Genomic DNA, 72,089 nt, shown 5'->3' with positions numbered 1-72,089 from the left:
TCTCGTTTTTGATCCGTTTTACCCGATTCTTTTTCCAACGCGACCGTAATCTAATTCTCCATCACATGGAGTGAAAATCCAATATTTGGACTACCGAAATTTATGACTTTTAAGCCTTTGGCATATTACCCTTTTACCAATTTTTGACCCGTTCATGCATGTATCAACATAACTTGTTTATTTTACCTCAATTCCTCATGAACCCTATAATTTCAACATTGTCTATCATAAAAGATTAAGTTCCTGGATGTCTTGCATCCTCATGACCCATTTTCGCCCAAGAGCTTATTTTGACCCGTTAAGGGTATTTGCGCATTTTAAGGTCCTTAGCTTACGAAAATCATACTTCTCACTTTCTTACTTTTTCAAAACATTCATTTAATCAAATAGCTTGTTTGTAATCAACTTTTAAGACCATTTGCCCGTATTACCCATCAATGGCGTTTTTGTCAACTTTGACCCATCCTTTACTACTAAAGACTTCATTGCATAAATTACCAATCATGCGACTTATCTACAATTGTAAATGCACATACCTGGCTCGGATCAAAGCTATGACCAGTTTTAATACTTCATCCGCTGAATTGCTAGATAATAGCAACGCAAATCCTTTTTCTATACATTCTACAAATTCATAATACTTAACAAAGCAATTCATTAGTCGATAACGCCAAAGGGTGACATCTTCACCGTTTGACCCGTTAAGTCTAAATGTCCATTTTATCCTTGTGGGATGTTAGTTATTCATCATCCCATCCATGTAACTTATTACTTCGTTAACTTGCAACCAAAATTACCATAATGCCCCTTTTACCCTTTTTAACCGTCAACTTAGTTTCTTGACATAACCACATGTTCCGGCCCATACCAAGACTTGTTGGAACATCATAATTCACATATTTACTTACCATGTTTGTAATCTAAGCATTGAATAGATATTCTACAGAAGGGGTGCAAGTTTTACTTACATTGCATCCGGATATGCTTCTCGTGCGCATTAGTCACGTTTGACCCGCTTCTTGCCCAGTCTTCCGTGTCGCTTACCAAGCCTCAACTATCATATATCATTCTCAAGATAGTTAGCTTATTCATCATTCATCACAACCCTTTCATCACACGGATCGTATATTGAATTTATCATTTAACCTTATATCGTGCTAATCTATCATTACTTATCCAAATTCTTTAAACATTCACACACATAAACGATTTCAAGCATCAATAATATAAGCATATTTTCATTTTCATCATATCATATCATAAAAACCCATTTCATAACTACTTTGTTAATCACTTACAAGTGATCTAATCTTAAGTTCTTCATAATTTCATCATACTTTTGATGTGTGTACTACCTCCTAAGCATAGTGTACAACTAGTTCATGCATATCCTTCTAATCTTATATATAATTCATCCAAATCCTTCTACTAATCAACATGAATCATTCATATATAAACATCAAACCTACTAGTATCGCATTTCTTTCAATTCTTCTAACAAGAATCCATCATATATATCAAAATACATCAATAATAAGCAAGAATTTGGATAACCCATTACAAACGGGTTTCACCCTTAAACATCAAATTAACCTAAACCATGCATAACCCATGTTCTATATGATGATTCTAACACACACCCATTCCCAATTTCAAACAAATTCGCAACTTACATCATAACCCACTTCGTGAAAGATCACCAATGAAATCTTTAAGACATACCTTACGATCCCCATGAGAAGGTGATCATTAATCCGTGTTCATTCATGAATTTAGACCTTGATTTGCCCTTCAATTTGATGATTCTTCACGTTTAGGGTTTCTTGAGCTCTCAGGAGAGCTCCTGCTCATTTCTAGAACACACGAATGTGTATGTTTGTGTGTGTTGATTTTCATAAATAAAACCCATCTTTCCATCCTAACCTTTTTGGTCCCTCAAGTTTTGTCACTAATTAGAATTGACACAACTTTCATTTCTTATTTGTTTCTACCATACTTTTAACTAGGACAAATAACCTAGTTATTTATTTCTTGATGTACCATATTAGAACATTTAACGAATATAAACATTCGGGTTTTGGGGTGTTACACATTATTGCCGAATGGATATTTCATTGAATGCTCAAGATCGACACTCTTTTTAAATGCCCCTAATTGAATAGATAGATTGTTGTACTTCCGATTTTTCAAGGCTTCGTGGGTCTTTACAAAAAGTTGTCCCAACACTAGAGGAGCGTCATCAAGGATGACAAAGTCGGTTGGGATTACCATTTGATTGGTTTGGACCAAGACATCCTCAACTACTCCTATTTATTTTATTATTTTCCGGTTAGATAGAAAAATGGGTATTTGAAGTGGAGAAAAATCACCAACACTTAATTTTTCGAAAATGTAGTTTGGCATTATATTAACACAAAGATCTTTATTAATTGTAATATTACTAATAAAGGAATTTTGAAAAAAAACATGGAACCGTTGTAATGTTAATTTCAAATGGATCTTTTTTTATTAGCGAAGTTTGATCATTTGTTAACTTAATGCTTACCGTTTTGTCAATTTTAGTGTTAGTGTTTAACTCTTTTAAAAACTTAGCATGAGTGGGTACTAAACAATGATTTTCGAAAGAAGGTGACAAGAGATTAATTTCTTTAAAATTAGACTCTTTTTGAATTTTAACGTTGTCGGTCTCACCTTTTTTGTTGTTTAACTCATGTGTCGGCTTTTCACTTACTTGTTCTTCCATTTTTACATTTTCAACTATCTCTTCTTTATTACAAGTTAATTCTTCCCTTGCGCGGGACTCCTCTTCCCTTGCGCAGGATTCTTTTATGCAGCGCTCGGTAGTTTTAATGTGTTCTATTATCTTATCGGCTATGTGGGTGATAGAGTAAGGATCTGGATCCTCAAAGCTTGAATCCGGATGTTCGATCCTTGGTTCCTCATAATACTCATATGAATTAGATGGTTCACACCATTGTTCCTCATTGTAAGTATATGATGGATAAGGGTCGTTACTTTGTTCTTCATAATACTCATATGAGGTGGGTTACTCACGCCATGGCTCCTCATAGTAAGTATATGAAGGTGAAGGCTCATGTCTTGGTTCCTCAAAGTAGGAGTATGAAGGCTCATGTCTTGGTTCCTCAAAGTAGGAGTATGAAGGCTCATACCTTGGTTCATCAAAATATGAGTATGATGGATAAGGTTCATACCTTGGGTCTTCATAGGATGTATATGAAGTGGACGGCTCGTACCTGGGCTCCTCATAGTAGTTGTATGAAGTGGATGGTTCAAGGAGGTCACAATATTGTACCGAGTGAGGGTTACCACAAATGGTGCAATAGTCTTCCCTATAATCATCCTCCTCATAGTGGTAGTTGTAATCTCCTGAGTATTGATCCATAAGAATCACTCAGCAGACCACAACAGAGTCTCGGGACCAGAAAATAAAAATAAAAACGAAAACAGAGGTTGGACAAGGCCCCGTGTTCTGTGAGCACGGCCCGTGTTCAGGTTCTGTATCTGGGCGTTTTAATAGAAGTGACTGGTTTTATGCAGCACGGGGGCGTGTTTAGTGAGCATGACCCCATGTTCAGACTCTGTATCTGGGAGTTTTGAAAAAAATGTGCAGCACGGCCCCGTGTTCAGTGAATGCAAAAATTAACTAAAATGCAGATAATGTGCGCACGTTTTAAAAAGGTTTTGAAAAACTGATTAGGCCATCGATTTTAAGCTTTCTTAAAATCCTTGTGTCCCCGGCCACGGCTCCAAAAACTTGATGTGCGTAGTGCGTGATAGGTTTTTATGTATATTTCTAGCCCTTTTTAACACTTCAGTCAAGTTTTAAATTTATAAAACACGATATTTTACTAACACTAAACACACATATGGCAAGTGCACCCATCGTGAGCGTAGTATAGCGTTGGTAAGATACCGAGGTCGTCCAAGGACACAAGAGCTTTTAATACCGGTTTATCCTCAACGTCTAATCAAATCAAAATTTTTGAAAAAGGTTTAAACATGAAAATAAAAACTAAAAATGCTGAAAATAAAAATAAACTAAAACACATAGACAAGATGAATCACTTGGATCCGACTCGCCTTTAGTGTAACCTTTGATGTTTTCCGCACTTTTGCACTTTTTAAGAGATTATCTTAGTTATAGTAGTAGGCCCCTCTTTTGAAGGTGACGTTACCCTCAACCTAGTAGTTTAAGTCAGCAAGGATACAATACTAAAGGGTTGGATTATTGGAAGATAATTAATTAAGTTATTAATGCGTAATGTGGTAGGCCCCTCTTTTGAAGGTGACGTTACCCTCGACTAAGTGGTTTGAGTCAGCAGGGATACAATCCCAAGTAGCCGGGTTAATGTATTAATAGTAGTTTACATATGAGGGGATCAAGCCATTAGCACCCCCGCCATCCAATACCAGTGGGTATTGAAGGAGGTCCTAGTAAGCTTGACCCAGGTCCTTGCAGGATCTATACACTGAACAAGGCAAGAACCTTACCAAACTATTCCCTTAACCCCCACCAGGTAGCCAACATATCTCTATATAGATCGTAGAGATATGAATGGTGTAAATCTTTTATTTTATATAGACAGTAAAATAACGCCAAGACACCACGGACAAATGATAAGGAAGTTTCACCTTCAACATAAGAAACTAGTTATTAAAGTCATTAATACAAAACCAAATAAAAAGTGCGAAAAGATATAATAAACAAAAGTATTACACTAAATGCTTGTCTTCACCAAGTGATGTAAGAGGCTTAGGCAAACATGGCCTTTGATTGTCAAGAACTCTTACTATGAATCTTGGATCCCGAGACTACTACACACACTCTATGATGGATGATGGATGATGGTGGTGGATGAGGGTGTTGTGATGGTGGTGGAGTGTGGGTGAAGTAGGAGAGAGGTGGTTTGTCAAGGGATGCTTTTGAAGTGAACCAAGCACCTCTATTTATAGCCTGCACAGAAGCCCGGACACGGCCCCGTGTCCATTGGGCACGGCCCCGTGTCCATCCACTTTCTCTTTCTTCATTAATTGCAGTTTGGCTACATTAGTTGACCACGCCCCCGTGTCCGCTGGGCACGGCCCTGTGTGTAGAAGCGTATCTGTACTATCAAGATTTGCTTGGATTATGTGAATCTTAGCGTTGACCACGGCCGTGTTGAGCTCGGCACGCCCCCGTGTTGGGAAATAGAAGCTTCTACAACTTTGTCTTTTCTAAAGACACTTGAGCACGCCCCCGTGTCCGCTGGGCACGAGGCGTGTTCAGCCTTCTGACCTCTTGTTTTTGCTTGGGAAGATGCTGTCGAGGGGTCGGGCATGCCACATTTATTCCTTTTCTTGTATTTATGTTAGATTTAGCTGCATTTTTGCTTCTTTTGTTCATTTACGCTCATTTAATCCTAAAAATACGAAAGGAGGACAAAAGCACACTTTTTCCAACATTAGTACTAAAAAGGGTTAGTTTTATGCCTCATTTGATGTAATTTATATGTTGCATTTTATACACATCAGTACACATCTTTATAAATATGTATGTCATGCCTACACATCTTTATAAACATTGGCGGACCTAAGGGGGTGTTTGGCCTAGCTTTTTTAACAAGGCTTATAGTTTTTTTTTAGTTTTTTTTTACAAAATAAGCTTAACTTGGTGTTTGGTTTAGCTTTTTAAGCTTATGTTTATTAGCTTATATAAGCTAATTTAAAGAACCTTATTTGAAGATTGTTTTTTAACTTATTTGAAGAAGCTTCTTTATGTAAGGGCAAATGATATAAAATAAGCTATAAGCTAATAAAAACACTTAAAAAGAGCTTATCAAATGATAGAAAATAAGCTACTTTAAAATATAAGCATAAGCCAAAAAATAAAAGCTAGGCCAGACACCCGCTAAGTTGTATTTGGTGATGATTGTTCTCGCTCTTTCGTAACAATCGTTTCATCATGCTGAAGCGATTTGATCTCATTCACATTCGAACATCGACGAACATTGTCATTTCGTTGCACGTCAGAGTTCTGTAACGCGCCGGATGTGTTCCGGTTGAACATTCCAGTGATGTTTGCAATCCGGCTTACATGTAGCTTTAACTCTCAAACTTTCCACAAATTGAAGTTTAAACTGTATTATTTCGATCCACAAATATGCTAATAAACATAAGGGGTTTAAATAAAAAGTGAAGATGTTAGGTTTGAGATTGGTGGTGATTGGAGGGTTGGGAAATTGGGGATTTTGGATTTGGTGGTGCCTGGTGGTGCTTTGTGGTTTAGGATCAATTGAATAATATCTTATATAATAGCCCACACCATGTTAATAAAGTAGCGTTCTTGTGAAAGAAAGTATGAAACTTTATGAATTTGGAAGCTTAGTCTTTGTTGGTAATTGAAGAATGACCTAAGATTTGTTGAATTAAAGAAAAATGAAAATAGGGTTTCATCAAAAAGAGATACAGTAAACTTGTGCCATGATGATGGGTTTGCAAAAGTTGAATTAAGTGAGCTTGCATTTATCACTAAGAAGAAACAATAGTCAATCAAGGAGATAAAATGATAATAGTATAACGTGCAACATTCTCAAACATTAAGTACAAAACTTATCAATTTTAAAGTAAAAAGACACTGACTACAATTTGGTGTAAACATAAAGGACAAAACTTGTAATTTACTCTATTTATATTTATTTTAGTGAGTTAAGTTATTCTACAAAAGCTAAAATAAATAAAAAAACGGTGAGAAGTCACAAGAGAGTGATAAGTGTCCAATGAAAAAACAAGTGATAAAGATAGTTTCCTCTATGAGAAACAAGCTCAATATGCACTTGCTTCTCACATGCAAGGAAACATGCACATGCAGGTCACATACTATCCACCTCCCCCATTTTTTAACATCCACAACTTTTTATCAAACTAAAAACATAATGGAAAGTAAACTAAAAACACAATCGATGACAACAAATAAAAGACACAATGGACAGCATATTAAAACACAATGGGCATAACGTAAAACATATGGAGTATCAAAGTAAAAACATAATGGAAAGTAGACTAAAACCGATTGATGACATCAGATAAAAAGACATAATGGAAGCAGACTAAAATACAATGGACAAAAAACTAAAAACACAATGAACAACATACTAAAAACACAATTAACAACATACCAAAACACAATGAATAACAAATTAAAACACAATGGATAGTAGACGAAACGCAATGACCAGAATCTATAACACAATCTATAGAAAACCCACCAAGTTGAAAAACACAATAATCAAAACCAATAACACAATGTATAAAAAAACCCAAATATATCACCATCTTTATTGTGTTATAGGTTCTAATAAAAACTCAATGGACAAAACTCAAATTAACATTGTGTTATAAGTTTTGATAATAATACAATGTATAGAAACCTTAATAAAAACGCAATGACCAAAACGCAGTTGAAGGACACAATGACCAGAACTTTAAACACAATACAAAGAAAACCCAGTAAAAATGAAATTTTATATTTTATTTTTATATAGCAATATCATACTTAAAGATAAAAAACACTTGTTATTATGTTAATTTTTTTAATTCCGTATGAAAATGTTATGGACGTTTTAAATTGATGGGGAAATTGACATTTGTTTTGCACGTGGAGAAAAAAAGTCAATAAATGTACAATTCCATATATCTTTATCCACTATTTTTAATATAAAACTAATCTCAACCCTCAAAATCTAAGATTAATGAATTGAAATCCTTCTTATTTATTTTAGACTTTCTATTTGTTATATTAGTTACATAACAAACATAATTAAGACCAAATTGATTTTTTAGAATTTGTATTTGATTCTAATACTTATTTTAGTTACATAACAAACATAATTAAGACCAAATTGGTTGAAGTTTTAAACTCTTATCTTAGTAAATTATTTCTTAATAATATATAGAAATAGTTTTGTTAATACTAGTGGGATGCCTGCGTGATGCGGTGAGGAACACAACACTTAGATTGGTTTAGTTAAACCATAAGGTTAACCGAAAATTATGGTTCAGTCATGGTTATGGTGTGTGGGCGCATGGCCCGCATTAACCAAACAAATTATACATAACATACATAAATTTTAACTACTCTAATTAGGCTTTTCATAAGAAATAACAAACTTATTTCCGAACTAACCATTTAAAATGAATAAATCATTTAGTAATAAAACAGAGTTATAAACTAAAATACTAAATTTATCAACAATAATATGTACAACTTTTATAAGAAGTTAAACTCTATTCAGTTTATGACATTCTAAAACTAAATTAAATATACAGATATATAAAAATTGTTTATCAGAAAAAAAACAAAAATAAATTATTTATACATATAAATGTACTAGCAGGGTGCCCGCGCGATGCGGCGGGGGCGACAATTTGCATTGCGACACTCGTTTCTGCTAGTTTTCTTATTCGTATAATATTTATGATAACATTATTGTGGTGGATATATGTCACAATTTTACACATATGTAAAAGTTTTATTTTTTTATAAAAATTAATAATCAAAACACAAAAAATATTGTTTTTTTTATAAAAATTTAATAATTAAAAGACAAAAAATAAAAGATAAGTTGTTAGAATTGTAAAGTTTGTTTATTTTATTGGTTATATTATAAAATATAATTTTATTCTTTAAAGTTCATAATTTTTTTCTAAATATCCATATAGTACTCATCCAATAAACTTTAAGTTTAAAATTTTCGTTTTTATAAAAATAAAAAATAGTATTTGACTCGTAAGTACGTTTTAGAGCTTTAACTTAAATTGTTAAATTTCGGTTTTTATAAATATAAAAAATTTATATTTTTATAAAATTTCAATAACTGTTTTTATAAAAAAAAAAAAGGATGATAAGAGCTTATATCTTTATTAATTTTATCATACTAAGTTCAAATTTTTAGTTCCTAACTAATCTTATCTATATGTGTCTACTTTTAACTAATAATCCCTAAAAATATGCTACACAATCTACTACTATGTATCTAGTCAAGTTGGTAAATAATTCTTTTAGAACTGACTAATATTATCTATAAGAATATAGTTGAACTTACAATTCTTAAAAATTTGCAACCCAATTTAAAATTTATCTAGTAAAAATTGTAAATTTCTGGAGTATTTTATTTATATTACTTGTTATAAAAATGTTTATAAAATAATTATTTTTTTATTAACTTTATATCATAGTAAGTTCAGTTTTTTAGTTTAACTTTAAAGTTTATTACTTTATTACTTTTTAATTAAGAAATGCAAATTATTAGATTAATATTCAAGAATAACTGCAATATTTTAGAATTTCAGCTTCACTATATCTAACTGCAATATCTATTTATTGCAACTTTAGGATATTAACTTATATAAGCTCAGTTGACTTGTAAATTTAGGATATTAGCTTTATTTTGAACTTTATTAATATGGTTAATAACTGCATTATATTAACACCAAAGATAAAGTTCAAATATAAAATAAACTTTATTCATACGTCTAGGGCAAACATAACAACTGAAAATGAAAAACAAAATATATAAAAACACTTGATAGATTTCATATTAAACTGCATGAAATATGCTCCGCTTCTGAACTGACACTCGACGTACTTTTAATCGGGTTTTCTGGTTTGTGCTTGAATCGGCAATATCTTCTAATTCCTCTTCTTTGTCATTGTCCTCAGAATCGTCTAAATTAATAACTTCACTCCATTTCCATTAAGAGAGTCTCTTGGATCTCTTCCTTTGAGTCTCAAACTTCCGATCCCTATAAATGACAAAAACTGAATACAAAAGTTAAAAAAAAAAAGATTAAATAAACCTTAAAATTACATCTTCACTAAATTCATATTGAAGATTAGACTTGTATGGACTAAACATTGCACCATAAGAAATAATATCAATATTTTTATCACCATCATCCTGCAATAAAACACACATGTAATAACATAACGAACATGTTAATATAAAAGATATACGCAAAAATAATACTTAAAAACCAGCAAAATCAATACCTTAGAAGCTTGTTCGACAAATGTGTTGTTTAAATTGGCATGTTCATCTTGCAACTGAATCTAAAAAATCAAATAAGTTAACATTCACATAAAAGTAAATAAAAGAAAAAAAATATTCACTGTTGCGATATAACAAAACTGACCTTTCATTGATTTCAGAACTGGATCCATTTTTTTAACTTTGTTTAGCAATAGATATAGGAGTGTCTAGCTATATTTATAGTAGTAACTATAGAAGTGCATTAGGGTTTAACTTTAGATTTGCCACCCCTTTATTTAGGAAGTTTGTTGTAGTTAGTTTTAAGTTTTTATAAGATATATCTAAGTATTGATATTAGGCAGTTTTAATAAAATAAAATGTGACACATAATATCTTCATTTTGTGTTACGGTACTTTTAGTTCCTTTTGTTTTTGTTTGCATAGATGGAGCACATCTTTGTAAATTAGGCACATTAGATCACAAGTATTAATTACTTGTACATTAACGCATAATCAACTTGTACCTTTTAATCCGTGCCTCGATATTGAACAAGACAACTACCGAAACGTCGACAAAAATGTGTAGGTCGTCATATTATCTTTGGATTTTTTTAAACAATATAGTTTATAAGATATGTCAAGAATACGTAAAAAAAATTATGAGTTTGTTATGGATGGGTGAATTGTAACTAATTATCTATAATTTTGTTAAAACATTAGGGATTTAAGTGTAATAATTTTAGGGGCTAAAAAATAAATAATGTTTAAAAGACCAAACTGCCCTCATTTTAGGGGTATTTCTATAAATAAAGAGGGGGAAAAGTTCTTATTTTTTGGGTATCTTAAAATGTCCCTCCCTCATGCATTATAATATAGTATAGATTATATGGGCCTTCTTCCCCTCTACTCAACAACTTTGAAGTACTTCTTAGCCATTGATTACCTGGTCATGATTCATATTCATATAGATTAGAAAAGATATAAGCCAAGAAGATCTCAACCATCAAAATATGATCCAAGGGCTAAAAAGTGGTTCCTAATTATGCAATGGTTATCATTTGAAACTTATTCCATGAGACTTCGGGTAAGATGCAAGGAGCATTCTTTTAAGTTTTAAACCATCTGTAATTAAGTTTATTATATAATCATTATTGTTGCAATTATTAGGTATTATAGATAATACTCCATGAAATAACCTTTTAGTAATTTTCGTTTCAAATTAGTTAGCATCTTTTGAGTTTTAAAACCATTACCTTTTAGTAATTGTTGTTTCAGATTGGTTAGCATCTTTTAAGTTTTAAAACCATTTATAGTTATAATTAAATTCATAATAACGTTGATTAAGTTTGTTTATATTTAATCATTATTATTATTATTATTCTTATTATTATTATTATTATTATTATTATTATTATTATTATTTCATATGATGTTCATCAACTATGTACTATGTGATAAAATTGCAAAAAGGTTGTAACCTTATTTGTATGATGTTTAGCATTTACTAAACCAAATAATAATGACTTAATTATAAAATTCAATCAAGTCATCGGATTATTATTATTATTATTATTATTATTATTATTATTATTATTATTATTATTATTTCATATGATGTTCATCAACTATGTGATAAAATTGCAAAAAGGTTGTAACCTTATTTGTATGATGTTTAGAATTTACTAAACCAAATAATAATGACTTAATTATAAAATTCAATCAAATCATCGGTTACGAAAAAGTTGAAACGGAAAAGCTGAAACGGAAAAGCAATGTAAATATGAGGAAGGTGATGATGTGCAATTAAGTCAAATGATTTAATTCTTTATCAAGTATTTAACAATACTTAAATTATAAAGTTATCAATTTAATTGTATTCATCAATTTATACTCAAGTAGAAAGACTAATTTGTCCCTTTACTAACTTCATTGAGTTGTTGTACTATAAGCATAGAGTGTTGCAATTACTTAAATTTGGTTGGAACACTTGTGAAATGTTTTATAAGATAGTATAGATAAACGCAATCAATTTAAATCTCTTGTGCGGGTTGAAAACATCCAAGCCCTTAAAGTTTGCTGCCCAATCCTGTCAAACAATACATCCTCAAATATTTCCTCTGCATCTATATTATTGCCTATATATAGTATCAATTAAATCACACAAAAGCATCATATGTTTAAAAAAAATAGTTAAGTATAAATTAAAAAAGGAAATACCAATAGGCCAAATAAATGTCGACTTATCTCCAAATGAATAACTTTTCTCGTACCTACCCCTTTACACCTCCATATACATGAAGCTGCAAAAAAAGGAAAAACACTATAAATTTTTGAACAATTAAACAATATATTGGTAAATGGTTCCCGATACTATAGTCATGCGAGGGTACCTTGCTGAAGTATGAAGTGTCTCTCTCCTTAAAGTTTGTTGCCCAATCCTGTCAAACAATACATCCTCAAATATTTCCTCTGCATCTATATTATTGCCTATATATAGTATCAATTAAATCACACAAAAGCATCATATGTTTAAAAAAAATAGTCAAGTAGAAATTAAAAAAGGAAATACCAATAGGCCAAATAAATGTCGACTTATCTCCAAATGAATAACTTTTCTCGTACCTACCCCTTTACACCTCCATATACGTGAAGCTGCAAAAAAGGAAAAACACTATAAATTTTTGAACAATTAAACAATATATTGGTAAATGGTTCTAGATACTATAATCATGCGAGGGTACCTTGCTGAAGTATGAAGTGTCACTCTTTTTGTATCCAATAACCTGTGTGTATACTTTATATGTAATATAAAATCATAATATAATTTGAAAAAAAAAACACTAAATCACCACAAACATAATAAAACATCAATATAAACTCATAGATTATGTAAAAGAAAACTGTTATCCCATTTGAATATTTTAACAAACAAACCGAAGCTTTTTCAAATAAATGTTGAAATGGGTATACAAGAACACACCTTTCCACCAAGATAAATAAATTTCATATCAACTTATCTCTTTCTTTTCGGTTCTAACTCGCACAATAGCAGACAAAGGAGTTGATGTTGAGTGAAATGGTGAATTTATAGCAACGACGGGAGATTCCTTAATTGATCAAATTTATTACATACTGATTGAAATCGGACCTTTGGAGTGCTTTTGCGGTTTATCCTAGTAGATTTCGTTTATTAATTGCATTTCAGGTTTTCATATTCTTTTAAGTACCGAACTTATTATTTCATTATTATAATTAATTGTGATTATATTCTCATTAAATTATTTTTTTATTTTTTAATATTAATGTAGAAAGACCATTTCGCCCCCTTACTAACATCATTAAGTTGTTGTACCATAAGTATAAAATGTTGTAATTACTTAAATTTGGTTAATTTTTTCTTAATATAGATTAGATAAAGAAAAAATTACATCAATCATCCTTGTGATATGTTGCAATTTTATATTGTGTTTTTATTAGAAGTTCCACCTTCTATTTGGGATAAATTCTATCCATTTCCAATTACACAATTCTGAGCATCGATATCTCGCTTAGCTTTGTTTCGTACGCAATTTGGTTCATTGTATACCTTTGACATGGTAGAGCGCAAACCTATACATAATTACTTCTATGTAAGACCGGACAATGTGGTTGTGCTTGGAGTGGCTTGGAGCCTTCCACAACGCTGACACACCGCTCCGTGCCATGGCGTAGTGGTGGCGTGGAGCGAAGGGCGTGGAGAATTCCATCGTCGTGGGAGGGGGGGGGGAGGGGGGTAATGTGGCGGCATGCGATCGATGGGTGGTGTTTGGGTTTGTTTTGATTGGTTAGTTAGATTTTATTTGTTTATTTTTTAAATGCCCCTTCCACCTCGTGCTTTTTTTTCCATGCCCCATATTGAAGTGGTTGCAACATGGTGCTTAATGCCTCCTTTTCATGTCCCTCCATACCGTGCAGACTTGAAATGAGATTGCTGTTGACAATGAGAGTGAAAGTTATCACTATCATTTGTCACATTGTTAGCATAAATTATTATCGAAAAGTGGGTATGATTTAAGTTATTAAAATCTAAATTTTTTTCTCTAGAATCAACAAAACTTTCTCATATTTATGTTTACTTATTTATAAAAAGAAAAATTATTATCGACTAGTGGGTATGATTAAGATATTAAAATCCAATTTTTTTCTCTAGAATCAACAAAACTTTCTCATATTTATGTTTAATTATTTATATAAAAAATAAATAGCTTTTACTTGTCGAATCCTACTTATGTGTTCATAATTTTGCTACACCCAATCAACCAAGTTTGTTGTGAATTTATTTATTTGTCAAGCAACGATCAATCTTTACAAGAAAAGTAAAAAAATACATACATACACACGTACAGTTTATGTAAACGTATAATCAAACAAGAAACTCAATGATCCACATTTCATTCCTGGGTCCACTTGCCCTCCATGGGGTTTCAATGAGTCCATGTTTCCGAAGCTGCATGCATAGATACAAAAATAGATCATATACAGCGGTTAATCTTTAATTATCATCTATTAGTGTACCAAAATGACAAAACTGAATGTGTACCTAGTCAAGAGATTTCCAATTCTTGATCACCAATGACTGTCCAGAAGAAATATCCTCCAATTTTAAGTGATCCTGCATATTCTATCTTTCTTTCTACCGATCTAACACCGTCATATCCAATCCAAGAGGTTCCTGCGAAAGAATAATAAGATACGGTTTGCGTGTCTAACACCACCTTGGCATTACTTTGGGCATTGAACTCTTGCACTTCTGAGTAAAGCATTGCTCCTTCATTTCCCGGCCTTAATCCCACAGCTGGAGCTCCGATACCATGCACAGATGGATTCTTTAGTTTCCATCTCCGACCATATAATGGCAACCCCATCACCAACTTTTCTCGATGGATCCTAGCCTTGATCCATGATTCTAGCCCGTCACTTCTGCTCACGTTGCTATTTGGGTCATATAACGCAGCTAGGGTCCCAGTTGAACTGACATCCCATGACCCATGATAATCATAACACATTGCATTTATCCAATCCAAATTCATATTGGCTTGGACTATCCGGACACCCTCTGCGCCTATTTTCACACTTTTTGTGCCCTATACGCCTCGTATAGGGCTATACGAGGCGTCTAAGCTCTGAATTCAAGGGGGTCTCAGAGGGTGTCAGGCACAAAGTTTAAGAAAAACTATACGAAGAGTACAACCCTATACGAGGCGTCTAAGGCTTGGGTTTTTTTTTTTTGGCTGAAATAAGGGGTGTTTTGGTATGGTTTTTTGATAGTTTTTGAAGATGTGTTTTTTGGTTTTATAAAAAGTTTTGTTTTTTTTTTTTTGTTTTTTACACTATAAAAAAGTTTTTGTTTTTTAAAAATCAACTATTTTAAAAATCGGCTCTATAAATATATTATATCGATTAAATATTATAATGTTTTTAACATTTTAATTACCTTTTTAAATATTATTCTTCCGATTAAAATTTTATCTCGTTCAAATATTGTTTCTGTATTATATTCAGGGGATATATTGTTTCCGTATTATATTCAAAACAAAGTTTGTTTCCGTATTATCTCAATTTAAGACAACAATCATTAAGTAACCGAATAACTGAAAACAAACATAAATATGACATATATAAGATAACTTTGTACATCCATAACAAAAATATATAAGATAAATTTGTACATCCATAATAAAAATAAAAACAACAATAGGTCTATGCATCCAAATCCAAATCCGAATCCGATCTGGATCTGGCTGTTGCGGCTGCTGCTGCTGATGTGGTGCTCGAGCCGGTGGAAGCGGTATCGGGGGTAATCCCTCTCTCTCTCGTCTATCCTGCTCGGCCCGTACCAGCCAACCTACCAAATCGTTGAGCCTGTCAAGCTCGGCTCGTACATCCGGATGTAGCGTAGCTCCTGGGGTATGACCTGGAATAACGTGACGTGGAAACTGAGGCGCCCCGGGAGGTGGCGGTGGCTGTGGCACCACTGCACCGTCTACATCCACCGGAGGGTCCTCCACGGGAACTGCATCAGCAGGATCTACCGGAGGATAGACGGGCTCGAACTGCTCTGGTAGGGGCTCCTCTCTCCATATGCCCCCGTCGCGGTTTTTAAACTGCGGCCCAACGGGGAACCTCTTCAGCAGCTTCATCCCCCACAGCGATGGAAAACCCATCCGCGTCGGCATGACTGGCGGCGTCCGTAGATGTGGGTCCTGGTGCAGTACGAGGCCCAACGAACGGGCAATGACGGTCATGTACGCCCCGCCATACGAAAATTCGCGCTCCTGCCGGTGATGGGCGGAGGCGTAGTACTGGGCTAGACCGTATGCTACTGCGCACGACCTCCTGTACAACAAACGATAAAAGAAAAAAAAGATTTGTGGACGTACACCACTCACGGCTGTAGCCGCGCGCTACAATAGAAGTAGCGAGCATATGGTGCATATACCTGCAGATAGTGTTAGCGAAATATAGAAACAGAGATTAATAAACAATACACATAATCACAATAATTGCCGTAATAAACGTACTTACCTGTACAGTGGGTCCCTAATAAACGACACCCTCCCCTTCGACTTTTCGTGCTCCCAATGATTTGCCTCCGCAATCACCTGCCAAAACCCTAAAAGAGTGGGTCTGTCAACCACCACTAGCCCCGCTGTGTAAACCTCAGTCTCGATCTCCCCCTGCATGTATAAACCACAATGCACCGCAAACTCTGCTAGCGTCATCGAACACAAAACACCAGCGAGCCTGAAAGAAACCTCAGGCGGAGGGGGAGCATCTGGGTGCGGAAGCAGCACTGGGACCCAAGGAGGGTGAAATGTGAATGACGAAAGGAACTCGACCAGCAGCTCCCTGTAGCTCGGCGTGTGCGCCAAATCAAAAAGACGATGCCACGGCGAATCGATAGGTATAAACCGACGCACTCTAGCCGTCTCACCATTCCCATCTATCGCATCCCAGTCGATCACTGAATGCGATCCAATGTGCATCCTCCTAAGCTTCTGGCAATGACGAGCGGCATTGGTGCCGTCGGGAAACTCTAGATACGGGTGACCCTGCAGCGTATCCAGAGGCGGTAGCCGTCTCCGTCGTGGACCCTGCTGAACCGGTTGACCCCCCGGCGATGCCCCATCAAGCTCTACCTGAATGTCATCGTCCTCCATAATCAATCTGCAAATAAATACCATATATGTATAAAAACAATAATAATAATAATAATAATAATAATAATAATAATAATAATAATAATAATAATAATAATAATAATATAAAAAATAATAACCTTAATAATAATAATAATAAATGATAATAATAATATTAATAACAATAATAATAAATAAAAATAATATTAATATTAATAATAATAATAAATAATAACAATAATAATAATAATATTAATATTAATAATAATATTACTAATAATAATAAGGAAAATTGGTATTTAATAAACCAACCTTTAACCAGTTGGTAAATAATAATCCAACCTACAGAATTGGTATATAATAATCCTACCTATCAATATGTTGGTACTCACTGAACTTCCGTTAATTTTTTTTAACTGAAGTTAGTTTTTAAGTTTTATTTATTACATAAACAGTCCATGTAGTTGTAATTTACTAGTTTTAACTATTTTATGAAACAAAAAAACCACTCGAAAATCCTCCTTTTCCTCTATTTGTGGTTTATAAAATAGTTAAAACTAGTAAATTACAACTACAGGGACTGTTTGTGTAATAAATAAAACTTAAAAACTAACTTCAGTTAAAAAAAATTAACGGAAGTTCATTGAGTACCAACATGTTGATAGGTAGGATTATCATATACCAATTCTATAGGTTGGATTATTATTTACCAACTAGTTAAAGGTTGGTTTATTAAATACCAATTTTCCTAATAATAATAAATAATAAATAATAAAGAAATAATAACTATAATAATAATAATAAATAATAGTAATAATAATATTAATAATAATAATATTAATATTAATAATAATAATAATAAATATTAATAATAACAACAACAATAATAATAATATTAATAATAACAATAATAATAATAATATTAGTAATAATAAATAATAATAAAAATATAATAATAATAATAATAATAATAATAAATAATGATAACAATAATAATTATAATAATAATAATAATAATAATAATAATAATAATAATAAAAACAATAATATTAACAATAATAATAATAATAATAATAATAATAATAAATAATAATAATAAAAACTGTTGGTGCAGTTGTCTGTCGACTTCATCTTCGTTCGAGTCTTAGATTAGAACTGATAGATTAGGGCGCGAAAATCGAGGAAATGGAATTTATAGGTGATTCCGCTTGAAAATGACATATGGTCATTTCAAGCGAAATCAAGTGAATTAGTGATTGAGTGGGATTTCGCTTCAACATGTTATTCCGCTTGAAACTGTTTCAAGCGGAATCGCATGCCTATAAATACTCCTCGAGCAAAATCAGTTGTATTCTTCTTGTTTTCCGACGGCGAAGCTCCGTCGAAGTGTCTCTGTGTCTGTAATTGCTTTTTGATCAATACAAGAGACAGTTAATAGTGATTCTAGTGTTATACAAGCTAAACAAAGACTGAATCAATGAATTCCACCTCTGATTCAGTCTAAGACCTCTTCTGATCGACTCGTTTGGGTCCGAAAACGATCCTACATGTGGTATCAGAGCTCAGGAAGAAGAGTTCTTACTGTTTAGCTCGTTTTCGCTGGAAAATTCTGATTTCTACACCTTCTTTTCAAAATTAATCAAGTTTTCACGGTTAAAATGGACTGAGTTTTTAGTATTGTGTGTAAAACTGTATTTTAACAAATCCTTGAGAGAATCAGATCAAAATTCGGTCTAAATCTGATAAAAATGGACTGAAAACCTTATTCCGCTTGAACGTGTCAGTTTGATTCCGCTTGAAATTTCAAGCGAAATAAGGTATTCCGCTTGAAAACGTCTGATTCCGCTTGAAAATTGAAGTCATTTCAAGCGAAATAAGTGATTTCGCTTGAAAATACCTGATTCCGCTTGAGAAAGTTCAAGCGAAATCAGTGATTCCACTTGAAATCGCTAATCCCGCTTGAAAAGCTTGCCTGATTCCGCTTGAAAACATAATCTCGCTTGAAATTACACTTGATTCCGCTTCAAGTTGTTATTTCGCTTGAGTGGTCTCATTTGAAAAGTAATTTCGCTTGAAACATTTCAAGCGAAATCAGTTATTTCGCTTCACAGAGTTATTCCGCTTCAGAAGTGATTTCGCTTGAAGTGTGTTTGAGTTTTGAAAATTAATTTCGTTTGAAAGTGATCATTTGTGTGAAATTTGTCGGGATTGTTTTGGAAATATGACAGAAGTTTTTGATGAAAAGGAAAATGATTTTATTGAAAGATTAAATAGTAGTTATAGCTGGTATAGAACGAGCATATATGAACAAGATGATAAGCATATTTGGACGCTCAGACTTAAAAATTTTGCGTGTCAAAAGAATGAAACCGTGGAAGAGATGAAAAGAAGATTTGATTACTTAATTCACAAATTAAAAATGTTTGAGATAAAATTGACAGACGCTGAAAAGGTATCAAAGATTGCAGATGCATTACCTGCTGAATGGGATGATGTATTGAAAAAGATAAAACAAAAGTCTAAATTTTCAAAATTACATCCATCTGATTTCATCAATAAACTTCAAACGCTTAGTTTTGAAAATTATGAAAAGAAGAAAACATTGATGAATAAAATAAGAGGGAATCTAGATGAATTGAATTTGGGGAATCTAGATAAAATTAATTTGGATGTAATTACTGAAATAGATAGAAGAATATGTATATGTTTTGTTGCACAAAGGAACATGAAATATGACTATAAGAGGGGATGTTACATTGATAAAAATTTAAATCCTCTTGATTTTGTTAAAATCTTTTGTGCAGGAACATAGAAGACTGAGATGAAGGAAATTGCAAAAAATGAAGAATCTGTGAATACTGGATCTTCGAAGTCTGAATCAGTGTGCTCTAAATGTGATAAACTTGAGGGTGACAATGTCAAACTCTTGAAGGATGCGGAAAGTTTGACATTGGAAATCAAAAAGTTGAAAGATGAGAAGCAATCGGATGATAAACAGATTCTCATGTTGCAGGAAAATTGTGAGAAGTTGAAATCTGAAAATGCCAAACTGTTGAGTGATTTGAACAGTTTGACATTGGAAATAAGGTGTTGAAAGAGAAAGAAAAAGATTTTGAAAGCAAAAAAGAAATCTTCAGAAAATGAAGATTTCTGGATAAAACTTAAAAACAAAAATTTGAAAGCAAATGAAATGAAATTTCAAGAACAGATAAAAGTTTTTGAAAATAAAAAATCTGTTCTTGAAAACATTAAGGTTGAAAATGAAAAAACAATCAAGTCTAATCTTGAGAGAATTTCTCAGCTTGAAAATGAAGCTGAGAATTCAAGAGCTAAAATTGATGAGCTTGAAAAGAAATTGAAAGGTTTTGTGACCTCATCAGAGTTTTTGAATCACCCTTGTCCAAAACCGATCAATTCTGTTCCAATAAGTGACAATGTCACAAATTTTGACAAAGTCAAAATTGAGGATTGTGATGAGAAATCTGATGATGAAAATGAAAAAATTGAGAAAAATAAATTGTTTTTGAAATTAAAAGAAAAGTTTCAGAAAACTAATTTGCATTCTACAGAAAAAGGTGAATGTTCAAAGCAGAAACCTTTGGAAAAGAATGCAGAACCAAAACAAAAAATAAAAATAAGAAAATTATTCAAAAAGAAAATAAAAGCTCATCAGATCAATCATCCAATCACAATCAAAAATCACAAAAATTGAAAAATAAAAACTCAACAATAGTTGGTAATGAGTGGTGCAGGTTTGACCACAGTGCTTCAAAGCCAAATCCAGCTTTTAGGAGGAGTGATGATTACCACAAAGCCAGAAAATGCTATGATCTGAGTATTTGGTGTGAAAGTGGTAAATGGTACGATAACAGAGTGTGTTACACTTGTGGTGTTCAAGGACACATTGCTGTTAATTGCCAGAGTTGGATTTATGAGATGAGATGATGCTATAACTGCCAAATCAAAGGTCACATTGCCAGAGACTGCCCAATGAGATCAAAGGGAAGATCGAGGGCTGAATCTCAGAAAGTGACAAAGAAATCAGTCAAAGTCAAGCCCAAAGAACAGAAAGTTCAAGAACTAGAAGTTCAAGAACAGAAAGTTCAAGAAAAGAAAATTAAGCTTTCACAAGGGCAGAAAGACAAAATGAGGAAGAAGAGGAAGAAGGCAAGAGAGTATCTGGAAAGGATTTTGTCCTCGGGTATATCAGGAAAACCAAACAGCAGTTTTGATAAATCGTCTTGCTCTCCAAAGAATGACAAGTCTTGCAAAACGAATTCGTCAGATACAAATCTGAGGACAGAAGAGAAAGGAATTTCGAAGAAAGAGAAAGTAGTTAATCAAGAGATTAACAAAACAAAGAAAGTGAAATTTTCACTTCCTGGCGATGAATCTGTTTCTTTGGAAACAAAGGAGCCACGTGTCGGCAATGAATCTGGCTCATCAAAGTCAGACAAGCCACATTCAGGCAATGATTCTGGTTCGTCAAAACCAGAAGAGCCATGTGTTGAGGTAAAAGTAGAGAATTCTGGTTTAACAATGGATGATGCAAATTTTCCACCATTGTTGAACAAGAATTCAAAATCACCCAAGGACCGTCAGGCTTGGGTGAATCTGTTTAAATGAAAAAAACCTGACTTGCCGGAACTCCCAGGTTGGTAAGTGTGGAGTAGGAATCGGCATCTTGAGAATTCAACCAACAAGTGGTAATTGGTTGAAAAGCATTTTTACAAGTGTTTGGTTTTTTATCTTACTAGTGGTTAGTCAAGGTCATTAAGTTGAACTTGATTTAACTATCATTATAAAGAGGAAAGAAACAATGTGATGATCTTACCCCATTTCCTACAAATGGTAAAATCAACAAAACTAATTTTCCGGAAAAACCATTTTGATTAAAACAAACTTAAGTGTTTTGAAATCATAATGGGAAAATAGTTTGTTGTAAGGGGGAGTTCTGATTGTTTATGCCAAGTGGATGGAGATTTGAGGCGATTCGATATCAGTTGTCATGTTACTTGTACAGTTTGTTTTCAAATTTCTTTTAAATGTGTTTGAATTTTAGGGGGAGTAAAATTTTAATTTTTTTTTCAGAAAATCAAAAAACATTAGAAAATTTGAAAAAGTCAAAAACATAATAAAATAAAAAATGAGTTTTTGTTGCATAAAGGAGGAAATGATAGTACCTCAGTGGACTATCACAACATGCTAAAGAAATGTAAAGTCAAAAATGTGATAAACAATCTCACTGCGGATATGCCAGTAGGTTTTTGCACATTTATTAAATTGTGACGAGATATAAACCTAAATTTCAAACTTGCTTATCTCGTGGGTAACATGTCTTGGATATATGGGTAACCCCCGAAATGTTGTTTGAAAGGTCCCACTTTCTGAGATATTAGGTCTTTATACTCAGTGTTATTTGGGGTATTATCCCGGGACTTCTGATTTTGCGGAAGCAATGGCCTAGTCCCCGGAGAATACTTTATGCTTGCTTGAAATATAGCCTACCCTCAGCAAAAATGATGAAACAATAAAATTGATAATCATTGATGTTGAAGAAAAGATCCTCTATAGGGGACACACCAAAATTCAAACCGTTATCTCTCTGCTGAACGGAAGTTCTGACCTGAGCTCTCACGGTTTTGCATCTAACCCTTTACAGATATCATCTGTGGTATACTCACCTTTAAGACTGAATATTGGGATCTGGATACGGGAGTATATTCAAGTGGTGGGACACGCGAATAAGTTTAAATGCTTAAGACATTAATATTGTATCTCGAAACAGTTGAACTTTGTGTGAAAATTTAAGTGGACCAGTATACTGACAATCTAAGTGAATTGTTTAGATCTTAAAATGAAATGAAGCTTAACGGTGTTGGTGATTTGTCTCATAAACTTATATGATCCGCTTACACAAACTCACAAAAATAATGTTTGTACATATTTCATTTCTGCATTTTAATTTCTGTTTTGTTTACATTTTTTTTAAATCCAAAAAGATTTTCGATAAATGATGACGAAGAGCTGACTTTCAAAATTCAAAGGCTAAACATGATGAACAGTTGGTTTGGATAGTTAGTTTGAAATGTTTATAATGATTCATTAATTTGAATCAGAATTTAGAATGTTTCAAATTTTGATAAATGTGAAAATTTGTTTATCTTATGAGTGAATGAGATGTGTGTAGGTAAAAGAAGGGTTTCTGATCCTGTTGCTACGAGGAGCCAGGAGATGATTCAGAACCTGTGGAGAGCTTAATCAGAGAAAACTCCATAGATTGATCTCAAGGTGATAGCTAATTCCAGACAGCGATCCCAGCATGATGAGAGGGGGAGTCTGACGAGGTTAGAGCTAAAGAGATAGATCATGGAACTTCATTCAAGCAGAACGATCAAGATTGAAGAGTTGTCATGTTAAAGACTCTCACTGAAGATTCCGTCAACATTCAAGGGGGAGTCTGTTGGTGCAGTTGTCTGTCAACTTCATCTTCGTTCGAGTCTTAGATTAGAACTGATAGATTAGGGTGCGAAAATCGAGGAAATGGAATTTATAGGTGATTCCGCTTGAAAATGACACATGGTCATTTCAAGCGAAATCAAGTGAATTAGTGATTGAGTGGGATTTCTCTTGAACATGTTATTCCTCTTGAAACTGTTTCAAGGCACATGCCTATAAATACTCCTCGAGCGAAATCAGTTGTATTCTTCTTGTTTTCCGACGGCAAAGCTCCGTCGAAGTGTCTCCGTGTCTGTAATTGCTTTCTGATCAATACAAGAGACAGTTAATAGTGATTCTAATTTTATACAAGCTAAACAAAGACTGAATCAATGAATTCCGCCTCTGATTCAGTCTAAGACCTCTTCTGATCGACTCGTTTGGGTCCGAAAATAATCCTACAAAAACAATATTAATAACAATAATAATAATAATAATAATAATAATAATAACAATACTAATAATAACAATATTAATAACAATAATAATAATAATTAAAAAAAACACAGTGCCTCGTATCTGCCTCGTATAGAGGTATACGGGGCGTCCTGTTCTACCATCTTCATCTTCAACCTCACCCCAAAAACCTCAAACCCAACAAAACCTAAAATGCGGGCAAACCTACGGTCTAAAGGCAAAAACGAGACTAAAATACTAAACTACGGGAAGAAATACGTACCGGAGATGCCTCAAATCTTCGAAAATACGGTCCAAATACGTATCAGGGGCGTATAAACCTCTGTGCACCGTATATGTGTGTGTTTTTTGTTTCGAGTCTTAGATTAGAACTGATAGATTAGGGTGCGAAAATCGAGGAAATGGAATTTATAGGTGATTCCGCTTGAAAATGACACATGGTCATTTCAAGCGAAATCAAGTGAATTGGTGATTGAGTGGGATTTCTCTTGAACATGTTATTCCTTTTGAAACTGTTTCAAGGCACATGCCTATAAATACTCCTCGAGCGAAATCAGTTGTATTCTTCTTGTTTTCCGACGGAGAAGCTCCGTCGAAGTGTCTCCGTGTCTGTAATTGCTTTCTGATCAATACAAGAGACAGTTAATAGTGATTCTAATGTTATACAAGCTAAACAAAGACTGAATCAATGAATTCCGCCTCTGATTCAGTCTAAGACCTCTTCTGATCGACTCGTTTAGGTCCGAAAACAATCCTACAAAAACAATATTAATAACAATAATAATAATAATAATAATAATAATAATAATAATAATAATAATAATAATAATAATAATAATAATAACAACAATACTAATAATAACAATATTAATAACAATAATAATAATAATTAAAAAAAACACAGTGCCTCGTATCTGCCTCGTATAGAGGTATACGGGGCGTCCTGTTCTACCATCTTCATCTTCAACCTCACCCCAAAAACCTCAAACCCAACAAAACCTAAAATGCGGGCAAACCTACGGTCTAAAGGCAAAAACGAGACTAAAATACTAAACTACGGGAAGAAATACGTACCGGAGATGCCTCAAATCTTCGAAAATACGGTCCAAATACGTATCAGGGGCGTATAAACCTCTGTGCACCGTATATGTGTGTGTTTTTTGTTTTGGGTGATAATGTGGGTCGTCTAGGTCTTCCCCCCCCCCCTTATACGAGGCACAGACGACTCGTATAGATCTAGACGACCAGTCTTGCCTTTTTGTTAAATGAGCATTTTGCCCCTGTTAAGCCCCCAGTATAGGCTTTAGTCAGGGGCAAAATGGTATAACCAACCCAGAAAGATATTTCTGGAATGGTTAATTACCATTTTACCCCTGACTAAGGCCTCTACTGAGGGCTTTACAGGGGTAAAATGGTAATTTAATAAAGATATTTTTAATAATTAAAAAAGAAAAAGGGAAACAGTTGCCGCCCACCATGTATTGGTCGTATAGATCTATACGTGTCGTTTAGGATTGAAAATTACCTTTATGCCCCTGTTTAAGGCCTATACTGGGGTCTTTAAAGGGGTGAATTGGTAATTAAACAAAAGATTTTCAAAATTCAAATTTAAAAAAAATGTTGCCGCCCATATAGACGACCCGTCGAGGCCTATGCGAGGCGTCCTTTTCTGATAAATTCAAATTTTCAAAATTCAAATTTTAATAATCCCTTTCTTAAAGACGACCCATACCGCTCTATACGAGGCGTCTGGTGATGCTAAAATGACCTTTTAGCCCCTGATTTAAGCCTAGAATGGGGGCATATCAGGGGCAGAATGGTCTTTTGACCAATTATATACGATGCGTCTAGAGATATACGAGGCGTATATTTTTATTTTTTTTAATTTACAAATAAACTGTTTTAATCAATTCTAAATATAAAAAAATTATATAAATTTTTATAAAAATGTTATTAACCTGTTTTAATCAATTCTAATTATAGAAAAATGATAGAAATTATAAAAAAAATTATAGAAATTGTAGAAAATTATAGGAATTAATACAAAAAAAGTACTATTAATTACAAAAAATACTATTAGTTAGAATCGATGTAATTAAGGTTGGGGTTTGATCTTGGCGAAGGATTCATTATCGATGTATACCATTCTAGACGTGGCAAGTACATATCTTCCCATTGTTCCGTATGGGGTCTTCGGTGGGTCAACCATAGCCCGTGTGCTGGTGGCATTGGATAATCCCCTTCCAGCTTAACATGTATGAAGTGGTTCTCATTAACATGTGTAAGCGTTATGAATAATGGTTGTTGATTAGCCGGAGGACTTAGTATCGGGAAGAAAGTGGAACTCGCACCCATGGTTGTCGTTAACAGGTGCACCCCGATGCCGTACGTTTGTGCAATAAGAAGTCCTGCTACGGGGAAGTCCATCCAGTGATCCTCCCCACAACCGGACACTGAATCCCAAATTAGGCCCTGACGATGCGTGTAAAAATAACCTTCATCCCATGCTTCAAATATTGGGAACCAGATCGATTCGTTCTGATCCATTTCTTGGACAAGGTCCCTTCGAATGAGCCCCCATGAACTCTGATCCATACCTAAGCCCACAGCCACAGACCGAAACCCACAATGACCGTCCGGCATCACATCTCATATGCACGAGAAGTACGGATGGAACACTGGCGGAATGGCATACTTAAACTGTTTGATGATTCCCACGTACTCGTCCCCAATGATTAAAGGAAAACCGTGAGCATCTCGTGTCTCTTTCTTCTTAGAACTCTTTGAACGGCTTAGGCTCACTTTGGGTTTTTGGGATCTTATAACCTGTCACACCCTGGCTTTGCGGAAGCGTGGTTAATTTGGTGTGACTTCTTAATACCATAGCTTAACCATAACAAAGCTATATGAATAAAAACCATGCAAGATCATCCATTTAATTTAGTCTTAAAAACCAAATACAACAACATTGTATCAACGGGAACACACCCTAACGACATAAACATTGTTCAACAAACATAAACATCAACATATCATAAACATAGTTTAAGGACTGTGACTTGTCCAGGAAAGAGTCACATCCCTTAAACCCGGATGACCTCGTAACTAGTGCAACGGGAAAACGTGTCATACCGCGCTAGATCCTTTAATTCCCTGAAATACATGTAAGTTGAAAAATCAACAATAATGTTGAGCGAGTTCATGTGTAAGTGAGTAAATAAACCTTTGTAAGTATAAAAATCCTGGTATGTAGCAAATAAGGGAATTGAGATCACCAATGGTTTGCAAGGCCATTGATATGTGTGAAGTGCAAGTAGGGAGACTCAAACCTAGCAGATTTATGCGTTGGGCACAAAGTCACCCCGAGGTCCGTTTCTAGTTTGGCCTGGGGCTGGGCTCGCTACACCCAGATAGATCTACCACTCCTGTCCCTCGGTCCTACCATGAGGATTAATGACCTCATGTTGCTCCTACCCACTCACATGATCTAAGTAGTAAACCTTCTTACGCCAACCATACCATGTATAAAGTACTTGTAATCATAGTAACATGTATTTCACCCCCGCAGTTTATAAAACTGAAAACAGTTAAGAGAAAAGGGGGACATGAACTCACAGTGGTGCGTCTCTACCAAGTATACCTCCAAATCAAGCAGCTGTGCGACGACCTACATGTACTAATTCTATTAGACGGACGGCCGTGCCTTAGCTTTATGGTTTAAGTTTTTGGGAAATAGTTAGACAACTATTTCGTGTTTACATTCTGTATATACTTGGTATTTATTTTCCTTCCCAAGGATGGGGGATTTAATACATGTGCGTTCGAAATATATTATTAAGTCTCACTTAAAATATATTTTATTTCTAACTCCAAAATATAAATATTTTTCTCAAAAATATTATATTTTTATTTCACATAATTTTCCCAAAATAATACCTTGACAAAAATACGCGTTCATAAATATTTCTTTAAATAGCGTAAGTTACGTTTTAACGATCGAGTGGTAATGATAATTACCGGTGTAACTTATATAGTTATCGTGAAAGCGTTCGTATTATTTTGGATTCGTTAACATTCGATAATATTATTTTCACCCTAAAAATAATATTTATACACTTCACAAAACAATTGACAAATGACGTTGTGAAAAATATATTTACTAAATATATATTTATCACGTTTAATTTTGTGAAAATCCCCTCTCCGATATTTTGTAAATAAAGTCGTGGCGAAACTTATGTTTTGAAAACATGTCGAAAAAGTATTTCTAACACTTATAGTGAAAATATTTCTAAGTGTTAGGTTTTTGGAAAAATTTCGCCAGAGTTTCCTCTGTAACTGGAGGTGGCCACGCTTTCAAGCGTATCATTTTCTTTTATAAACCAACCCAACAATTTCCTTATTCAACCAAAACAACGTCCAAAACAACAAACTAGTAAATAAATATGTAAATCGCATAAATCACATGAACTTGTAGTTTTCTAAAATTATGAAGTAAATCCCATTACTTTTAGCGGATCTTTATATAAAGAAGTCCGATTTCGTAAAAACCTCGTTTTTAGAGAAATTCCGTCTTTACAACTTCTCGTCATCTTTTACAAAAATAGTTATTTTGTCGAAACTTTGTGCTACACAAGTGTTTACACACTTGTGTGTTCTAAAAATCATTCTTGTTAGTGTAAGATCCGTTTTTAGAAAACATAATTTCTTTGATACTTGGTTCTTTGAAAATACCGCTTGTAGATACGTAGATCTACTAGTTTTAAACACTATTTCGCAAGTAAAGCGCTTTTACACAAGTTCATGATTCGTGTGTGGTAGAGTTTCATCCTTTAACCCTTGTTATATTCAAAACAACCTTATGTCATGATCCATGATCATGACCAAACCGGGTTAAACGATGATCCGAGCCACCACAACATAGATCGGGTCCAAATAACCACACAATTCAAATACTACAAGATTTACACAACAAACAAGCTTTTAACCATCATTTTTAGTGTTTTTAGTAGACTTTCATGCTTCATCTTGTAAGATTACAAGTTTTAACCGTTACAAATCATTTTAACCACTTTAAAATAGTTCGAGAAGGTGATTCAAGCAACTTACTACTAGCTCGAGGCTAGGGATGAATCTAGACGCAAAATGAGAGGATAAAAGCAATAGAGTGAGGTCCTTCGCCTTCCGAATGCACCAAGACTCCTTATACGTGATCCTTAACGCTTGTGTGAGCTTGGAATGAGGTGATCAAAACCGAAAAATGGTTGTGTGTGGGGGGATGTCTTCGGCCGAGAGCTCCAAGGAAGGGAGAGGGAGTGTTGTCTTGAGTTGTGAGCGGTGGAATGTTATGGTGTGCACAAGGGTGATCTTATAGGCAATTACAAGCTTAATACCCATAGGACTTCATGTTCTCTAGATATGGGACCAAAGAAAATAAAATAATCAAATGTTGTACCATGGGGGTCACAAAGTAACCGAAATCGGCCAAGGGGGGAAAGGTTCTTGGTTAGTTTCCAACTAATCATTAGTTAATAGTTAGGATAAGTTAGTTAAGTTAGGGATTAACCCGGTTAGTAGTGTGTTGTGCATTACAGCGGGTGTTAGGGTATTCAGGGACCCTAACTGGCTCAGAAAAAGATAAATAATGTTATTAGTAATATTTTCATGTTCCGGGTATAGTCCAGTTGTTCGGTTGGATAGTAATCCGTTAAAGCGCTTAACAACGCTTTAAAGTGTCGTTATTATTAATTTTAGTGACACAACTTATTCCCGACACTTTGGAAAGTGTCTAGTAACATTTTTCTCATGTTTTGGCACTTTATTAGTTAACCAAATGCTGAATTTTTAGTTAATGTGCTGAATTTTGTACTTAGAGTACGTTTTTGGCACATCCGATCACTGTGACTTATTCCTAGAGACGCAGTTCTACAACCCTTGTATCTTCACACTTACTATTAGTGTAGTTAACTATCTCGGGCTCATACAGGCCTCAGAGGCAGTATCTGCCTGATGCTGGCTTTATCAGCATGTTTAATAGGTTATCCGTTTATAGTGCTACTGTGCTTTTGTGCATCATGTTTGTCACTAAGGTTCAGCATGTAAATAATGTAGTGACAGTAAGTAGAGTATGATGCAAGTATGTACATGTATCAACATTCAAGTAGCAATTTATCCACAATTTTCAGGTAAGCACAGTAATTAGGCAGTAATTAATTATTAATTAAGTCGTACGGATACCTGGTTTAGTGAGGGTTGTCACATAACCGACTGTTGAGAGGCCTGTGACGGAACGTACGAGCTATGGCGAGGTTTATCGTACTTACTTTGTCGGGAACCTTCAAAACACGTGTTTGCATCACCGAAGGAGCTTCTCCTCAATTCTTCATCTATACGAGAGGCCTCGTCCGACCTTTGTTGTACCTGCTTTGTTGTTGGTCGGCGACGAGTATTTTGTTGGACAACCGGTGGTTTCTTGGTAGATTTCTTTGGAGTCAACACCGCTTTAATCTTTGACATCAGGCTTTTTTGCTGAGCTGGGGGGTGCGACTCTAATTGTTGTCTAACAATATTTAGCTCTTCGACCACGTCAACGTCATCGTCTATCAATTTACAACATTGGAAGTTAAGTTTCCGCCAGAAGACGTCTATGTCTTCGAGTTGAATCGGACGCTCTGCATGGTTAAAAACAACATTGTTTAAGTCACATGATTAACGAAAATATATCACACAAGTGTTGTACATTTAACAATTATTACCTTCACGCATGTACTTTCCTATTCTACAAGCACAGGGCAACCCACAGCTGTACCACATTTGGCAACCACATGATGAATGAAAGCGCTTCAAGACATCTAGCTTCCTAATTGCCTCTCCATTCAACAAGTCAAGGGCTGTATGGGATACTTTTCCAAGTAGGTGTTGATACAGCGGGTGTTTGTGGTGGTTCATTCTTTTTTCGATGCTTTCTCGAAAAGTCTTCCTTATTTCACTGAACTGTGTCTCAACTATTTCCCGGACACAACCAACTACACGGTCCAGTGAACTCCTATCTAGGACGTATCTCTTTAAGTTGGTGTGTTGGCTCTCAACTCTGTTTGTGGTACGATTACCAAAGTTGCGCCTTTTATCGGTCCACGCAAAGACGAACATCTCCTTATAGTCTTTAAGCCAGTTATCGTACATGTAATTGAAGACTCCTAAAAAGTAAAAATAATTTAATAAAATTTGCATAGGTGAATCGTATGTTATTAGAAAAACTTACTAGAACGTTTGCACTCCACAAGTCGCTTTCGCATGTTGCGCAGGTGGTACTCGTAGATGGGTATGGATGGAAACTCAATCAATGTCCCTCAGAATGACAAAAATTTTTCCCAGTCTTCGTCTATGAATGCACCCTTGCAGTGCTTCATAACATTCTGTTGTATGTGCCACCTGCAAAGAAGCCTGGAGGCGTCTGGAAATACTTTAGCACACACGCCCATAAGGGCTAGGTCTCTATCCGTTAAAATCACACGTGGCTCCATACATTCATCCAACATTGACTTGACCCTCTCAAGCACCCACACAAAGTTATCACCCCGTTCTTTACTAACAACGGCATACGCGATAATAAATGATTTGTTGGTAGGCGTCAAACCAACAATCTGGATAAATGGCATATTGTATATATTTGTCTTGTATGTCGCATCGATCAGCATGACGCGGGGGAATGCACGCCACATGTCTCTCGAGTACCGATGAAGAAAGAAGATCTCTGTTACGATCTCTGTTCCGGGTTCCTCCCGTGTCTCGTAAATAAAGTCGTTGTTTATCAACATGTTTTCTAGTGACTGCATGGGAGTCAATCCTTGTCTTTGTTCGGCTCTAATCTTTGCCACAACGTTTTGAACGTCTTTCTGAACATGAAACCTGTCGGGGTCCTGCTTCCTTATTGTTTGAAATATTTTGCGCGGCTCCATGTTTTGAGCTGCCAGCTGCTCGATCAGTTTCATTTCGCTTGGAGTAAACCTTCGCACAAACGCGTGGGCCGACAGGTCCTCACAAAGTTCGTGGTTATGTTCAATTTTTCCGTCTTTTATCTCCCAGGTTTCATACGGGTGGTTTCGCACAGCCAGCAGGTAAAACGGGCAACCGGTTTTTTTGCTTCCGGCTTTTCCAGTCTGGTGCTCACTACCACGATCACATTCAAGCCATACTCTCCCGGTTCTTCCCCCGATTTTCTTTGATCGACGGGTGACAATAACGAAACCATCCGCATTTGCTATTTCTTCTATCCGTTTCTTTAGTTCATCTAAAGAGTTGAAAAGCTGTAACATCGAAAATATTAATAATAATAATAATAATAGCAATAATAATAATAATAATAATAATAATAATAATAAAATAATAATAAAATAATAATAATAAAATAGTAATTTATACCTGCTTTTTTAACTACGGACTGTCCAGGATGGGAGGTGCCTCACCACCATATCTACCATATCCACCATAACCACCATATCCACCATATCCTCCAACGTCCGGATTGTTTTGATGAACGTAAGGAGTGCCCGGGGAAATGAATTGCTGATGACCACCGTCTCTTCCGTATCCACCGTATCCACCATATCAACCGTCTCCTCCGTATCCACCGTCTCCTCCGTATCCACCGGCTCCTTCGTATCCACCGTCTCCTCCATATCCACGGTCTCCACCATATCCACAGTCTCCTCCGTATCCACCGTCTCCTCCGTATCCACCAGCATGGTATGAGTCATCTACAGGGGCTGTTTCATCAACAGGAGGATGCGTGTTCAAATCTAGAAACGGTTTGTTTTGTTTTCCTTGTATACTAGACACAACCTCCTCTTGCTTATTAGAATCGGGAACGCCAGACTCCTCCAAAATAGACAACCGTATCATCATTAGTAAATAATAAACTAAAACAACAAGTAGTTAAAACATTTAAGCTAATAACTGTTACCGGAACGCTTTCGTGCACCCAGTTGTCGCTAGAATACTGCCCGAAGACAAAGTTGCCGTCCCAATATGATATCATTTCAACACTCCGGGATGATAAGAACGCAAATGCAAACAACAAGAGTGTCTTTTGAATAAATACAAGAAAAACAGAATGTGTGTGTTTGTTGAATGCTCGGGTGTGGACCAAGAATGCACTGTATGTTGCAATTTATGTGAGATATAGACGCCTCGTATAACTCTAGACTCCCCGTATGCCTTTAAGTCACATGTCAGACACATAGTCAAATCAGTCAGTAAGACGCCTCGTATAGGCCTATACGAGGCGTCTAAATACCCTCGTATCGTTCCCTCGTACAGGCCTAGACTCCCGTCTGATGTGATTGATGTGACGTTGTACGAGGTGCAGAAGCTGGTCGGGAAAAGCAACCCTATACGCCTCGTATAGCCTTATACGAGGCGTCTAGAAGGGTGTGGAAATAGGCATTAAGGTGTGTAAATATGTAGACCCTTCATATTTATGGATGCCACTGGATACGTATGATGAACATTATCAAACGTAACTTCTGGCCTATAATATGTGGCGGCTGAAAGTAGAAGTCGTGGCTTACAAGTTAACTCAGCTTCTAAGTTCACTACCACACGCCACTCGCGAGCGAGATGCCAAAGTTGTTCATGTCACCTTGGGTTTGGGGATATTCCCAATCTAATTCAACTCCATCAAAGTTAACTTGCGTGCTACTTATATTGTGGAACAAATGAAACTTATCCTCGAGTCGTGGCTTGATGCCATGTTGGAAAAGACCGTTGGGTCAGCCGAGCCACCTCAAATGGAAAACAATGTCTTAACCGGTGGTTTCTTTTCGTGAAGGGTGGTCGTGAACTTTTTAAGCAATAACGCGGTTGGCTCGTTGATTTCCAAGTGGAATGTGTTGATATTAAGGGAGAGAAAAGCATAATAATCATGAGTGAAGAAATCGGTTTCATACATAGTCACATAATTCGCTAGGTTACCCACGATCTACGATCCAGTTCGCACGATCCCATTCGCGGTACGTTCGCGATCCCGGATCGACCCGGATCGCGATTTCGATGTTGAAATTGGCGTTCCCAAGATGCAGCCATGAACCGAACCAGAATTGGAAAGTTGACCGCATGTCCTTGCCCAGTATGCAGCCATGAACCGCTTTTGTTGTTGCCGGAATATCTGGCAGGAGCAACGGAAGCTCTGGCTGAACTTAATCTCTCTGATGGAAGATGAAGATGAGAAGGGAGAAAGAATGTACAGAGCGGCGCTCCTATCATCGTTCTATTTTTTAGGGTTTTAAATCAACTTACTTTTTTTATCACTTTACACCCTCTAGTTTCCTTTATTATACTTTTAGAACTAATTTATAACAAAGAGTTTAGTAAAAAGTTGCTATTTCTCCATTAACTCCCTTTATCTTGATTAGTTTATGTTTAGTCCTTTAACTTATAAATTTATAAAAATAGCACGTAGTTTAACCAGTACCGTACATCGTACCACATTATATGGTACATCGTACCGGATCGATCCGAAATGAGCCTACCCCTCCTCGTACCAAATTTTAGGGACCTAGCGAATTGCGATCCCGTTCCACGTTCCCGTATCGGAGCGAACCGCGATCCATGTGACTATGGTTTCATATCTGAAGGTGGAAAATTATCTTCGGCCCATGTAGGCCAATAACCACCTTTGTTTGGGTTGTTTATAATAGCACTACAAATACAAATGGTGAGACTCATGGGTGTATGAGCTTTGAGGAATTCTGCATATTTTATAGCAAATACAAATCAGTAAGTTTGATCTTTTCTGAATATACAAATGTAAATGAGTTGTTGAGACTGAAAATATATGATTATTAATCTACACTTTTTTCTTAATTTTTACATCTCCTACGGTTAAAATGGACTAATTTTTTCAAGGGATGTAAAAAACACATTTTTAACAAAGCCTCTAAATTTTCAGCTTAAAATTCAACCGAAACCAAGCTAAAATTTTCAAAAAACGAGAAAAATCATGTTTTTGATCTTCGTACAAATGAACTCGTCCACGCGAACTAACCTTTGTCCGCAAGAACCAAGTTCATCCGCATGGAAGAGAACATAATCCGTTTGAAAATTTTACATCCGCACGAAAGAGCTGATTTTTGTTTGATTCGCACCAAATTTCTTCATCCGTAGGAAGGGAACTTTGTCAACCTTTTTTTTTGTTCATCCGCACGAAGCCTTCATCCGTCTGAAAAATTGTTATTTGTTCCAAATTGACCTCATCCGTTCCAAACTACTTTCATCATGGAAAACGAGTTCTATAATGCTTTTGCAACCACTCCCACAACCGTAGTTCAAAACATGAACTTAGATAATGAGATGGGCACCATGACCAAGCCTCGTAAGTTGATGTGTATGGACGACTACAAGGGATGGCATGAGAGATTCGAAAATTGGGTATAATCTAATTACGTGGATTGTTGGCTGGCCATAGAAGAAGATGTACGTCATTCCAACCGGGGAAGGTGGTGAAAAAATTAGCGTTGCTAATAGCGCATATATTAGGCAATATATTAGGCAATGATTATATGCGCTATTAGTTACTCAGATCCCTCAAGGTGATAGAGAGAAGTTTGTCAAAGAAAAGAAGATGTTGAATTTACTACAACAAGCAATCAACAAAGATATTTTCACTTTGCTTCAACATCAAGGAACCGCACAATCAATACGGAATGCTTTGAAAGTAAAATATCAAGGAAGCTTATCTATGTAGAAAAGCAAGAAATCTCTTTTAAAGAAAGAATTCGACATTTTTACAGCTTTGAAGGGAGAGTCAATGAAGTAACTGATAGAAAGATACTGTCATCTATTTGCCAAAATGAAAATGTTGAGGATTAATAAAGAAGATGATGAATGGGTTGATAAATTGGCGGACGCGTTGCCGCAAGGTGAATAGTCTACATACCTGATGATTTTGAAGAGTAATACTAAAGAATATGACAATCTAACGATCAGAATTCATTGAGAAATTGGAAGCTCATGAACTTGAGCAGAGAAAAGGCGGCGAAAATGAAAATATAATCAATCTAAGTCGACAGAGTGTACTATATAAAAAAAATTGTGAAAGTTTTAGCCGTTAAAAAAATTGGTAACTAAAACCTACTATTTTCGATTGCTGAAATATTCCATTTCGAACCTAATTTGATTGCAACTCGTTTTTACCCAAAGCAAACAGATACTTTGATTTTTAAAATGGTTCTGCTTTGACAAAGCACGAACATGTTTTGCTCTGATCCCATTTTGTCCAGTTATTCTCGACCTGATTCATCCATTTTGACAAGCTATTAGTATAACCAATTCCTACATGTTTTGCTCTGATCCCATTTTGTCTGGATGCCTAACATAAAATGATTAGAAATAATTTTTATGTTTTTTGTTATTCATTTGATAAATAAATTCACCACGAAAGATGACCTTAAAAGTTCCACTTTGGTGTGCCCATTCAAGTTTTGTATAAACAAAATCAATGTCTAGATATATACGTATCCACTAAACAGACAAATCTGCCATGGATTTTAAATGTTCGTGGGCGCATCACTCATGACTAAGACAAAACTAATAAATTTGTTTTTTTTTTTCTCGACATTAAGAAAGACAATTGCAAACATATAATATGTAATCAAACAAAATGATGCACGTCTTATTCCTTGAATCCACTTCAAAGTCTTGTCCTTGAGTTTTCAATTAATCCAAGTCTCTGAAGCTGCATCGATACCAAAAACGAGCATTAAGTTAACGCAATTATCATCTACAGATTAGTTTATAAGAAAAGACGATTAAAACAGACTACCGCTGCTGTAGTTGTGTACAAGATTGATAAAACTGAATGTATACCTTGTCGGGAGATTTTCCACTCTTGATCACCATCGACCGCCCAAAAGAAATATCCTCCTATTTTAAGTAAGCGAGCGTATTCTATCTTTAATTTTACTGATCTAACATCATCATATCCAATCCAAGAGGTTCCTGCAACAGAATAATAAGATATCGTTGCATCGTCAAATACCACCTTGGCGTTATTTTGGGCGTTGAACTCTTGCACTTCTACGTAAGGCATTGATCCTTCAATTCCTGGTCCTACATCGATAGCTGGAGCTCCAATACCATATAAAGTTGGATCCTTTAGTTTCCATGTTCGACCATATAATGGCAACCCCATCACCAATTTTTCTGGATGGATCTTAGCCTTGATCCATGATTGTAGCCCGTAACTTGTGCTCACATTGCTATGTGGGTCAAATAAGGCAGCAAGGGTCCCGGTTGCAGAGAGATCCCATGACCCATGATAATCATAACACATTGCGTTTATCCAATCCAAATTTTTATTTATGGACTTCACTGGATACTTACGATAAACATTATCCAACGTAATTTCTGGTTTAAAATATGTGGCGGCTGAAAGAAGAAGTTGTGGTTTGCTGGTTGACTTAGCTTCTTTTTTGACCGCCACACGCCACTCGTGAAGCAAGTGGCCAAAGTTGACCATGTCTATAGGGTTTTGTGGGAATTCCCAATCTAGGTCAACTCCGTCAAAGTCAAACTTGCGTGCTACTTCTACAGAGGAAAGGATGAAACTTTTCCTCGAGTTGTGATCTAAGGCCATGCGGGAAAAGGTTTTAGAGCCAAATGAGCCACCTCCGACGGAAAACATTGTTTTGACCGGTGTTGTCTTTTCGTGAAGGGTGGTGGTGAAGTTTTTAAGCAAGACAGCGGTATGACTGTCGATTTCAAACTTGAATGTTGTGTTATTTGGAGCTAGAAAAGCATAATAAACATGAGTGAAAAGAGTGGTGTCAATAGCCGAGGGTGGGAAATCATTGGACCATGAAGGCCAGTAACCCCCTTTGTTTGGACCATGAGTAGAACCCATAGAGTTCATAGTGAGACTCAATATCACAAGTAAAAGAGTAGAAGGTTTGAGGAGTTCCATGGTGTCTTGCACACTCAAGTATCATTCAATGGCTACATGACTTATTTATAAATATACAATTGAGAGTAGTTGAGACCAAAAATATTTCGTAAAAATATTGGCACTAAACATTTATAGACTAAAATCAATGTGTTAAAAATATATTATTATATATTACTTTAAATAATATATTATTTTTTTAATTTTAATAATTGTCAAGAAACAATTCATGAAGACGAAGAATTTATTGAGTTCATGACTTTTAATATTTTTTTTAATACAATTTACGTATGCTTTTGGAAGTAAGTGTTTAACATGGAATGCATGAATACCGGTAAAGTTAGATTTTTTTATGTTTGTTTTTGTTTTAAGCGATTGGCCTATGTGGTCGAGGTGACTAAGTTGTAATACTTAACTAATCAAAGAAGAAAAGAAGGGAGTTATTAACTTTAATTTGTTTGAAACTTTAATAAACAAAGGATTTTTTGTTAATTTTAATCAATAAAATATACTGAAGAATTGAAATATTCACAAGGAAAAGGCCGGCAAGGTTTGAAAGAGTCAATATTATAACGATATTAATATTTTTGTGACACATAATATTGTTTAACGACTTGACGAAATAGGTTATGAAACTACAAAAATATGAAATACTGAATTCAACAAATCTATGAAATTAAAATGTTTTCGTATGCTTTTGTTTTTGTGCCGGGTTCTTTCTGGAAGCTGCTCCTCTACCCCCAAGGGATAGAGGTAAGGTTTGCCTACATCTCACCCTCCCATGACCCTACCTCTAGCTCTGCTATTGGTGAGATATACTGGATACGGTATTCTTATAATGGAACTTGGTCGTAAGACCTAACCCTCACCCTCACGGTAACACAGGTAGTGTTCTCGTCTCATGTCATACACAAAAACCTTCAAGCGTAAGTCTTACATTTGACTTCACTTATGGGATGTAACTTAGAAATTAAACCACCGGGTAAAGCAACTAAATAGCGGACATCCAATCATCTAGTCCTATTGCCTTCGAATAACCTATTAGATAATATTCGCATAGGAATGGCAACTCTTGCATATCAGATAGTGAGAGTACTCGGACATTCTCTACCCATATCACCTTATTTCGTTTGATAAAAGTATCATCTGCTTTAAACACGTCTAAGTAAATACAAAACAAAGGAGCATCAAAGTATAAGTGATATCTATAAGAAAACTACACGTAAGATAGTATATATTAGCAATCTGTATATATATAGTATATATACGAATACAAGGGAAGATAATTACAATGAAAAGGATAACCTAACTTGTAAAGATAATTACAATATACCTAACCAATGTACTCTACGTAACTAACAAACTTAATTACAATAAACCTAAGATAATCATTGACGTTCAGGCGCGCTGGAGTGAAAAACAATGCTGTTCGTATACAATCTAGAAAAAGATATAAAAACCCGTGAAAACTTAAATAATCAAAACAATTTGTTGCCACAAATGGAGATGATGAATCTAAGGCCATGGCAAAGGCAAGTGCATGACCATAGCTCATAGGGCTATAGTGACAGGAGCTACGGTTGTGAGGGCATCAGACCATCGGGTGTGGGGGTCGTCCCCTCCCCGTCCCGGTCCGTCCCCCACGTCGCACACCGCCCCTCATGGGGTCGTCGCGTCACTCCCGGCAGCTGCAAGACGGAGGCGACGAGGCAAAGTTGTGGGCCCCCCTCTGACTTCTCTCTCTCCCCTTTATTAATATATTAATATTATATTGGTTTTTATTATGGGTTGGATAGTCTTCCACACCCTTGGGTAGTCCCCAAGGGGATGGTCCTCCACCCATGGTGAGGTGACGCCTACGTGGCGGGTAGCCTCTTTAGGGACTAACCAAACCACACCGGGTAGTCTAAGCTACGACCCTGTGGTGGCACATCAACAACAAGAGACAAAAACCCTAAATCCCTAATATTTGTACATGTACAAACGACTCATGTCAAGAAAAGAATGAAATTAGAAAAAAAAAAAAAAAAAGTTATGGGATCTAATCCCTAAAGACATAGGCATAAACGAAAAAAGCAAAAACATATTAGTCGAGGCTTAACGTGAACACAACACAGCTATATTTTGATTTTAGGTTAGGTCTGAATTAATGAGTTCGGGTCAAAAACAGATAGAACCGTCTAACTCAAACATATTGTTTTCGGGTTGAGATGTCATATACATGGTCTACAACTATTTATCACTCATTTAACCCATTTTAAATGGAGGGCTGAAATGGAGCGTCTTCCTATGAGGTTGGAGCTGGCCAAGCGCAATATCCCGGTCGTTGAGACCGGCTGCCCTTTGTGTAATTTTGGAGAGGAGTCGGCCTCGCATCTGCTTTGCGTGCAGTTTTGCGGCTGACGTTTGGGCCAAGATTAGTAATTGTACCAGGACGCCTTTTTTGGTTGCTTTTTCTATCAAGGATGTGCTCGAAGCCCACTTGCATTGCGGATTAAAAGGGAAGGAGCAGTTGATGTATCAAGGGATTGTGGTTATTGCGTGTTGGATTATTTGGAAAGCGAGGAATGATCGGGTTTTTAACGGCTCCAATCCGAAGGTTGAGGAGGTGTTTAGATCGATTAAGTCAGTTGGGTTTTTATGGTTCAAGAATAGGTCTAAATGTATAGATGTTAGTTGGGATAATTGGTGTAAATTTGTATAAGGTTTTGTAGGTGGTTGGGTCGCTCGTTGTTTTTGGTCGGGTTGGCCGTGTTTTTTAATGAAGTTTTCGTTTAAAAAAAAAACCCATTTTAAGACCACCCGTAGTGGGGCGTGGTTTTTAAAAAAAAAATTGAAAAAAACGCCACAAAACGCCCCCTCCCCCACTACACCAGGCGTTATCCAGCGTTTTTTTGGAGAAATTTGTTGTTGGCGTTTTATTTAAAACGCTGAATTTGGTTTGTGGTCTCTGACAATCACTTTTGTCCATCAATCACTTTTGAGCTACCCACATGGTCTCTGACAACTTTTGGAAATGGTTTGGAGCAGTGTGTATTTCGTGTGTTTTTTTTTTTGTTTTTTTTTTGCATTAAAAATAATATGGGCGTTATTGGAATAATACCCCACTACACCATTTTTGCAATAATGCCCTATGCTGTTTGGGATGACACATATCAAATAATGCCCTATAATAGAGATATTATTTTGTTCCACCACTACACATGATCCAAGTAAAAGACAACAAAACACCCTCTTTGATTTGACATTTTCAATGGGGGATACATTGAAGAAAGCGGTGAGATATGTTAAACCAACCTTGTAATTTGTGAATTGAGTTTTTGGATCCAAGTCCTTTGCATGAACGGGTCACTTTTTCTTTTTATCCATTTTTGGTTAATCATTTTCATTAATTATAAGGTAAATTCATTAATTTGTGATAAACAACTTATTCAAGTTCTTAAAAAGTTTTATATTATACTTAAACTTTTATAAACTAAACAAAGTCATTTTTATGTTTTTTAGAAGCTTGTTATACTTTTATAGAATAAACTAATTGAGAAATCATAAAAGAAATTACGTACATGAGTCCATACATGCTTGCAACTCATGAGAAACTTGTTGAGAAAGTTATAAAATATGGGATGTAATGTTTTCATTTTGGATTATGTAATGTTTATAATTTATGAAGTTAAAGTAAAACTAGTTATTTAAATTGTCAAAGTGATTATAAGAAATAAATGTAAAGTTAATGATGATATGGAAATATAAGAATGTTTGTGGGATTAAGTGGATTGTGGATTGTTTTGGAAAAGTATGTGAATATTTGTGGGTGTTGTTTACGTACAATGGGAGATCTCTGTGTGTGTGGGGGCATTGGGAACGAGCAAGACTTGAACCCGCACAGATGTTGCAGGAGAGGTATAGAATATTCAACACACTGGCTCGAACTCGTGACTTCTGGTTCACTGATGACTGATAATGATACACAACCTCTGAACCAACCTTGCTTTTATTATCCCAAATATTCTATGATGAGTTTTAAAAGAGAATTAACAGGTTTGTTCAAAAACCAAAAGAATGTGGAAGAATATTCAACACACTGGCTCGAACAGGTTTGATTCAGTTTTGATTAATTAACAAAATAAAAGATTTAAGTAGATTTCATCTTGTTATTAAATCAATAAACATGGTATGTCGAAGACTAGGAGAATTAGGAAGAGATTGGGTGATGATCTTGGTTGTTTCACTACTTAGGGGTGTTTGTTTTTTCTTCAAACATCTTCAAGGGAGCTGTTGTGTGCAGGTGCGCAGACGTTACCCTTGAAGACTGTTTGTTTTTTTCTTTTAAACAGATCTTAAAATGACTTTTTTCAGCTTAAAAAAAAGCTTTGAAACCCTTACTTCAAACATCTTCACAAAAAAACCCTCCTCCCTCGTATACATTCTGAACTCAAAAACCCTCCTGTTCATCATCATTTTTTCCAACTTTAAGCCACCTGCGTGAGAGAGGACGCTTCATCCAATCGATCTTCATCTTCTTCTCCATATCTTTGTCACAAACCCTAATCCACCATTAACACAAACAATCATCAATCATGTGGGTATTCTACCTGATCTCGTTACCTTTAACCATGGGGATGGTGCCGCTCACGTTACGATACTTTGTCGGACCTGATATACCTCGTTACGTCCTCTTCACCGTCGGTTACACCTAGTTTTTCTCTCTATCCTTCATTGTCCTCGTTCCTGCTGACATTTGGGCTGTAAGTTTGCTCTTCATCTTGTTAGTTTGTTGATCTGTTGTTGGTGATTTTGATGTTTGGAACCCTAATTGGTGGAAAATGATTACGGTTTGTTGATCAAAAAACTAGTTGTTGTTTTGATGGAATTTGGAACCCTAATTGTGATGTTTTATTGGATGCATATATTTGTAGATTGTGTTTGGCTGCTAATTGTGATGTTTTGTTGGATGCATATGTTTGTAGATTCTGAACTTAAAACATTTTGGAGGTAATTAGTTTAGGATGTTTTGATTTGGAAAATAAAACAAAGTTCATGTAGTTTGTACAGACGATATATCAATTTATAAAAACAAACAGTCTTATATTTTCAGCTTGAAGAGCTTCAGACCACATCTTCAGTTGCAGACATAAAAACAGATGAAATCAGCTTGCAGACAATTTATGTCTGCAAAAACAAACAGCACCTTAGTTTAAAAGTGTTACTCCTAGAGAATGTTACACATTAGGCTAGAAGGTATGGTGAGGCTCATCTCTAAAGGGATAGGTCGCCACGTCACCCGCCACGTCACGGGGAGTGAGGATGGGCCTAAAGGGGATGGACCAAGGGGTGGAGGATGGGCCCCCACACTATTAATAAAAACAATTAAAAATATAAATTGATTTGATTTTAGAGAGAGAGAGAGGAGAGAGAAAGATGGAAGAGAGAGAGAAAAGAGGCCCGACGAGTTCGTCTTATGGGTGACGGAGAGGACGGGATGGAGCAATGGGGGGCGGTGTGGGGGTGCGGTGCCGGGGCTCGCCGGGGCAGGGCCGGCCCCCATACCTTCTAGTCTTATAGGCAGTGGTGGGGCGGTACTTGGTCTTTGTGTTTGCTCGTGAACCGGGTGTAAGCCGGGTTTGAATCCCGCGATGCACCTGGCTTTGTTTTCTTTTTTATTTAAGATTTTTAAAACTTGTACTTAGGTCCCTCAACTTCCATTCTTTGCTAACCTACCTTAATAACTTAATTAACCGAATTGTATAACAAGCTTAACTTTGTTATAAAGTTTTAGGTTAATTAACTTTTTGGATAGTTATTTTAAATGTGATTGTTAACCTAAGTAAATAAAATATATAAATAAACAATTAATCAAATAAGGTCCATTGATTATTTATTTCACGAAAAACTCTGGTTTACAATGGTTCGGATCAAATTTTTCCGACGTTTTGAGAAGATCAAAGTGCCATAATGATAAAGTTGCATACGAAACTACAGAAAATGAAATCATCAACTGACACATAAAATCCCATGATTAGTTTAACGTTGTTTTTGAAAATTTGTCAAAGACACTTATATATAGGAAGTATCAGCTGCGTATCCACCATGTCTTTACCCTAACTTTCATCCACATCGTTATTCGAATCATGCTTGACGATACTTACACAGAACTTCCCATGACCAGACTAACAATGCTTTTGATTGTTTGACAAAACACTTATATATAGTAAGTACCAGCGGTATATCCACCATATCTTTATCAAACTTCCATCGGTTTTGTGATCGAGTCATGATTAGTTCTATGTGGCTTGACCTAAAATCTACTAACTAAGTAGACATATCCACAACAACTGATACTTGAGCCTCGAGCCCAAAAAAGCGAGACTAAATGATGGCAGTTCTTATATCCCATGAAATGAGGATGGGGCCAGCCTATGAAAAAGTGAGGCGATACCTACATCTCTTGAATTATGAGATGAGCTTAGTCGTGATGCATGATGACATGAAATGGTAACATGAAACATAATTGATGTAAAATGTCATTAATTGCAAATGATAATTGAACAAGTAAACATAATATGAAATAACAATGGTATGAAATGATATAACTTGAAATATAAGTATATAAAATGAAAATGATGATATTTCGAAATAAGAAATGTGAATCTTCATAGTGGAATAGATCGGTTGAGCTACTCATTCGCATCATTGTTGTTAGCCTTGGCTGGATTTGCATTGATGTTGAAAGCTCTACCCCTTTCTGGAGGAGTTGTCGGGTTTACCTGATTTGATTGGTTAACTGGGTCGGCTTCAACTTGAGCATTTATGATATTAACCAACCTAGGACATGAGTTTCTGAAATGAGTGGAGCCCCCATAGTTAAAGCAAGTTCTAACATAGGGTACCATGGGGTAGTTTGACTGTTGGTAGGTTTGGATCATATTTTGGGTAGGCGGTGGAACTTGGTTTTGGGTAGCATGACTAGTGTTGGCCAAATGGCCATATCAACTACAGTTGGTGCACTGTCAGCAAAGGGCATTGGGTTGATGATGGTAGTAACAGTGGTTTCATTGGGTGTGAGAACCAGTGTAGGGTTTCTTGTTTGAGTAAGTAGTGTTAGGTGCTACTTGGGTAATGGGTGTAACTTGTATATGAATAGCTCGTATGGGTGGGTTGGTGGAGGTTACGGCATAGTTCCTATCATTTCGCTTCCTTTTGGAATTGAAACGAGATGATGACTCGGTTTTGGGTTCATTTGATTCCTTTGGGTCCTCTAAAGTTTTGTTGGCCAAACCCTTGTCTCCTTTTCATTTGAGATCCCAGACTTGACATGATGTTCAATGAGTTGGGAGGCTATATGAATGGCAGCTTCAAGAGTTGTTGGTTCTCTATGAGCCTGGAGAGAGGAGTGAACAGGCATGGGACTAACTGATTGAGCTCATGGAATTGCTTATTGTAGGCTACATCTTCACCACCAACTTGCTTCAAAGCCTAGAACTCATCTTCCAACTTTTTGATCTCACTACGTGGGCAAAACTGTCAGGTCATATTTTCTTTGAGTTGATCCCAACTTAAGGCTATGGCTGCTTCGGCACCTCGGGTTGTCTTCTCATCGCTCCACCAGGTTAAAGCTAGACCTATGAGTAGGGCTATAAACGAACCGAACGAAACGAACAAGACCTTGTTCATGTCGTTTATTAAGAAATATATGTGTTCACGAACCGTTCACGAACACTTATCGAACGAAATTTTATGTTCGTGTTCATTTGTTAAGGAAATGAACTTGTTCATGTCCGTTTGTGTTTGTTTGTTAATTTTAGGCAACGAACAAAACGAACGTTGACTATTGTGTGTGAAGCGTGATATATTTTTATTGATTCCATTTTACGCATTAGTCAAAACACGATATTCTACTAACACTAAAAACACACTTGGGCAAGTGCACCCATCGTGAGCGTAGTATAGCGTTGGTAAGATACCGAGGTCGTCCAAGGACACAAGAGCTTTTAGTACCGGTTTATCCTCAATGTCTAATCAATTTAAAATTTTTGAGAAAAGGTTTTGAACATGAAAAATAAAACTAAAAATGCAGAAATAAAAATAAAATAAAAACAGATAAACAAGATGAATCACTTGGATCCGACTCGCCTTTTAAGTATCCTTTGATATTTTTGCACTTTCGGACTTTTTAAGAGATTATCTTAGTTATAATAGTAGTCCCCTCTTTTGAAGGTGACGTTACCCTCAACTAGTGGTTTGAGTCAGCAAGGATACAATCCCAAAGGGTCGGAATATTGAAAGATAATTAATTAAGTTATTAATGCGAAAAGTGGTAGGCCCCTCTTTTGAAGGTGATGTTACCCTCAGCTAAGTGGTTTGAGTCAGCAATGATACATCCCAAGTAGCCAGTTTAATGTATTAATAGTAGTTTCATATGAGGGGGTCAAGCCATTCGCACCCCCGCCATTCAATACCAGTGGGTATTGAAGGAGGTCCTAGTAAGCTTAACCCAGGTCCTTGAAGGATCTATACACTGAACAAGGCAAGAACCTTACTAAACAATTCCCTTAACTCCCGACCAGGTAGCCAACATACCTCTATATAGACCGTACATATATGAATGGTGTAATTTTTTTACTTTATATAGACAGTAAAGGAATGTCAAGACACCACAGACAAATGATAAAGAAAATTCACCATCAACATAAGAAACTAGTTATAAAGTCATTAATACAAAACCAAATAAAAAGTGCCGAAAGATTAAAAATCAAAAGTAATACATAAAAAACCTGTCTTCACCAAGTGATGTAAGAGACTTAGCCAAACATGGCCTTTGATTGACAAGAACTTTTACTATCAATCTTGGATCCCGAGACTACTAGACACTCTAAAGGTGGATGATGGATGATGGTGGTGTGTGTTGGTGGTGTAGTGGTGGTGGGAGTGGTGGCAAAGTGGGAGAGTAGTTGTTTGCCAAGGGATGCTTTTGAAGTGAGCCAAGCACCCCTATTTATAGCCTGAACAGAAGCCCGTCCACGGCCCCGTGTCCAGCGGACACGCCCCCGTAGCCATCCTTTTCTCTTCCTTCATTAATTACATTTGTCAGCATAGGGCTCTACACGGCCCGTGTTCGTCGGGCACGGCCACGTGGGCAGAAGCGTATCTGTACTACCAAAATTTTTCAAGATTTTGCGCATCTTAGCATTGACCACGCCCCGTGCTGAGCTGGGCATCCCCCGTGGTGGGCATAGAAGCTTCCACAGCTTTGTCCTTTCTTCAGACACCTGACCACGCCCCCGTGTCTAGTGGACACGGCCCGTGGTCTGTCTTTTGTTTCTTGTTTTTGCTTTTGGGGATGCTGCCGAGGGGTCGGGCGTGTCACGTTTACTTCTTTTCTTTGTATTTATGTTGGTTTTTGCTGTATATTTGTTACTTTTGCTCGTTTAAGCTCATTTGGTCCTGTAAATTCAAAAGGAAGACAAAAGCACGCTTTTTCCAACATCAGTACTAAAAAGGGTTAGTTTTATGCCTTATTTGATGTAATTTATATGTTGTTTTTTGAACACATCAAATACCTCCACACTTGAATCTTTGCTTGTCCTCAAGCAAAACTCTTTAATATTTGGCTTACACACCCAAATGGATTGGGTAGGAGAAAAGTTTTGGGCTAGTCTTGAATGTCGGGAATCCAAGATCTTTATTGGGTTTTATTTTTATTCTATTTACAATCCTATTTGTTATGATTTATTTAGAACGTTTCATAAGAGAAATTACTTATTTGGGCATAACATGCCCCTTTCAAATTCCATTTATATACAAGTTCACATACCTCACGGGAGATCACTGAACACTCGGCCGAAGATGTATTTTTGTGAAACACTCGAGACCGGCATGGAACTTACTTCTACCATATGCTTGCCAAGCAATCAATCTTCCTCCTTTTAAACTATAAACCTTCGTAAATATTAAGAGGACTTTGGAAAAGGGTTAGGCTTGGGCTAAGGGTAGGTGGTTTTGGTTATTGGTTAGTAAAATGGGCTAAAAGCGTAAAAAGCGTCGGTCGTCATAAAACTTTTTGTTTTTGTGACTTTTATTCGGACTAAGCATCTTCAAACAAAGTTTCTTTGAGGAACTTGTTTGTTTATTGCTAGATTTTCATTTTTTTTTTTTTTGATAGAGAAACGTCACAAGAAAACCAAGCTTTTTACTAAAATAAAGGGGTTGAAAAGAAAAAGGGTTTTGGTGGGTAAAGGGTGTTTGTTTTGTGGGTTTAGAAATGAAAAGGTTTAGGCTCAAAGGGGTTAAATAGGGGGATTTTGGGTAGGTGTTAAAGAAAATGAAAAATAATGGTGTTGAAAGGAAAATGGGTTAGTCCTAATGCCTCCATCATTTACTTACTTGGGTTTAAGTTGGTAAGGACCGGGAATGTATCGTCTCGGCAAGTTCTAGAGTCGTAAGAACCAAGCAGCTATTCACACAAGAGACGAAAAATGAGCATTTAGTTTAAAGATGTATGCTTGTATGCTCAATAAAGGCTCAAAACTCACTTGTTGTGGGAATGGGTTTATAATGTGATCAAGTATATACAATCAAATTTTAATTAGATTTGTCATGTCTTCTTATAATTTTCTTATGTTGGTTCTTTTTATTATGACGCTATCGGTTGTAAATTTGTAAAAATATAATCTTTTTAGAACTTGTTACTCCCAAATTAAACCAAGACAGTAAAATAAAGAATGAATTTTTTTTGAAAAAAAAATTGGGGTGATTAGCGGTTCCAATAGAGTTTTGTGTAAGGCTTGTTGTTAGGACTTGCAAAATTCAAGGTTTTAGCATCCCCCCCCCCCACACACACACACTTAAATTACACATTGTCCTTAATGTGTCCCAAAAAATAAGTTTTTAGGTTGATTGAATGTGTAAAAGGATTTGAAAAACAAGGTTTGGTGTTATTAGGCACCTGGCCACGACCTCGTGCTGGCTGAGCACGGCCCCGTGGTCAGAGTGCCAGTAACAGAAACTTACAGAATGTGGCCACAGGGCGTGCCTGGTGGACACGGCCCCATGGTGGGCAGGGTTCAGACAAACAACATGTTTAAGGGAGTTGACACGGGTGCGTGGTCGCTGAGCACGACCCCGTGGTGACAGTCTGCAGTCAATGAAAACAGGTTTGTAGCTTTCTGTTCGGGTTTCCGGGCTTATGTAGCCTGTTTTGCTTAAAAACCACACCACACAACAAATAACAACCAATCCTAAACTACCAAAGTTAATTATCCAACATCACATGCAAACGAAAAATAAAATGTAGAAAGTAAAAGTGTTAAGGGAAGTAAATTGTTCAAACTTTGGCACGCAGGCCAGTTAATTGTTCGTGGGATAAAAGGATTAACCTGAGAGAAGCTGCATCCGATGTCACACTACCTCCAATTCCTCCGAATCAGTCCATGTCTTCGTCTTCATCGTCTCCTCCTTGATACACCATGTGATCCCGGATGTAGGTGATGTCATCTTGCATTTCAGAGATGTTCCTCTCCATTGCTCTGACCCGAGTGTAGGTGTTGCTGGCCATGTTGTAGGTGTTGCGGGTGCATATGAGGTTTTCCTACAAAAGATCATGCAAACCTTGAAGGTTAGGAAAACCACCCCCATGAGAGGAGGATGAACCCGGCTGGCCATGAAATTGAGGAGGAGGACAGATTGGGATGGCGTGAAGAACGAGGGCTTCCTCCGGGTTCCAAACATGCCCCTGAGTGGTTTGGAAACGGACTGTCCCGTCACCCGTCTCGTGGATGATCCCCATTGAATGACATTGAATGAGATCTACCTTGCCCAACCATGGACCCTTACGGAAGGATTTCGACATGCGTTGAACATAGGTCTTGAAAAGGCGGTAGATCCATCCCCCAAAGAAGATAGGTGTCGCGGAGGAAGCCAACTGATTCAGGTGCATGTTTGGGAGGAGTAGGTGTGGGACATCAAGAGCAACACGGTTGTGGATGCAGTACAAGACCGTCAGATCACGTAAGTTGACTACACCGGTGCTATCACGCCTTTGACTGAGAGAGTTGCTAAGGACCCTATGAATGTAGCAGTAGAGAGGGTCCCGCAATTAGGAGCTCTTGATTTGGCTTGGATCGTATGGACCATCCCCGATTTGAGCCCATGCCGTCTGACGCATGTTGGTTGAGATCTCACGGAGACCACCCGTGTTTTCTTCTTCATCGGACTCTTCTTCAGAGAACAGACCAATTTGCACTCCAAATTGTGCAATAGAGATTGAAAGCATCTCCCCCGCACACCGGAATTGAACTCCCTCTCCGTCGAACGGCTCTGCTTTAGCTTTGAACGTGAAAGTGCTGTAGAACTCCATGCTATATTCGTGAACTGCACGGAGTCTAGTGTAGAGGGCCACCCTTAGTGGACCCGTGACTAGGGTGTTGAAACGGTCTAGCTGCCCCACAGCTTCTAGGGTCTCGAGGCATACTTGTCTTGGAATTTCCTCGGGCCTTGTTGTGAGAACATCAAAGCGGGCTTAGAAGTCCCACTCATTTGTCTTGAACTTTGTGAATTTGTTGGCCATCTGAAAGAAAACACAAAACAATTAGCATGAAACGATAAGTTTTCGACGAAAACTGGAAACAACAAGCTGGACACGGCCCCGTGGTCGCTGACCACACCCCGTATTTAACTGAGTTTTGCCGGCCACGCCTCCGTGGTCGCTGACCACGACCCCATGGTCAGGGTTCTGTTTCCCAAAAATCCCATTTTTCGACCTGGTTTCAAAAACTTGAAAATTTTTGGTTGAGTAGGGGCGGTTTTCCCCGAAAATGAAACCCCAAGTGCTGTTTTTCCAAAAACAAACCGTTTACCCCTTCAATTTCATCTTTTTCGGTTCAAAAAACAAGGGTTTGAGGTTTTTGTTTGAAATCAGGCAAATCCACAAACAATTTCAGTTGATTTACTTCCTATAACATGCAACTATACTAATACTAACAGATCTAAGCAAAAATTTGAGGTTTGGTTCGATTCAAGTTCAAGAACCCTAGATTTTTCCCCAAATTTTTGATGTTAAACTACATGCAAATCGTTAAACTAACTACAAAAGATGATAGAATCATACCTTGTTGACGTTGGATTGAGAAAAGACGTGAAAATCTGCAGAGATTTGCGGTTGAACCAGAGAGTTTTTGGGGGAAACCGGTCGTGGTGAAATGAAAATGAGAAGAAAAAGGGGTTTTATGCCCAACAGTAGCCGACCACGGCCCCATGTCCAGCGGGCACGGCCCCGTGGGTGGGTAAAAACTAATAATTTCTTACCGATTTTTGAAGCTTTCCCGACGTCCATTACCTACAAGATATGATGTTGGTGTACAAACCTTTGTTCATTCCTCGGCCGCTTGTAGCGAGATCTCTTCCTCTTCATCCTTAATGAATCCTTGATTAAGCTTTAGCCATTGTCCATTGACTTTGAATGGAATTCCATTCAGAGATTTAATTTCAATTGCACCGTGTGGAAAAATATGGGTGATAGAAAAAGGTCCCGACCACCTAGACTTTAATTTACCGGGAAATAATCGAAGTCGCGAATTAAATAATAGAACTTGATCCCCTACCCGAAATTCATTAGGTTTAATGTGTTTATCATGCAAATTTTTCATTCTTTCCTTATAAATTTCGGAGTTAGAGTATGCGTGATTTCTTAATTCGTATAATTCATTTAATTGACAAAGTCGATTTTGACCGGCAATTCCTATGTCTAAGTTTACGTTTTTTATTGCCTAGTAGGCTTTGTGTGCTATTTGTATTGGAAAATGACAACTTTTTCCATAGACAAGCTTGTATGGGGTGGTACCTATGTTTGTTTTATATGCCGTGCGAAAAGCCCATAAAGCGTCGTCTAATTTATCGACCTATTCTTTTTTATTTAACCCTACGGTTTTTTCAAGTATTCTTTTTAAACCTGGATTAGTCACTTCGGCTTGTCCATGTCACACCCCGAAATATCAGAGTTGGCGTGACTGGACCGGTATCTTCATTGCACAGTGGAAGCAAATAAGCTAAGACTTCTAGAAAATGAACGCCACCAAGTACTCGAATTCCCATGGTTCTCCTATTCCAACCATTCCATAGTTTCGAAAAATGCCACCTGAGAAAGAACATGCGACAAAGTCAACATAGAGTTGAGCGAGTTCATAGTTTGTTTTGAAAAGATTTAAAATAAATCTTTTTGATAACCGGTTTAAAAGTTGTTGAGAAAAATAGTAAAATCATTTTCTCGGCATGATATATGAAAACTGTGAGTCTAGCCCACGAGAGTCTTTGTGCATTGCACGAGAGAAAATGGGCAGAGCCCAAAAGAGTCTTTGTAAGCAGGACCAACTCGTTCTCTTACTTGTACATAAGTTGAAAACGTTACCAAAGTTTGTAAATCCATGTAGTTGTGAGTTTCCATCAAATGAATCTTAAAAACATTTGAAAATTTGAGTATCAAAAGCTGGTATGTAAGCGTCTATGAACCTAATGATCATTAATGTGTAGCTAAGACATTAATATGTGTGCCGACATAGGAAGCACTCAACCCGGTAGACGATCTAAGTGTCGATTCACTTCGACAGGGATACAAAAGCACTCTAAGTGGCCGCACAAGGACCGTGAGTGGGGCTCGCCCGTACCCGATAGATCTACCCCCTGTTTCGTGGTCCTTAAAAGGATTAATGGTGCCTAAGTTAGCGCCTATCCGCACGTGATCCAAGAATTCATTCTATGGCTTAATGATACCCTAGTTAATATGTATTTCAAAAGAAAAAAGGGACATAAACCCATTGGGTTGTCTCGTAGTTCGTACGCAGAGCAACCCAGTCCCGTTGTAGTAACTAGGACATTCCCGTCACTAGTCATGAAAACCATGCACGTTTTATAGAACCGGTATGTTTAGTATAAATCGTTCGTAAACCATTCGAGTTCCTTGAAATCCATTTCGCAACATGGTTTAGAAATATGAGTTTTCGTTCATTGAAAAGTTGTTTACTTTTCCAAAAACTTGCATGTCTTTCCACCCCCGAAAACATTTATAAACATGTAAAACCGTAAAAAGTGGAGGTTGTGAACTCACCTCGATATTCCTGTGCAAAGCTAGCTTAGCGTGATTCCGTAGTGTCGTTCCAATTAAGTGAATTAGCTAGCGTGCAACTATGACATTCCTACGAAGGAATACTTGTAAGTTTTATAATAAAACAACGTAGTTAAACTACGTGTCCGAGCTCTACTGAATCGTTAACTAAACAATTCTAAGGTTGTGTTATCGTCTTGGTTTTGAAATAACCAATTTATGGTTATTCGATCCCATTGAAGTGGGATAGATACTAAGTCTCGAGATCGACTTAGCTTTCGAGTGTTCTAGGATATATATATATGGTTATATATATTTATATATAAGACATAACTATGTTTTCGGAGTCGTGTTAGTTGTCGCGAATAGAAGGCGTAGAGGGATAGCGGTAAGTCTGGTTGTGGTCTTCGTAAGATGAGACATTATATTTATCGTGTAAAAATAATTGTATTTAAACAATTGTATTTATATATTTGAAATCTTGAAGTTTGAAATGAATATAAACAATTGTATTTATTTTATAAAAGCGTTCGAAAATATCGCTTTTCGAAATAAATATAAACATTATATTTATCGTGTAAAAATACTCGGAATCTCGGAGCTCGGAATAAATATATACGTTATATTAAATTTATATAAGTATTCGAGCTTCGTAGACTAGTAATTCGTGTTTTGTCGATGTGTTGTAAATTCGTTTTATAAGTAAATAAACATCGCCAAAATTTAATGTACATTTATACTCTTTTGTAAGGAAACTTGAACTTCGATATATGTCATTTTAGATCATAAATACGTGTCGTGTTTCGGGTTTTTACGAAAATCGGGCAGAGTTTCCTCTATTTTAGGAATAACCCGGACAACACAAGTTGTCGTTATTTTGTCAAAAACTCAATAATTGTGAACAAACAATATATATAACTTTTGTCATATTTGCCAAAATGTATCAAGTAACTAAACGTGTAAACTATAGATCGATGGGTCGAGCTCGAATCACGTTTAACTAAAATCTAAATCTATATCAATCGAAACAATATTTCGCGTCGTGTAAAAGTTACCGGGTCTCGTGAGTTGACCGGGCGTTGACTGCTGTTGACCGGGTGTTGACCCAAGTTGACTGCCTTTGACCAAATCCGAACCCGTCGAATCAATGATATACTGAACTCAAACCCAAATTTCTGTTGACCAACCTTGACCTTTGTGGTCTGCCATTGACTGAGTTGTCTATAGTTGTCCGATCTTGAAACGAGATCCGATTGCGTGGACATACTCAACAGTTCCAAACCCCATCTGAATCATGTCTGATGTCGACTACGGTCGACTGGAGCTGAGTAGAAACGTGTTGAACCATGACTGGATCGGAACCCCAAAAACAACCCAAACTCGAGAACAAAATAACCTCCACCATCGCTACTGCGTCAACAGCCGCCGTCACCATCAACACCCCCCCCCCCCAACTGCCGGAACCTTCCCGTAGTACCCGCCTTCGCGTGAAACACACCGGCCGGAGAAAGATAAAAGAAAACGAAGAGAAATAGTAAGTAAAATATGAGGAGGCTCACCGGAGTTTTTGTCGGAACCACGTTCGTTTAAATCACCTTCACCATCATAATCATCATCGATCCACCATCCTCATTATCATCACATCAACAGCAGAAACTTCATAATCATCGTCATCATCAGCGGACAGTCATCGATTCGTCACCGCCGGCGAATGCGGCGGTTGTCGTCTGTCTGCCGCCGCCTTCAGCCGATCTCCGGCAACTGGATATGAGAAAGAGACAGTGGGTGTGGTTGTCGGTTGCTGGAACGAACACCGCCGTGCACCGCCTCCACCGTCGTGCACCGCCTCCACCGCCATGCACCACTTCCACCACCATGGTTGGCTGGTTCTTCACCGAAAAGAAGAAGACAGAGGTGTTGGTTTGTGTTTTGATATAGTTTTATCTGTGTGTGAGTTTTGCGAAGGTAGAAAAGGGGGTATTTGCTGGTAAGGGTAATCGAGATGGAGGGGGGTGTGCAGGCTATAAGAGGGTGTTTAGGGTTTCTCCAAAGAACACAAGCAGAGAAATTGATGGAAAGGAGATGGTGTGCGGTGTTATGATCTGACATTTCAAATGAGAGGATAAGGTATCACTACACTTAAATACTAGGGTTTTCTTGTTTTAAGTGTGCTTTGGACTTGGGCCTAAGGCCCACAAGCCCAATCTCGTGTTTTTAGTGGCCCGTCAGCATAAACGAACCCGTTTTCAACCCAATCATCGTAAATTATCATTGGATTAAATTCTAGGGTCATATGTATGTAAAAATTCTATCGGTACTCGTCGTTGGCGCGCCCGTTCGTCGGTTGCGTTAAACATTGCGTAAAAGGCGTCGTTCACTGTTTAAATCCATTCTTCGATCCGGTTTCGACTACGGATATTAAAATTTAATTACAATGTTAAATATATATTGTAAATTTCAGTTTTTAAGGTAATACGCGTTTCGATGCTTCCATTTCGTTGTCGGTGCGATCTTGCAGTCGCGTTTCTCGTCCATGTTTGCGTTTGTGACGTACGGAAAAACGATAATTTCACAAAACTAAATTTATAAATATAAAATATGTGTATAAATCTCGTAATTTTTGGCGTTGTCAGTATTTCGTACGGTTTCGATTCGTTATCGTTTAATATTCAACGGTTTCTCCGTAGATCGTCGTACACGCGCTGTAAAGTCGATTAGGCGTTCCTAGGCCCTCCAAAGGCCTAATTAAGTTAACCTACGTCTCAAACACTATTTATTATCGTCCTAATGCGTGTTTTGCGCGTAATTAGGAGCCGTAAATTACCGGTTGTCACATTCTCCCCCTTTTACAGAAATTTCGTCCTCGAAATTTAGACTATGTTATCTCCTTAGAGTTATATTGTTCGCAGCTAAGTCCAAATCATACCAAAGTGAATGACCGTGTAATCGAACTAAAACTTGTTCAGATTACGTGAGTGTAAAGACATTTTGCATCGATAAGAACCCAACAGTTCAATTGATTTTGTTCCAGAAATCGATGTCAAGTGAACGAAGCGTAGTGATACTATCACCAATGTGATTATGTTTACGAGAGTCCAACAAAAGAGGAAATTCAACCAATGGAATTCCAAATGAACGTTCACAAACTGCAAATCAATTTTTTTTTGAAATAACACAATTTACTACCAATGGAATCTTGCGTTGTTTTTTGTATGATTGAAACTTTAATCAACAAGCTCAAATAGATAGAATCATTAAATGATTTGTCAACTATTGAACCAATAAATGAATAAGATAAGATCAACGTGTTGACATTGTTGAGTTGCAAGGATACACCGAAATGAAATACGACCGACCAGGTGTATCATTGTCTTAATACATAATTGCAATAAGACGACTTAAATGATGTGTCAAATGAAAAACATATATAGTTTCGCATGAACGGATGATCGTGATTAGCACAAGCTAAAAATTTATACCGACGCCACAAGGTGTCGTAGTTAATGAAACGATTCAATAATAGTGGTGATCGAACAAATATCACCCGTGTTTTGGAAATCAAGTGAGAAGTTCAACAAAGTGAATCTGAATATTTGTTTCTAACAATTCTCATAGGATTTTCAACTGAAAATGAAACAAATAGACAATGTTTTCGAGCGAAGATGAAAAGCAACAAATATCACAAAATGTTCGGTCGACGGCAAAAGAAACGTTAAGAGGTACACCGGAATATTTAACACGAACTTGGGTACCATTATCTTAACACACAATTGCATTAAGACTGATTTAATACAATAAATCGAACAAGCGGATTTAATATCAATAAACAAATAAATAATTTAATAATGAAATCCGTGCATGATGTGAGCAACGAGATTAGCGCAAGCTTCAAACTTGTGAAATACGCCACCACAAGGTGATTGTGATCAAAGAAATGATTCAATGAAGTCGAAAACCAAACAAGCATGTTATGGTTCAAAGCAAATGAAGTGCTTGTTGGGATTATTTCGAGTATGATGGCCTCAATCCATCATATGGAATCTTGAATCGAATATATATCACGAGCAAGTTCAATCAATTGAACTTGGTTGAAACACAATCCAACAATGAATTCATGTATCAATAAGAAAGTTTTCGACATGGTTACCACGAAAAACCGTGCATGTAACCGAAAAGATAAAGAGTTTCAACGGGTTTCGTTGACTCGATATCAAGGAGTCAACATTATGCAATAATGTGGTTCGTCTAGATCACAATGCAAAGAGTGTGTGAAGCGAAATAATATTTGAACTTGATGAAGCAACAACTTCAAGTGAAGCCACATGCGTAACAAACAACGCATGTGTTACATATGAATTTATCAAGAAATAAAGCAAATGAGTATTCGCTATCATAAAAGAAATCCTCGTGGTACAATGACCATTAGGAGGAGTAGAACTGTGAGAATCCACTCACTATATGCAAAAGTTGAAATTTCAACAAAAGAAATTTAAGGACCTTACCTGGAATTTCGTGTGATAACCGTTGTTAAGTGACATTACCAGGGAATTGCGAAAGCATCTGACTTCTTTTGCAGCGCCAATAACTGTGAGTCTCTTTTGACTAAGTAGCGGTTGTTGTGAAATCTTGTTTCAACGTACCTTAGCGTGATTTGTGTCGCTTGTAGGATCACGTGGCAAAGTGTTGCATTGCAGTCGGTAGTTCTCCCGCTGTCGAGATTAGCATCATTGCTATCGTGCCCAATCATGTTTTACCAAGGCCTTGTCTCGAAAGTCGTGTGTGATATACTTCGACGTCCGCTGACGTATAGTTTAAGTTTCATGTGCACTCGTGCACTAGCGTTTCGTTCCACGTAGATTACCTGCTAGGGTAAGTAAGATAGCATAGATGACATAATATAATGGCGCTTGCCCGAGTTGTTAGTCACGGTTTCTAAGTGAGGACCTTTAATGAGTTTTGACATAAGCTTTACGGAGGTCCTAAATGCATGTTATCCAAAACTCTCAAAGTTTTGCTAAATGTATGAATCTGTTTCGTGAACAGTGTATCAACACAATACTTGTGTTTGTTTAAAACCAAAATTGTTGACTCATTGTTTTGGGCAACGGTTGGAACCCATATTCGAGTTTAAGGCATTCTGTAGTGATTCAAGTCTTAATGTCCTAAGTCCCCAGAGGATAGTGAGGTTAGAGCCTAGGTATCTCTACAGAAACCTAATTTGTTGAAACCTATAGCTCTGATACCAATTTGTCACACCCCGAAATATCAGAGCTGGCATGACTGGACCGGTATCTTCATTGCACAGTGGAAGCAAATATGCTAAGACTTCTAGAAAATGAACACCGCCAAGTACTCGAATTCCCATGGGTTCTCCTATTCCAACCGTTCCATAGTTTCGAAAAATGCCACCTGAGAAAGAACATGTGAAAAAGTCAATATAGAGTTGAGCGAGTTCATATTTTGTTTTGAAAAGATTTAAAATAAATCTTTTTGATAACCGGTTTAGAAGTTGTTGAGAAAAATAGTAAAATCATTTTCTCGGCATGATATATGAAAACTGTGAGTCTAGCCCACGAGAGTCTTTGTGCATTGCACGAGAGAGAATGGGTCGAGCCCAAAAGAGTCTTTGTAAGCAGGACCAACTCGTCCTCTTACTTGTACATAAGTTGAAAACGTTACCAAAGTTTGTAAATCCATGTATTTGTGAGTTTCCATCAAATGAATCTTAAAAACATTTGAAAATTTGAGTATCAAAAGCTGGTATGTAAGCGTCTATGAACCTAATGATCATTAATGTGTAGCTAAGACATTAATATGTGTGCCGACATAGGAAGCACTCAACTCGGTAGACGATTTAAGTGTCGATTCACTTCGACAGGGACACAAAAGCACTCTAAGTGGCCGCACAAGGACCGTGAGTGGGGCTTGCCCGTACCCGATAGACCTACCCCCTGTTCCGTGGTCCTTAAAAGGATTAATGGTGCCTAAGTTAGCGCATATTCGCACGTGATCCAAGAATTCATTCCATAGCTTAATCATACCCTAGTTAATATGTATTTCAAATGAAAAAAGGGACATAAACCCATTGGGTTGTCTCGTTGTTCGTACGCAGACCAACCTAGTTCCGTTGTAGTAACTATGACATTCCTATCACTAGTCATGAAAACCATGCACATTTTGTAGAACCGGTATGTTTAGTATAAATCGTTCGTAAACCATTCGATTTCCTTGAAATCCATTTCGCAACTTGGTTTAGAAATATGAGTTTTCGTTCATCGAAAAGTTGTTTACTTTTCCAAAAACTTGCATGTCTTTCCACCCCCGAAACATTTATAAACATGTAAAACCGTAAAAAGTAAGTGGGGGTTATGAACACACCTGGATATTCCTGTGCAAAGCTAGCTTAGTGTGATTCCGCAGTGTCGTTCCAATTAAGTGAATTAGCTAGCGTGCAACTATGACATTCCTACGAAGGAATACTTATAAGTTTTCTAATAAAACAATGTAGTTAAACTACGTGTCCGAGCTCTACCGAATCGTTAACTAAACAATTCTAAGGTATTGTTATCGTCTTGGTTTTGAAATAACCAATTTATGGTTATTCGATCCCATTGAAGCGGGATAGATACTAAGTCTCGAGATCGACTTAGCTTTCGAGTGTTCTAGGATATATATATATATATAGGGGAGGGCTAGATAGAAAACCATATCTATATAAAAAACCCTAGAAAACACAACCTCCCGACATTTTTTTTTTGAAAAAAATAACACATGTAATATACATGTTTTTAAGAGTTTTGGGCAAAAAAATCAAAAAAGCGCCGAAGTGATAATTTAAAAAAAAAAAAATTCAGCAACTTTCAGCATTTTTGTCTAACACATGTTAGGCGCTGAATTTTGTTTATTTTTTTAAAAAAAATCCCTTCGGCGCTTTTTTGTTTTTTTTTTTTTTGCCCAAAACACTCTAAAACATGTATATTACATGTGTAATTTTTTTCAAAAAAAAAATGTCGGGAGGTTGGGTAAAAATGGGGGGAGATTTGGGTTTCCAGAGTTTTTTAAGAATTTTAGGGTTTTTTGTCTAGCATTACCCTATATATATATATAGGGTGAGGTTCATGCGAGAACCACCTTTATTGCGAGAACCGCGAGAACCAATGTGAACGGATGGCAATTTTGTAAATAATACAAAAAAATTAGAAACCCGCGCTCCCCGGACGTCAGCGTTGAATTAAATTATGATCTATATCACAGTTTCAGTTCCAAACAACTATCACAACTCTCCCAATTCAGTCGTCCGATACTCAATCGCCGATACTCAATACTCAATCGCCGATACTCCCGATACTCGCTGACGCTCCCAATTCCAGCAGTTTATCAGCAATTTCGCCATACGATAATCGTCGCTGTTCAATCGTCGTCCGCACATTAATCGCCGGCTCGAAATTAGGGCAAAAAACGGCCATATCGAATCGAATCGATTTAGGGCAAATACCGAATCGATTTAGGGCAAAAAACGGTCATACTCGGCATATTCGGCGAGGTTTATATATTACGAAGAGCATACGTCGTCGTTGCATTGATTTACGCACTTGAAAGTTCATACACAGCCGATGTAAGTTCATACTGATGTAAGTTCATACTATGTTGTGTTTGTTCATGTATGTGATTGTTCATGTAGATTATAGAGTTGTGCTTGTTCATGTAGATTACATCTGATTATGTGCTTGTTCATATAGATTACAGTCGATGTAGGTCAATACCGATACGATTATGTGTTTTTGATTGACTTGGAATGCACATGTGCATACGATTAAGTGTTTGTGATTGATTTGGAATGCACATGTGCATAATAATGTTCATGTAAATACGATTACGTGTTTGTGTTTGATTTGGAATGCACATGTGCGTTTGTTTTGGAATGCACATGTGCATAATATTGTTCTATGTGCATAATATTGTTAATGTAAATATGATCGCGTGTTTGTGTTTGATTTGGAATGCACATGTGCATAACACTGTTCATGTAAATACGATTACGTGTTTATGTTGATTACGTGTTTGTGTTTGTTTTGGAATGCACATGTGCATAATATTGTTGTATGTATGCACATGTGCATAGTTATATTACATCCGCTCTTTACTGTCTGTATGCACATGTGCATAGTTATATTACATTCGCTTACTGTCTGTCTGAGGTACTGGCTACTGGGTTTATTGTCTGTGCTTTTTTCAACATGTCAATTGTATATCAGCAATGGAAAAAATCGGAAAAAAAATTGAAGAAAGTCACGTTTGTATTAAAACCAAGAGATGAAGGATCGTCAAAGATGCCCGACGCGGATGCGGACACATAAACGTCAAAGATGCCCGACACGGATGCGGACACATACACAACAGTGGCAATGAAAGGTAATATGAATAATAAACAAAAAGGTTATATCATGTTGATTATTTATAATAATTGTTTTGATTCGGATATGTTTTTATGCACATGTGCATTAGCATGTAAGAACGTATCATAAACGTTTGCATATTGTTGATTTGTTTGCACATGTGCATATAAACGTTATGATTTCGGTATGTTATTGAATTTGTGTTTATTAGTTAGGGTTAATGACTCAATATGCATTTATGCACATGTGCATTATCAGTTTTTTTTTCAAATGTTATAACCCGCGCAAACGCATTAATTTTTTGAATTCAGGTATTTTAAAGGTGGAAAAGAACGCACAAAAGGACAAAAGCATACATAAACGAGATGATGCAACTAAATGTCTTGTTGTAGAAAGAAGGACAAGCAAACAGAAGCACGAAGAAACAACCAAAGGTTTGGACGTAACATCTAAGACAAAGAACAAAAGGATTGTAAAATTGTGAAAACAAGTAAAAGACACCAAAGAGGCGCTGGAAACAAGAAAATGTTACTATTAGAGGCAAACATGTACAAGGAAACAAGTAAAGGATTGAAAAACTTGAGGATGAAGATAGCAACAAAACTGTTACTATTAGAGGCAAACATGTACAAGGAAACTGTTATGTAACTTGCAAAAGAGACAACACCTGGTTTGAGAGATGAAAAAATGCGGAAAATGTTAGACAAAGAGGCGATGAAACAAGAAAAATGTTCGAACATGCTTGACAAATGGAAGAACGAGGACAAAGTTTGAGGGTATGGGTTAACACAGCAGGTTATTAACTGTAGGAACATATAGTATTTCTGTTTTGTTGGTGATTTATGTTAATGAAACTAGTACTTTGTTTTTTGTTTTGTTTGTTTTAACACGTCAGATGGTACTTTGTTTTGATGTCGTTTATAGTTTTGGTTAAATGTGGTTGACAACAGCTGGTATAGTAGTTGATATAGTAATCAGTTGGTATTTTAGCTGATATAGTAATCGATGTTTGGAGTTCGTATTGGTTGTTGTTCTTTATGCACATGTGCATTAAAATGGTTAAACTAACAAGATGGTTGGTAATGAATGTTAGTAATGATTAAATGCGTGTTAGTAATATATAATGTGTTATAGATGTACACGATTGTTAAAATATGTTATATTATGTTGGTTAATAAATTAAATGATGGGTATGCACATGTGCATAAAGTTATATAACGTACTGTGTAGTATGTAATGTATTACAAATGGGTATAGTTATATGTAAGGTACAACAAATGGTTTTATATTAATATTAGTAACAAGTATAATAATGAACAATGGTATGTCAGTAAACAAGTGGATTCAACTGTTAGATACAACTGGTAGATACATATGCACATGTGCATATTGTAAGTTAGGCATTAATATTAATATTGTAAGTTAAATGGGTAGTAATAAAATTACATTATGTTAAGTGGGTAATAATAAAATCAAAAATAATTACATGTAATACATAATTTATAACAAATTAGGATGATGGCAATGATGAATATATTAAAAAACGCATAAATAGTCCATTAAGAAACATAATCAAAACAAAAATTGATAGTCATAAGTAGTTAAGTTCGATAATCATAAGTTGTAATAGATAATAAATCAATCAAGAATCACGAGTTTGGGTTGGTTGATTTACGACATCTGGTCGAACGCCTAAGAGTTTGCTCAGGTTCTTGCACATATGTAGGGACTTCAAGGGTATTATCAGGGTTATCATCAGAATAAGAAGAATTCTCATCAGATTACTCATCGGTGTCATCAAGATCAACATCATCAGAACCGGATTCAGACGGAGCAGGTAGTCCAACAGCAATAGCAACAACACGTTTAGCTGCTCGTGCAGCAAGTTTGGCAGCCTTGATTTTTTCGCAGTTGTGTGCATCATGTATTTTAGAGTTATGTATATGCATATGCATATCAAGAGCGATGTAATATGTATATGAGAGTATGTATATGAGAGCGATGTGTATGCATATGTACACGTGATCGATGTATATGCATATCAAATCGTTGTGTTGTGTTTTACGTTGTTAAACAAAATATGTTTGGATGAACATGAGCATTATTAAATAAGTGTATGCACATGTGCATTTTTTTCATATCAGTAACCATATGGAGTCAAACAGTAAACATGTATGCACATGTGCATTTTTTCTGTCAATATAGTAAGTTTGGTCATATATGTTAGATGGATAATAATAAAATATGAAACGATTACATATAACAGGTAATTGGTAACAAAGTATAACACATACAATAGGTAATTGATAACAAAATATAACGATGATAATCATAAACATTTGAAAACAAACATATAGTGCAAAACGTTTATCGTCGTAAATACTTCAATCAAGAATAATAAGTCGGGTTGGTTGATTTACGGACTTCTGGTCTGGTTGAACGTCTAAGAGTTTGCTCAGATTCTTGTATGTATGTAGATTAGATTCTTGTATGTATGCAGATTCTTCGGGATCATCGTCAACATTGGGTATCCAATATGGGGTGCCATTAGGCGCCATTAGGCGTACTATTCCTGTATTGTTCCTGTGTAAATAATAAATAAAAGTTGTTTAAAAGTTTGTAATTATTACAGGGTGTGGGGGTGTGGTAATGGGATGCACATGTGCATGATAAGTAATATACGTAAGAAAACAATAAGTTAGTTGTTTGATGTTTATTAATGATAAATAGGTGGTATTAGTGATGTTTAAACATATGTATAGTTATGTACCGTTGGGTTGGCTAAAAGTTTATATGTGATGATTAATTTGTGATGGTTACGGATTGTCGTTAAATGTCTACATAGTTTAATTGTCGAAATAATGCACATGTGCACAAATGTGCACAATGTAGTTGACAACATAATAATGTCTACATAATGCACATATGCATTATCATTTAATATATAACGACATAATGTATTTGTCAACATAATGCACATTTACATACCATTCAATGCAGTATAATTTATTGCTTATCATTTTAATGCAGTAGTATAATTCACAAGTATAGATAATTTACAAGAATAGATGTATAATACCTTTTAGTCTCAAACCGTATAAACTGCAATGCACATGTGCATATCAGTCACATAAAAACTTACAAAGATGAGAAACACTGAATTATGCCGATCAGAGCAATCTCATCTCCTCTTGACGTCATTTTTTGTATTTGTCAACATAATGCACATTTACATACCATTCAATGCAGTATAATTTATTGCTTATCATTTTAATGCAGTAGTATAATTCACAAGTATAGATAATTTACAAGAATAGATGTATAATACCTTTTAGTCTCAAACCGTATAAACTGCAATGCACATGTGCATATCAGTCACATAAAAACTTACAAAGATGAGAAACACTGAATTATGCCGATCAGAGCAATCTCATCTCCTCTTGACGTCATTTTTATTCACTTTTACACAAGCACTTCAAATATAGTAAATGTAATAATTCAAAAGCAACATACGGACATAAAAAAAACTTAAAATTAACACCGATTTACGCAATAATAAACACTTACAAATGTCCAACCCGCAGTGACCCATCCGGGATGGTCCGGTGGTGTAGTTGTGATCGCGATGTTGGATTGACGGTGGTGAACCTACAGTCACTGCCCATCTCCTTCACGCTCGCCCACTAGCTACACGATGAACCGATCTACATAAAAATGGAGAGATGCAGACGAAAAGAGATTACCTGAATTCTCGCTGGAACACCGATTCAAGTATCTGATTCAAGTCTCTGACTTCAATATCACCTTCAAAGTGTCCCATTCTGTATATAGATCGGTCGATTCAAGTCAATGACGTTGCGGTTGTTCAAGATCACATTCAAGTGTCACACTCTGTATCTAGATCGGTCGATGAGAGACACCGGTACCTTCGCCGGAACCCTAGACACAAAGTTGTCATGCTCACCACCACCAGACCATCACCACCACCGACTTATGCCCCGCTGTGGAACCCGTGAACGCCGACTGCCACTCCACCGTGAAATCCGTGAACGGCCGATGAGATACGAACGAACCTGTGAAATTTGTGGGATCAACCATTGTTTACTGCCGTGAGAACCACCGTACACTCTTGTGCGCCGCCTGTACGCCGCCGTGAACAGCCGTGATCCCTCAATGTGTCGCTGCCGATGATGGCTGAAGATGCAGATTGTGGTTTAGGAATGATTGAATTGAACTAGAGAAACCCTAAAACAGGGGACGTCAATATATTTACAATATATGCCACCGCGTTGTGTTGTAGTTCAATATATTTACAATAATACCATGTGTTCACATTGGTTCTCGCGGTTCTCGCAATAAAGGGTGGTTCCTAACGGATCTTTGTCCTGTATATATATATATATATATATATGTTTATATATATATATATATATGTTTATATATGTTTATACATATTTATATATAAGAGATAACTATATTTTCGGAGACGTGTTATTTGTCGCGAATAGAAGGCGTAGAGGGATAGCGGTAAGTCTCGCTGTGGTCTTCGTAAGATGAGATATTTTATATATCGTGTAAAAATAATTGTATCTAAACAATTGTATTTATATATTTGAAACCTTGACGTTTGAAATGAATATAAACAATTGTATTTATTTTATAAAAGCGTTCGAAAATATCGCTTTTCGAAATAAATATAAACATTATATTTATCGTGTAAAAATACTCGGAATCTCAGCGCTCAGAATAAATATATATGTTATATTAAATTTATATAAGTATTCGAGCTTCGTTGACTAGTAATTCGTGTTTTGTCGATGTGTTGTAAATTCGTTTTATAAGTAAATAAACATTGCCAAAATTTAATGTACATTTATACTCCTTTTGAAAGGAAACTTGAACTTCGATATATGTGGTTTTTAGATCATAAATACGTGTCAGGTTTTGGGTTTTTACGAAAATCGGGCAGAGTTTGCTCTACTTTAGGAATAACCCCGACAACACAAGTTGTCGTTATTTTGTCAAAAACTCAACAATTGTGAACAAACAATATATATGAGTTTTGTCAAATTCGCCAAAATGTATCAAGTAACTAAATGTGTAAACTATAGATCGATGGGTCGAGCTCGGATCACGTTTAACTAAAATCTAAATCTATATCAATCTAAACAATATTTCGCGTCGTGTAAAAGTTACTGGGTCTCGTGAGTTGACCGGGCGTTGACTGCTGTTAACCAGGTGTTGACCCAAGTTGACTGCCTTTGACCAAATCCGAACCCGAACCCATCAAATCAATGACGTACTGAACTCGAACCCAAATTTCTGTTGACAACATTGACTTTTTGGTCTGCCATTGACCGAGTTGTCTATAGTTATCCGATCTTGAAACGAGATCCGATTGCGTGGACATACTCAACAGTCCCAAACACAATCTGAATCATGTCTGATGTCGACTATGGTCGACTTGAGATGAGTAGAAACGTGTTGAACCATGACTGAATCGGAACCCCAAAAACAACCCAAACTCGAGAACAAAATAACCTCCACCACCGCTACTGCGTCAACAGCCGCCGTCACCATCAACACCCCCCCCCCCTAACTGCCGGCACCTTCCCGTAGTACCCGCCTTCGCCTGAAACACACCGGCCGGAGAAAAATAAAAGAAAAAGAAGAGAAATAGTAAGTAAAATATGAGGAGGCTCACCGGGGTTTTTGTCGAAACCACGTTCGTTTGAATCATCTTCACCATCATAATCATCATCGATCCACCATCCTCATTATCATCACATCAACAGCAGAAACTTCATAATAATCGTCATCATCAGCGGACAGTCATCGATTCGTTACCGCCGCCGAGTGCGGCGGTTGTCGTCTGTCCGTCGCCGCCTTCAGCCGATCTCCGGCAACTGGATATGAGAAAGAGACAGTGGGTGTGGTTGTTGGTTGCTGGAACTAACACCGCCGTGCACCGCCTCCACCGTCGTGCACCGCCTCCACCGCCGTGCACCACTTCCACCACCATGGTTGGCCGGTTTTTCACCGAAGAGAAGAAGACAGAGGTGTTGGTTTGTGTTTTTATATAGTTTTGTCTGTGTGTGAGTTTTGTGAAGGTAGAAAAGGGGGTATTTGCTGGTAAGGGTAATCGAGATGGAGGGGGTGTGCATGCGTAGTATAAGAGGGTGTTTAGGGTTTCTCCAAAAAGACAAGCAGAGAAATTGATGGAAAGGAGATGGCGTGCGGTGTTATGATCTGAGATTTCAAATGAGAGGATAAGGTATCACTACACTTAAATACTAGGGTTTTCTTATTTTAAGTGGGCTTTGGGCTTGGGCCTAAGGCCCACAAGCCCAATCTCGTGTTTTTAATGGCCCGTCAGCATAAACGAACCCGTTTTCAACCCGATCGTCGTAAATTATCATTGGATATAATTCTAGGGTCATATGTATGTAAAAATTCTATCGGTACTCGTCGTTGGCGCGCCCGTTCGTCGGTTTCGTTAAACATCACGTAAATAGCGTCGTTCACTGTTTAAATCCGTTTTTCGATCCGGTTTCGACTACGGATATTAAAATTTAATTACAAATTTAAATATATTGTAAATTTCAGTTTTAAAGGTAATATGCGTTTTCGATGCTTCCATTTCGTTGTCGGTGCGATCTTGCAGTCGCGTTTCTCGTCCATGTTTGCGTTTGTGACGTACGGAAGAACGATAATTTCGCAATAAATTTATAAATATAAATACGCGTATAAAATTCGTAATTTTCGGCGTTGTCAGTATTTCGTACGGTTTCGATTCGTTATCGTTTAATATTCAACGGTTTCTCCGTAGATCGTCGTACACGCGCTGTAAAGCCGATTAGGCGTTCCTAGGCCCTCCAAAGGCCTAATTAAGTTAACCTACGTCTTAAACACTATTTTTTATCGTCCTAATGCGTGTTTTGCGCGTAATTAGGATCCGTAAATTACCGTTTGTCACAATCCATTTGTTTGAGGGTGATATACGGTTGAGATCCGGTGATAGACCCGATATCTTGTTAAAAAATTTTCAAGTTGATGGTTACGAAAATGGGTACCCCTATCACTTATTAACGCTTTTGGAGTTCCAAAACGAGAAAATAATCGTTTCAGGAATCTTACCACAGCTCTTCAATCAATTGTTGGAAGAGCTTCGGCTTCGGCCCATTTTGATAAGTAATCCACTGCCACAAGTATATATTTGTTTTCTTTTAACGGTGGGAAAGGTCCCATAAAGTTGCGTTCCCACACATAAAAAATTTCACAAACAAGAATGCCATTTTGTGGCATTTCGTTTTTGGAAGAAATATTACCTGATCGTTGGCATGCATCACATGTCTTGATAAGACTTTGGGCGTCTTTGTAAATGGTTGGCCAATAGAATCCTGAATCAAATACCTTCCGTGCGGTACTAGCGGCACCCTGATGTCCTCCGTACGGACCCTCATGACAATGGCGGAGAATTTTTCTTGCTTCCCCACCATGTACGCATCGTCGGATAAGTTGGTCGGCACACATTTTGAAAAGATAAGGATCTTCCCAAAAATAATGCTTTACATTGGCAAAGAACTTTTTTGTTTGATGATGCGACCCTCCTTTTGTGACTACTCCACTAGCTAGGTAGTTGGCGTAGTCTGCGTGCCATGGCTCTTCTCGGTATTCCACCATTTCTAAGGACTCCGTTGGGAATTTTTCATTGATGAGCTCGTCCCTAGTTGCCTCCAAAGCTGGATCTTCCAAGCGGGATAGATGATATGCAGCGGTGTTTTCTGCTCCTCTTTTGTCTTTTATTTCAATGTCGAATTCTTGGAGGAGTAGAATCCATCTGATTAAACATGGTTTGGCATCCTGTTTCTTAAAGAGATAACGAATGGCTGCATGGTCTGTATAAACTATCGTTTTAGAAAGAACAAGATAAGAACGAAATTTATCAAAAGCAAATACTACAGCTAGTAATTCTTTTTCAGTTGTTGTGTAATTTTCTTGTGCATCATTAAGTGCTTTACTAGCGTAATATATTGGGTGAAAATGCTTATCTTTTCTTTGTCCCAAGACAGCTCCAACTGTAAAGTCACTTGCATCGCACATGATTTCGAAAGGTAATTTCCAATTAGGCGCTATCATCATAGGTGCATTGACTAGCATTTCTTTTAGTGTTAGAAATGCTTGGTTGCAATCCTTGTCAAAGATGAGTGGTGCATCTTTTTCAAGTAATTTTGTAAAAGGTCTTGAGATTTTAGAAAAGTCTTTGATAAACCGTCTGTAAACTCTGGCATGTCCTAAAAAAAACTTCTGATGGCTCTAACGGAGGATGGGGGTGGTAATCGGGAAATGGTGTATATTTTAGCCCGATCAACCTCCATACCTTCGCTTGAGATTTTGTGACCGAGTACTATTCCCTCCGTTACCATGAAATGGCATTTTTCCCAATTAAGGACGAGGTTAGTTTTCTCACATCAGGATAGCATTCGTTCAAGGTTATCGAGGCATTGGTCGTATGAATCTCCAAAGATAGAAAAGTCGTCCATGAAGACTTCCATAGTCTTTTCTATCATATCATGGAAGATGGCCACCATGCAACGTTAAAAAGTTGCGGGGGCATTACATAGACCGAAAGGCATGCGTCGATAAGCAAAAGTTCCGTAGGGACATGTGAATGTTGTCTTTTCTTGGTCTTCGGGAGCTATCGGTATCTGAAAGTAACCTGAAAAACCATCTAACATTTGATCAATAAAAGGTAAAGGAAAATGATATTTCCTTGTTGCCTTATTTAATCGACGATAGTCTATACACACTCTCCTTCCGGTGACAGTTCTTGTTGGTATTAATTCATTTTTTTCGTTAGTGACCACCGTCATACCTCCTTTCTTAGGAACTATGATGTATAAGAATTTATACATCTTTTAAACGTCAAATACGCCCCGCTTCGGCCCGGTGATGAAACGGAGGCTTTTGGAGCAAAATGGAGCAAAAATGAAGCATTCCAGCAAACTGCCAGATATGGCACTACCGTGCCAAACAGTGGCACGACCGTGCCAAGCTTTCCGACGTCGGCACTCTCAGCCAGCACTAGCATCTATCGGCCAAACCATCGAAATCAGGAGACGCACGACCCTGCCAACCACCGGCACGACCGTGCCAGACCAAAATCATCCCCTGATCAGCTCGTTTCCGAGATCGGTTCATTCGTTATCGAGCACCACCGGCTCGCACGACCAGAGCGTCTCCGAGCACGGTCGTGCGACCTCGGGAACATTTGAGCGGGATTTTTCCAGAAATGGTAGCAAACAAGATTGACAGACGAAAAGTGACTCTGACACTTGCCAAGCACGACCGTGCCAAAAGGTGGCATGGTAGTGCCATACGCCCAGCAGTTTAAATACGAGTTTCTAGCTCATTTGCAAGGGGGTTGGAGCATTTTGGTGACTTTTTCTCTCAAGAATCTGGTCTTGGAAGCTTGTTGGAGCCAAGAGGGAGCCTTGAAGAGGATTAAATCACTTGAAGATCTACTCAAACACCATTTAAATCTTGTCTTTAACTTGGTTAGCTTACTACATTATGAACAATTTATGTTTATTTGTGCTTGATTTGGTAGTCATGAGCCTTATGGGCTAAACACTTGTGTTGTCTAAACTATGTTGAAGCTTATGAACATGTGATAATATGGAAGTAGATGTGATGATTGTTCTTGTTAATCTTCATGTTGTCACTTAGTCTTGTTCTTGGAATTCATATGCATGCTTAAAGTTCTTGTTCTTGAATGTTTGCTCATAAGTATTTACATGTTGTAATGGAAAGCCCATGTAGAGATTATGATTATTGAATCTTGTTAACTTGTTAGTATGATTCATAGCATGAAACTAGGAATGGTGAGTGCTAATATGATATGAACAATGATTTGAGCTTGTGTGTGAATTCTTGCATCTAGATTTGGAAAGATCAAAAGGTTGTTTATATGGATTCTATAGTTTGTGTTCATGTTAGGTTGATGATTTAGGCCAAAGTTGTTAGCTAGCATGACCATGCTTGTGGTTCATATCAAGAACATGATGATAGTGCCAACTACTTAAAACCAAGTTAGGGTGATTAGTGTGTTCCTCATATTAGTTTTCCCTAATTTGTAGAGTTAGGAGTTTTGACAAACAAATAACTCATGATTAAAGATTAACATCAACTTAGCAAGTGAGCTTAATAGAATAATTTTTAGGTGATTAGAATGTTGATTCATTTTTAATTTTCCTAAGAATTATAGACTAGGAAACCTTGATTGGGGACTTAGTTAAAATTAGAGCTTGCATCATCATAATCCCTTCCTCTTTGTTGTCACATGTGAATGAGTGGATACTTAGTTTGGGCAACCTTTCTTAGATATTGTTATTTGTTAGAATTTTTAGTAGTTTGTTAGTTTTGCATGCTAAGTTAGAAAAATCAACCCAATCATTTGAAAAGGCTTTAAAGTAGCAAAAGTTTAGTACCGAGACACCGCATCCACGGATTGATATCCGGTTCTTGCCGATTAGCTATATT

At 36.7% G+C, this 72,089-nt stretch overlaps 3 protein-coding genes and 1 long non-coding RNA gene across 4 annotated transcripts; all 4 read right to left on the bottom strand.

The window, feature by feature from the left end:
* Positions 1-14,430: 14,430 nt before the first annotated feature.
* LOC110943138 (class V chitinase CHIT5a) lies at positions 14,431-15,097 on the bottom strand. Its single transcript, XM_022184894.1, has 2 exons — positions 14,705-15,097; positions 14,431-14,514 (listed from the first exon to the last, which is right to left on the bottom strand). The coding sequence occupies exons 1-2, from the start codon at positions 15,095-15,097 to the stop codon at positions 14,431-14,433; spliced, it is 477 nt and encodes a 158-aa protein (XP_022040586.1).
* Positions 15,098-30,376: 15,279 nt separating this feature from the next.
* LOC118492102 (protein FAR1-RELATED SEQUENCE 5-like) lies at positions 30,377-32,727 on the bottom strand. Its single transcript, XM_035989887.1, has 4 exons — positions 32,599-32,727; positions 31,515-32,427; positions 30,877-31,317; positions 30,377-30,792 (listed from the first exon to the last, which is right to left on the bottom strand). The coding sequence occupies exons 1-4, from the start codon at positions 32,725-32,727 to the stop codon at positions 30,377-30,379; spliced, it is 1,899 nt and encodes a 632-aa protein (XP_035845780.1).
* A 3,834-nt stretch (positions 32,728-36,561) lies between these two features.
* Positions 36,562-38,087, bottom strand: LOC110940570 (nod factor hydrolase protein 1). The gene is made up of 2 exons (XM_022182121.2): positions 36,986-38,087; positions 36,562-36,854 (listed from the first exon to the last, which is right to left on the bottom strand). Exons 1-2 carry the CDS (start codon positions 38,079-38,081, stop codon positions 36,832-36,834), a joined length of 1,119 nt encoding a protein of 372 aa, XP_022037813.1. The 5' UTR covers positions 38,082-38,087; the 3' UTR covers positions 36,562-36,831.
* An 11,193-nt stretch (positions 38,088-49,280) lies between these two features.
* LOC110938830 lies at positions 49,281-51,550 on the bottom strand. Its single transcript, XR_002591726.2, has 2 exons — positions 51,163-51,550; positions 49,281-50,622 (listed from the first exon to the last, which is right to left on the bottom strand). It is a non-coding gene; the product is annotated as an uncharacterized LOC110938830 (long non-coding RNA).
* Positions 51,551-72,089: the final 20,539 nt, after the last annotated feature.

This window comes from Helianthus annuus, chromosome 5, assembly GCF_002127325.2.
Source record: "Helianthus annuus cultivar XRQ/B chromosome 5, HanXRQr2.0-SUNRISE, whole genome shotgun sequence".
NCBI lineage: Eukaryota > Viridiplantae > Streptophyta > Magnoliopsida > Asterales > Asteraceae > Helianthus > Helianthus annuus.
The sequence above is the reverse complement of the archived record's forward strand: the minus strand, read 5'-3'. Positions and strand labels throughout refer to the sequence as shown.

Bases quoted from the DNA above. Each gene is read 5' to 3' on its own strand.
- LOC110940570 (XM_022182121.2), bottom strand. From the start codon at position 38,081: ATGGAACTCCTCAAACCTTCTACTCTTTTACTTGTGATATTGAGTCTC. The intron at 36,855-36,985 runs GTATACATTCAG...GTATCGATGCAG, and splicing joins GTGGAAAATCTCCCGACAAG to CTTCAGAGACTTGGATTAAT.
- LOC118492102 (XM_035989887.1), bottom strand. From the start codon at position 32,727: ATGGTGGATACGGTGGATACGGAAGAGACGGTGGTCATCAGCAATTCA. The intron at 31,318-31,514 runs GTGCATTCATAG...TTTACTTTTTAG, and splicing joins TGTTATGAAGCACTGCAAGG to GAGTCTTCAATTACATGTAC. The intron at 30,793-30,876 runs GTAATAATTGTT...TTAACCATGCAG, and splicing joins AGGAAAGTACATGCGTGAAG to AGCGTCCGATTCAACTCGAA.
- LOC110943138 (XM_022184894.1), bottom strand. From the start codon at position 15,097: ATGAATTTGGATTGGATAAATGCAATGTGTTATGATTATCATGGGTCA. The intron at 14,515-14,704 runs GTAGAAAGAAAG...CTATGCATGCAG, and splicing joins GATATGACGGTGTTAGATCG to CTTCGGAAACATGGACTCAT.